The following is a 72089-nucleotide window of genomic DNA, read 5'->3' as shown; positions in this document are numbered from 1 at the left end:
TATATATATATATATATATATATATATATATATATATATATATATATATATATATATAATTTTAATTATATATATATATATAAATATATTATTATATATCAATTATAAAAATATATAAATAATATAATTTAAATTATATTATTATATATTATTATATAAATATAATATATAAATTAAATATATATATATATATAAGTAATAAGAATAAAAAATGTTTGCTCATTCGGCCTAAATTCAAGTTAAGATTCTTTGACATATGTAACTTTTATATTATTAAAAGAAATACAAATAACCTCATTAAATTATGGTTATATTTTAAATCAAATTTTAAATTTAAATAATAAAGTCTTCTAAAATATATTTAATTAAATGTACTTTATTTTTTATAATTATATAGCTATTAATAAAAATCAATCCACAAAAAACTTAAACACAATTAATTAATAATACATTTCATAGTATAAAAATTTTAAAAATTAACTAAAATATAACTTTATTTTATATCACATTATTATTAATATGAATAATCATTTCTTAAAAACCAAAGGGACAGTTATCTGGTCTATAAAGCCGAACTTTGTAAACTTTTTAGTCATTATTGTTGTTAAAATATATTTTTTATAGATGTTGAATAAAAATTGGTGATAAAATTAATAATAACATTGAATAAATAGGCCCTCTACTTCCATAGGTCCTCCACGGAGAATTTTCAGAGATTCAACTGTACTGTGCAAACAATATGCCCTTTTCTTCCACCCGAGGCTTTCCAAGACAAACCCAAAGAATCGCCTCCGCACTCGAAACTGGAAACACGAAATCAAATGATTGCTTGGATTGGATCGAGACATAGGCAAACAATTTGTGCTTTACATTTCTTTTGGCAGTGAGAATTCTATTTCGAATGCTTAGACTAAGGAATTGGCCATGGGTTTAGAGGCTAGCATTGTGAAGTTCCTATGTGTTCTCTGAGCATTGTCTTACTCCAGATCGAAGGTGTTCTTGTCGGCCCTGGATTTCCTCCCCAGCAACTTCCATGGTCATATGGTGGAGAAGAAACAGGGGTTTATTGTTGTTGGATGGGCGCTACAATTGAGCATTCTGGCACATCCCGCTACCACTGGATTTGTCACCAACTATGGATGAAACATCATGCTGGAAACGATCACTACAAGTGTTCCATGATTTCGTGGTTGTTATTCGTAGAGTAGCACTTCAACTCTAAATTTGTGGGGGACAAGATATATATTGTGCTGGAGGCACCGCAAAGAGTTGAACATAATTGGTTGGTCAGCAATGATGATGTGGAAAGAGTCATGAAAATGTTGATTGTGGAAGAAGATGGCAAGGAATTAAGAAGCAGAGTGAGGGAACTGAAAGTGGCCACCAGATAAGTTGTGGCAATGGGAGGGTCGTCCTACAACAATTTTGACCTCTTTGCCTCTGAAATCATGTCTTTGCCACAGTTAAGTGTCTGGTAACTATTATAAGGAATTTAGTTCTTTATATATACTTTAACAAGGATTAGATCTTATGAACTATTTCCCTGGTCTATTTCATTTATCTCATTTCAATTCCAAGATGCTTCTTTTCCCATCCTTTTAGCCTCCTCTTGATTGAGAGAAAGACTATTGTTTTTTTCAATCGAGATAGGTCTAGGATAAAGGCATCTTAGGTTAAATATGTAATTTTAATTTTAGTTTCTACATATTAGAAGTCCTCTCATCAAAGAGGTAGTCTTTAGAGTAGTTTGGCTTAGCCACAAAGTCATCTTAATGATCATTTTGTTGCCAAATAAATAAGGAGAATCTATGTGACGTCTCTTCTCTATTGGTAGATGAAGGTCATACTTAAAGCCAATAGATATAGAGCGAGGTTACCTGGACCTAATCTAAGCAGTTGGAGCTACTACTTCAATAGAAAATGAACTGCTCTAAGTTCCCGACTGGGTCGTCCCCCTTATAATGTTGTAGGCACAAAAATTCTAGCCTTCAACATTTTTTATGCTAGAAGGAGGGCCTGAAGACTTGTTGTCTTTCAGAAATTTTTTATCTTGAAGTTTTATTTTAATCATAAATGCATCCTGTCAAACTTCCAATTTGGAGTTGTATCTCTGAACGTGCACCTTATAATACTCCACCATAAATAGTAAGACACTTTTCAAAGGTAAAGTCTAATGGTAAGAGGAATACTTCTGCATTTGATCATGCCTTACAATTTATTCAAAAAAATTCAAATTCTACGTATCATGATATTGATGAAGGTTATGCAGGATTTTTACTCTTAGATTCTCATGAAAATCCAGAAACTAGTGTTAATCTCTTCTAGTTCCCTCTGTTCACAGTTGAGATCAATTTATGACAATGTTCCTTTATCAATTTGATCATTATGATTATGAATGGGTATGTGATGAATTTGAAGATTTACGAAAATTTGAAAATCAATCTCTCTTATATTTTACTGTTAGATATCAATTAATTTTATTAAGATTCAAAGCTAAAGATAAAACTTCAAAAATTGAATTGATAGTTTGGTTTGAATATATTTTTTCTCTTCCTCGCATTTCAAATATGTAGGTAACAATTGCAAACTTGTATGATTCAAATACGTAGGTAACAATTGCAAACTTGTATGATTCTTTTTCAACTTCTAGTATTATTATCAAAAACAATTATTTAGAGGTGCATATTGACCACGATGAAGTGGCCTTAGCCATGTATAATAAATTCCTAAATCTAGTACACACCTATTATATTTTTAATGATAATCATGTTGATGAACCATTCTCACAAAGCTTGCAAGAATTTGAAAATCAGCTGTGAGAATATAACAGCAATCATCTTGAATGACCATCTGCTACGAAATATCAAAATCATTATGAATTAAATTCGGAAAATCATATTATAATTCAACAAGTACAAGAAGAAATTGAAGTTACGAATAATATGCAATCTGTTGTACAAATTTATGAATTTGATCATGTTGATCAAAAGAAAAATTCAGGGAAATCAAACAATATTCTTCAAGAAGGCAGAAGTCGACAAATAAATTATCATAAATCTGAAATTTGCAATGAATAAAATGTACAAGAATTCACAAATAGAGATATTTTGAATTCTGTTGCTTCTAATTCTCATTTTCACCTCTATCATGATATTTTTGTTGACAACAATTTATCCCCTTTTTACTTTAATGCTATTTCAGAAAATAGAGAGGTTGATATCAATAAATTCACAATTAGTTTTTATCAAGATAGAGAATCATTCATTGATCAATATTGTGGCATTAATGAAGATGTGCTTCATTTTCCTTCTTGTTTAGATACATCAGATGATATTGAAGGGAATTCTAGAGAATGTTGTGAAGTCATTTATGATAGTTACTCTGACATTGAGGATTTTGATTTTTCTTCTTCTCAAATGAATCGTCATGATAAAATTCAAATCAAATGTGAAATTCAAGAACACTCTAACTCAAAAAGTTTTGCAACTAGTTCTCAATTTCAAACAATTAATAATACTCATGATTTCATTATTCAAGAGCCCATCCCAATCTATAGTTTTTATGATGCTCAAATTCTCACTCATATTCATAGTCCCAACACTTTCTTTTGGAAATCATTCTAATTCCATTATTCTGGCCAATCGTTGTGAATCGGAAATTACTTCAAGTCAGTCCCAAATATGTTGTAACAATAATTGTATTACTAATTCAAATAGTGATTTTATTTTATTTTTGTTCCTTCACTTATTTTGATTAATTTCATTTTTTTTCTATTTTTTTCAGTGTTTATATATATTATGTTGGAATATTGAGTGGTTTAGTATTGAACAATCAATTGATACATTTCCTTAATGCGAAAATGAAGGTTCAAATTATAATCATGAACATTAAGAGTTATTACTCTTCCAATTTAAATTGATGTTCGTCTCTTATCACTTGTTCCATTTCTATCAAAACAAGTGTCAATAAGAGATTCTATTTTCGCAATGTGACCAAAAATCTAATTCAATTAAGGATCTTTTGTTGAATCTATCAAAATTTCATCCATACTCCATTGACTCATTTGAATGATACTTGGAAAATTCTCTTACATGAAAGGTTATTAATAATTTAACATATGTACATAAGACTGACATTTTTTTTGCAAGCCATTATATCTAAAAGTTCATTTCCACAATCTTGCATGTTATCCCCTCTTTTGAACCTCTCCCAACCATTAATCGAAATCTATCAAGATCACTATGATCCGATTGAAATTCAACTGGAAGGGACATTTCAAGGGAAGGTAATTGTAAATAAGCTGCTTTTTGTAACTATGTTAGCAGTAAATGTACATTTTGCATTCAAATTTAGTTATCTTATTTTAATTATATTTTTATTTTTGTTACTGATGTTTTATTTATACATACATGCACGAAACAAAATAAGAGAATGGTTACATTGGAAGTATGACTATACCAAGTCATGTTTCCTTCCATTCAATTAGCAATAAGAGTAAATTAATTTAGATTAGATTCCTTTTATGTTTGCATGTATTTAACTGTTTCATATTTTTAATAAGCAAGTAATGAATCTAAGTTTTTCTTGGCATTTCTTTTCATTTTCTGGAAAAGTGGTTTGCAACATATCAAAGTTCTTATAAAATTAGATCATACATACTTGTGAAAGCCTCATTGGCTTGTTTTTGTAAAACTTCATCACATTGATCATATATGTAGAAATTCCAAGGAATTTCTATGGCTTGGCAAATTTCGATTCCCAAGTATTTCTAAAAAGGATCATAAATTTTAGGTGGATGCAATTCGAAAGTTCATTACTTAACATTTTAGACTCAATAAGTAAATGATTTTGAACATATGAAAAATTTGAGAAATGCATGGGAGAACTTGAAGATTCACGAGGTAAACTTATAGTCAAAACTCTTCCACATATGTATTAATAAGTTCATCCTCATCTCTTGTTTGATCTTATTTTCTTCATAGTTTATTTCTTATTTCTATTTTGTTTCTTTTTTCAAGTCTTCATTGGCTTGATTTTGGAGACTTGAGGTTTTTGGGGGAAGAAATAATGATCCTCGTCGAATCAGCTAAACTAGGTGGTTTCATAACCTTTAATCTATTTTATTAAAGCATTTCTTTTATTAGAAAATGGTTAAAATAATTTTATGTAGGATTTTTCTTTGGAATAAGAAAATTTGTAGCAGACAAAGGCTTCTCATTACCCTATTATCTTTCAACACTGTTATTCACCCTTTACATTTTGAGAGGCTCATTTTTTATAACTCTGCAAGATAAAATTTATAAATATCTCAAAATAGAATGAATGTTAACATTCTTATATTATTTTACTCTTATGTTGAGACTTTTGTGTAATTAGTCTTGGTTTTTTTTTTTTTTTTTAATTTAATTTGAGGTTTTCTTTCAGCTTCTCCTTTCCTAATTTTTGACATGATTGGATTTTTTTTCTTCTTTCATTTTAGTCTAGATTTCTTTCTATTTTTGTCATTTATTATGGTTTTATTTTGGTGACTCCACCATGATTCATGTGGAAGGCCTTTTACCCACCCAACAATGGTTGGCATACATGGTAAATATTTACTTTGTCTATTTCAGTGAATTTTATTTATCATTAAAGGTATATTTGTATGGAAACATAAGACCTTATTACTTTAAATATTTTTCATGGAGGAACACACAACCTTTCTAAGTGATAGAGTTTAACTTTTCAAGGAAATAACTGAACTGATTTTAACTCAATGGATCCCTCCCACCCATCCACTTTATAAAAGAAACTGATTGATAGTTGAGGGAAGACAATTTTGAGTCAACATTACAAAAGTATTGTATCTATTAACATAAGTCTCTACTACCATTCCACCTCTTTCACTCAAGTACATCATAAACTAAAAGCTCAAATGTGCTTATCGAAAGGGTGATTAAAAGAGGTAGCATGGGAAATACATGTAAATCCATCGGGGCTATGGGCGCTCGCTGGCAGTGAGGCTAGACTTGTATGGCATAAAAGACAACTTTGCCAAGGTACTATGTAGGCTCATTGGTAGCAAAGCGATGTCAAAGGCCATTTATAACAATGGATGTATTCTCTATAAAAAAACTCCTATCTGTACTTTCTTCTATTTGTCATATGAGGTAATTTTAAAATAACATTTTTCCAAATTTTGGATTCATGATTTTTACTCAAGTCTTCTTTTTACTACTTAGCTCTTCAAAATGATATTCCTTAATATATTTATGTTGTACCCATGGAAATATTTTATTGTTTGACGAACACTCCAATAGTGTTAACCTTTTGGTAAGTTAAAGTTCATTATCTTTAACAAGAGATAACTAGTTCTTGCTAGTGTGTCGCCAGTGTTGTACGGAAAGCCCAACATCCCCAAATTTTCACTTAAATTTCATAATGGGGACCCTTTGATTTAATGTTGGTCATTTCATTTTCTATGTTCTGGGATTTGGGTTGCTTCAATGAGTTCAATATGTTCCTATCTTCCTCTCAAAACGTGTCTGATCTCATTTGGCTATTTGGTTTACAAATGGTGCCCAATTGAATTTTGGATAATTTTCACTCCCTTGGCCTTATAAGATGTATCTTATTTACTTTACCTTTTGTTTTATAAGTTATAATTTCTTTGTAGATATTTACCTATGCTAGTAAATATTTATTTGTAAATAATATTTAATTCATTAACTACCCACCGAGACCAAGAATCGTGCATAGGATTTAAGCCTTAATCACAAAACAATTTGGCATATATAATAAATCATATATCAAATATTTATGGTATCATGACTTTTACATTAGGAGAATCCTTTTGAAATCCACGATATCCAAGTTTGAGCCATATTATAAAGTAGGTATTTCAAATAATAAAATTGATACCCAAGTATGATCCATATAAAATGGCATATGGTATATTATAATATTATCATAAAGTGGCCAAAAGTATTATAACATGGCGCAAGACTGGTCCCACATGCCACATCCTACTCCACTCCTGTATATTGTAGATATTTCAATATCAGAGTTTTATTATTGTGCACAATTGAAACTTACGATTTTCATATCTTCTGATATGTGATATAACCATACTTTCTGATATGATGATCTCGTTCCATATCAGAAATTCTAATATCTTCACTCTGATACTTATGATACTATCTTCATTCTGATATATTTGATATATTGTATCCTTCGATTCTCTAATCTACGATATAGGGAAAATCTATGATAGCCATGTCATATCACAACAATGCTGCCTTCAGAAATTCTAATATCTTCACTCTGATACTTATGATACTATCTTCATTCTGATATATTTGATATATTGTATCCTTCGATTCTCTAATCTACGATATAGGGAAAATCTATGATAGCCATGTCATATCACAACAATGTTGCCTCCAAAATGATAAAACCTAATCTTCCGACCTCAGATAGGGTTACAGATCTAATGGGATTTATCACAATGATTTAATATATTATCGCATCTGTTACATATCATGTTTTCCATATATCGTAATATTCCCAGAGTGTTCCATCAAAATCCCCAATGTCCATCTGCTAATGTACATCTCCCCTTGCCACTTGTCACCTCCTATGGGATGTTGTCATATTAAAAACAAATCTTCTTAATTTATATCATTTTTGGAGTAAATAGAGTTTTTTTTTCATATTATTATATATTTTTTCGCCATTTAATAAGAAATAACACGTTACAATTATTACCATGTTTTCTATTGCAACAGAGCGTCAATGAGGCCTGATGCAAAAGATCTGTTTTATAATAGATCTTTAAAGATAGTCTGCCAAGTGTCGAGAAGCAAACTTGTGGAGGGATGAAGCGGATGAATAGCGAATAAGATTTCATGAATTTTGATAATGAAATAGATCTGGTCAATTATCTTATCTCTAATGAAATATGTCCTAGTGGCAAATTAATATCTTAATTTGAAAAATATCATTGATTTATTTGTCAAATGATTAACTCACGTGAAATTTCACTTATCGGTTCGAAACAAGCATGAAACAAGTGAGATCATTCCTATCATTGTGCAAGCAAAAGAGAGGTTTTTTATTAACATTTCCATACCACTTTCAACCAGAACCCAACCAAAACAATATTTATGTTTCATTGTATTTTAATTAACTATGATGTTGAGAGATAAATCAATTCTATTGCATTTTCCTATTTTGGTTTTTAATACTTATCTTTGGGCTGAGTCGAAAGGATTTGAATCCAGGAGAGAGGTCGAATAATATAGGATCTTATAGCTTGGTTGAGAGGGAGTTCAACGCTCATGTGCACTATTGTAGTGGGATCTAAGCCTTTCTTTGCAGACAGGGAATCAATCTTAGTAGTAGCAGGGGATTTGCACTACTGTAATCTTATGAGGTTTATGTAACTTGATTGATATCAATAATAAGATTTATTTCTATAATTTTTTGCATAACACTATTGTTTGCATTGGTTATTGTAAATAAATTATCCAATTTTCAAATATATTTCTGGTGTCTAAGTAGATTAGTTGGCTTTAGTAGTATTGTTAAATGTTACCTGTTACCTAATTTTTAATCTGATCAAGCTATCTTGCATGATTAATCATAAATGCGTCTTGAAAACTAGAAATTGTATAAGAATAAACTTTTATTTACTTAGGCTAGCTAGCTATCTAACAGTTTAAATTTATAGATGTCCTGCTTTTCTACATGTCATTCTATTAGAACTATTTTAGTATTTTGGCATGAATCTTTCATTTCTTATGCATGTATTTATTAGGAATCAGAGTTATTTATATTTAAGTGTTAGGTAACTATTTATTAGGCATTTAGTTGTTTATATCTTCTTTAACAAGGATTAGATCTTGTGAACTATTTCCCTGGTCTATTTCCTTTATCTCATTTCAATTCGAACATGCTTATTTTCCTATCATTTTAGCTTTCTCTTGATTGCAAGAAAGACTACTCTTATTTTCAATCGAGATAGGACTAGGATTAGTGCGTTTTAGGTTAAAATTTTCTTTTTAATTTTAGTTTCTACATCTTAGAAGTCCTCTCATCAAAGAGGTAGTCTTTAGAGTGGTTTGGCTAAGCCACAAAGTCAGCTTAAGGATCGTTCTCTTTCCTGATCAGCAAGGAGAATTGATCTGATGTCTCTTCTCTATTGGTAGATGAAGGTCATACTATAAGCCATTAGAGATAGAGACGAGGTAATTGGACGTAATCTAGCCAATTAGAACCACTACTTCATTGGAAAATAAATTTCTCTAAGTTACTGACTAAGTGGTCTCCCTTATAATGTTATAGGTAAATAATTTCGAGCATTCAACAGGGCGGTAGCCCCTCGCACGAGGCCTGGGATAGCGCCCCAGGAAATATTTTTTGGACCCTATATTAGGTGAAAAGCCCTACCTTTGGTTTTTTCCATGGGTTTTTCACATGGTTTGGGGCATGATAGTTTTCTACCAATGGTATTTTATAGATCTTGTGAAGGGAACTATGGTTATGTTCTAATCTAGGGTTAATGGATTGGGGTTTATGAATGCTTTATAATGTATATATATGTATTGTAACATTGAAAGGAACATAATGAAAAATCAATCTAGTAGTCATGGTTCTAGGATCCATGGGAAAATCTTTGTGTACTTGTTTTATATTCTCATCATTGCTTATTTTATTGTTTTTAGAATTTTTCTACAGGAAATTTGTATATAGGGTGAAAACATACATTGGTGAAGAAAATATGGAACATATGTTGCCATGACCATTATCAACATAAACTTAAATTTTAAGTATACCCCAAATTCATGTTTTACATCAGTATAACAAAGTATAATATATAAACCATACCACTTACACCATAATGTATAGTAAATGATTATGAATCGAAACAGATATTTTTTTTACTTAAAAAAACAATCATTACATTGCATTGTTGTGGATCATAAGCCTAATCCATCATTTTATAGTCTAATTTCTTAATAGAATACTTCTTATGTCTATCTCTAGGTGTTTTTTTCCCTAACTCACATTTGTTACACTTAACCTTAATTATTTATAAGTTAACATTGTTACAGAAAGCTCATATCCTCTTCATATGATATTGGTCATGACACCTAATCAAACAGTTTGATAAGGCTTTAATTTCATTCCTCTGAAAGCTTAGGCACTTCCAACTCTTGTGCATTATAAGTATGAAATTACTGGCCTTCACCCAAGGCTAGTGGAAAAACATATGTGAGTATACATGCGAGCTCATCCAAATATATACATGTACATATCAAAATATATATTTATTCATATTCACATATACATATATGCACCTTGTTATATATTCTAAGCTTGAACAAGATCTTGGCCAAACTTGACATTATCCACACACAAAAAAATGCACACACACACACACAGACATATTAATAGTAGGGAGGATTTCTATCTGCCTTAAACTTATATGGCTTGCTCCTGTATGATAATAACATGTTGATCCAAATTCGATCCTAGAAACTCTCTAAGCTTTCATGACTGTTTCAAATTATGCTAAGAGATTCAAGTCCTAGAAAAGATTGAAGCTATGAGAAGTAATCCTCATAACAATTGCAGCTGTGGCCAGAGTAGAGCAACGAGGACCCTCGGTCAAGCGTGTAGACCGTTGGCCCATGGTAAGTGCAATGGCACAAAACTGGCAAAAACCAAAGGCTAAATTGGGAAACAGAGGTGGATTTTGATACGCGATTAGTGCTAAATGCTAATCACATATTGCAGGGCATCCCCTCAATGAAGGAAAGCCCCGAAGCGCCCAGACCTGAAACCGCTATAAAATTCAGAAAAGTAACTGTTTTGGTTCCATAGCACGAGATTCCCCAAAATCGGCAGGATATCAGAAGGCTTTGAGGTGGTAAGCAGTTTTGATTGAGTCCCGCCCGATGCCACACATCGAGTGACACACGTCCGGTGGATGAGAGAGAAAACCGCCCGCATCGGATGGGTAACTTGTTCGCCCGATATGAAAGATGACTGTAGGATCTAGGGGACCGAGATCGATGGTGGAGATACGTCCCGATGACTAACTGGATTTGACAGGTTAAAAAGCAAGATGACAAGGGATTTGAAGTTTGATTTGGATGATGAGTTGGCAAACGATTCGTGTTCGCAAGCAATCTTGAAGCAAAAAAATTTAACGGCCATTCGAATATGATTTATGGAATCTGACGCCCATTTCATTAGAAAATAGGTGGCCACCTCACTGCGAGGCGTTACCTAGTGATGATGACACAGAACCAAGGAATTCGAACAGACAGAGGAAAGGAAACCAGAAGGCCGGGAAGTGGAAACGAACAGTCAAAAGAACAGACTGGCTTTAAAGCCATAAACTGACAGAAGCAGAGAAAGGGAGAGCATAGAGAGAGGTAGAGAACAGAGACTAGATGCCAAGCTGACATGAAGGTAGCATCGAGCGAGACAGAGTGAGAGAGAGTTAGAGAGAGTCTGTGTACTCCATTGAAGGCTTGAGAGGTTCAAGCAAACTCCTCGGCATAGGCATGTCATACCACTATGACCCTCAGAGGTTGGGTTTCAGTAAGGAGAGTCTATGCACTCCATTCCTACTGACTCCATTCTATTTAGTGAGTCTCGAATCGAGCTCACTGTTGTAAAAACTCTACTTGAAAACATAATAGAGAGGCCACCACTGAAAAGTTGGACTAGGAGACGTAGCCCAGGAGCATTGGGTGAACTCCTAATTAAACTTTTTTTTTTACATGTTTGATTGTTATGTTTTATCAGATTGCCTCAGTGTCTATGTATTCTAGCAATCTTATCGATCTGTTGCATAAGTAACATAGGCACATCCATGCACATGAATCTGTTATACCTTTAATTATTTGTCCTGGATAAATTCCAGATCACATGTGTGTGTGTGTGTATCATATGCACGACGCATCCCACCATAACTTGTATTGTCTCAGCCATGTATACATATCCACAACCCAGGGCTATCCCTCCTAATGTTTGCCTAGTCTCATCTTGACATATTAAATTATATATACATAAAATATAAAAAAATTGTCCTTCTAGAGATTAAATGGAACCATCCTTCTAATGTACACATAAAAACACACACACACACATATGATACGCAAAGCTATCATCCCCCAGTTTTTCAATGTAATATCTAATGCTCTATAGCCAAAATATTACATAGAACAAAGATCTGGCCACCTCCTCATGCTCAGGAAAAACAAACAATATTCTAACTCAGGAAATAGTAGTAAGATCATATAGCCATTTATTTTAATACAATCAAATAAAATTATTCTTAGATTAGATATAGGAATCAACCCATTCCTAAAGCAATGTTTAGGGAATCTACAACACCATTTCATAAAAGAAATTACATCCATTAATATCATTCTAAACATATTATAAACAAAATGGAAAGTGTGAAATAGTAAATGAAAGTAAAACATCAGCCACCATTAACTCATCACACATTCAAGGATTGGTCCTTGTTTATCAATCAAATAGAATTTATCATTATCCATACACATAGGAATCGTCACTCCTCAACATTAACCAAATCCAATTTTGATTAACATATTTGACAAATATATAACATTCAAAGTATATGAACATAAGGAGACAATTATGTTTTATAATATGAACCTGGAAACTGAGATTGGGACTTGAGCTCTCCACCCAATCTTATATTGGTGTGTACTATGTGCTTTCTTGCAACCAATCAACCCTGAGCAAGATTCTAAATCTCAAGGAATTTTTATCAAAAGATAAAATTATTGATTTTTCAGATGTTCTCTATTGTTATAATTACTTAAAGAATTTCCCATTCAATTTCATTCACCCCATACAAGTTAAGCTTATGATCATTGTACGTGTTATGTCAACCTATGTGTTGAGGATGGGTATCCCTCCCTCAACAACAAAGATGTAATGATGAAAATGTATTGTAATAGATGAAGCTCGCTAGTTATTCTTGATCCTAACTTGTCACAAGGTAAAGCAATTCAATCATCATTCATCAATCATCATTTTGACTTTGCGCTTTAAGGGGCAATATATTATAGGAAATTTTTTCACATCTGATCAATAGGCCTCCTAATGGGATCAATCAACATCCTTTCCCCCCTTTTCATCATCTTTCACAAATACCTAAGCTTCCCTCTTTCATTCCCAAGAGTTTTATCCCTAAAAAACATCATCTAAGCTAGTTTTAGTGTAGGTTTTTATTGTAGATTCAACAACTTATGTGATATGCTAAGAAAATGACAAGAATATACTCTACTCTTCAACAAAAACAAAAATTGATCGATGAAAAAACTAAGCACAAAAGGAAGAATTTCAAATGCACATAAGGCAATATTTTCCTGGGGAAAGAAACTGCTCAAAACCCTGACTATCTATATTACATTAACTAGAATATCTGAGAAGAAAATACAATGCTTGTTCAACCCCAAACAATTCTTCCACGAGTACAATCTATCTCTCTGCTTCGAAAGCAAGCCTTGGGTGAATACAATATGCTCTACTCAACCTTGAACTCAACCTACACAAGTATTTTCTATCTTCTCCCTAACTGACTGCCTTTGGCCAACACTTAGCCAAATTCCTAGCCTTCCAAGACCCTACTTCCTTGCGCAATCATCTGCACAACAAGGAGAATTATACAACTAATAGTACATTGTCCCTGAACTCTAATCTCAATTGGGTCTTCCTCTAAATTGACATGCTTGAGTTATTTATGAGTGAATATTCAGTTAACCAGTGGAGCAGTGAAGTTGCACTGAAGCTGCTCTCCACCACTCGACCTCCTACTCATCCCTCCAACTGATTGAACTAGTTTAACTTACTATAAATCAGTTAGACTGAGTTAATTAATTACAACACAAAATAACTTAACCTATACCCCTAAAATTATGGAATCACTCTACATGACTCTAGATAGACTTCCAACTCAAAGTTATTGAGCCAATTAAGTTAACTATTACATGTTGCTATGAGAATAAAATTAGAATTTAATTCCCAATTTAATTCAAGAACAAATTAATTTAGAATTTCTTGATGCGATTTTTAACACTTCTTGTTATTTCAACACTCCCTCTCAACAAGAAAGGAATTCAACTCTATCCCAATATGGGACCTTTTGCATCTTATACATGCAACACTTACCACTATTGTTGTTGGTATTGCAATGTTCATAACTATTTACTAGGAAGCCTATGATGTTGTTGAATCTACCCCTAAGCCAACTGTTGTATTGTAAAAAATTATCTGCACTTTTTAGTATCTCACTGACAGTGATCTTGTTCTGCATGCAACACTTCTCTCCAGTGTTGTTGCTACTACAACTTCAGAAACTGAAATGGCATCCAAACTAAATCTGTATGATGCATCTATCACTAGAAACTTTGATTGCTACTAGCTAATGTACTGTCTACAGAAAACTATGTGTTATTGTTGACTTTGCTCTGCACTCCGTAGTATCTAACTACTGCTAGTCTTTTCCTCTGTCACTCCAACATCTGACTGCATCAAATTCCATTGATCCATCATGTTATTGTGTGTTGTGGGCTCCCGTAGAAAGGTCATGATCCATGAGACAAAAAATATCAATGGACACTAGCCAAATTTCTTCCCTCCTGGGAATATTACTTCACATCGCCCCACCTCTCACCTGGAGGTATGGCTGCATTTACTCACTATGCCCAACTGGCACGAAATTCCGCCTAGTGGAGGTCTCTTCTTGAGTGGATGCCTCCATTTGGTCTCCTCTTTGCTTCTCTAATTGTGGCTGCTCCACAACTTGCTGAGGCTCCTTGTGTGGTTTCATCTGAGGCCGCATGTTGATAGGTAATTCATGATCCCTCTCAACCACCAAGTCTCTAACCTTTTCCATGCTTCTCAAGGATTTGCATGCATCTTCGACCACGAGAGAATATAGGTTTTTGACATTCACATTGATTTGTTTCATCTATCTCATGGCGATGTGTCTAAGGAAAACCGTGTTTTTGGTAAATATCACATTCTCTAGGCACTCTAGAAACCTAGATCCACTCTATAACTATCCCGCCATCACAAAATATTCTAAAAAAAGAGTTTATTTTAAATTGGTGATATCTCCATCATCCAAACTATGATTCGATCAAATTGGTTTTTGAATTTGGGTATTTTTTCCCTAGGAATCAATATCTTCAATTTGTTTTTGAAAAATTTTCACAAACAATCTCAAATATGCTATGCAAAGTCACAACCCAAAAAATTCCTACTCTGATACCATTTATATTTTTATTGTAGATTCAACAACTTATGTGATATGCTGTAACAAATGACACGAATCTACTCTACTCTTCAGCGGAAATCAAAATTGATCGATGAAAACACTAATCAGAAAATGAAGAATTTCAATCGCACATAACACAATATTTTCCTGAGAAAAGAAACTGCTCAAAACTCCGACTACCTATATTCCATTAACCATAAGATCTTAGAATAAAATAAAATGTGTCTTCAACCCAAAACAATTCTTGAACAAGTACAAGCTATCTCTCTGCTTCACAAGAAAGCCTTTGATGAATAAAATATGTTCTTCTCAACCTGGAGCTCAACCTGCACAAGTATTTTCTATCCTCTACCTGAGTGATTGTGTTTGCCCAATACTTAGAAAAATTCATATCCTTCCAAGCCCTACTTACTTCCACAATCCTTAACAGAATTAGCCAATATTTAATTGGGAAAATCCCTCACCACAACTGTGCGATCCATCATATGCCATCTACTAATTGTATGCACCATCTCTACAACTTAGGAAATAATAAAATTTATGTTACATTGTCCCTGAACTCTAATCTCAAATGGGTATTCCTTTGAACTGACATACATGAGTTATTTACAAGTGAATCTTCAGTTAACTGGTTGAGCAGTGAAGTTGCACTGAAGGTTTTCCCCACTACCAGACCTCCTACTAGTTCCTCCAACTAATGGAGCCAGTTGAACTCACTATAACTCCATTAGACTGAGTTAATTTATTACAACTCAAAAGAACACAACCTAGACCCCTAAAATTTTGGAATCACTCTACATGACTCTAGATAGACTTCCAAATCAAATTTACTGATCCAACTAAGTCAACTTAAGTTAGTTAACTGTTACAAGTTGCTATGAGAATAGAATTACAATTTAATTCCTAATTTAATTCAAGGAAAAATTAAATTAGAATTTCTTGATGCTATTTTTAACATTTCTTGTTGTTATTTTGAACATTTAGGATTAATGCACCGTGGCCACTTACTAGACAATGTTCACCTACAGGTTTCTCCACTGTGGCCTATGTTGATCACCTATAGTTTTATCCCCTTTTCACCCACGTTGGTTCTAGAAATTAAGGAAAAAGAGAGAAATTATGGAAGACTCATTTTCCAAAAGCTTCTATAATTTGTTACATCCATTTACCTCATATCAAACATTTGAGTCCTAGCCTATCCTACTTTAGATTTTCCATATGCTATCGTTAAATCACATCCTCCCATGAAAGGAGGATCCAAAACTTTAGATTGGTAATTGGATAAGAACTCCCAACTTACCCCACTCCTCTATATATTTACAACCTTCCATATGCAAGAGGTTGGATTTTGGAGAGTGATTCAACCCTTATGTTGTGGTTGTAAGAACTTACATTTCATGCATTTAGGGTGATTGGAGGTGCACATTGTGACAAGGAAAGGACAAGTCAGTCTAGACGAGCTCTTCTACAGAATCAGCACATATTTATGGTTGTAAACTCCTTCGATTTACGCTAATGCAAAGAATTCTTTGTTCTCCTATATGTGATGTTGTTATTTTATATATTTCAATACCATGTTGATCTATTGAATAGAGTATTTAGATGATACTGCATAGATCTCGTTGATTCTTGGCTTGTGTCACCTGACTATGCATGTTCTAATTTTTGCAGTCAGAGTTGGAATTCAAGCATTGAAGCTAAAGAAGGAGAAAAATCCATGACAAATTCCATGTAGGTTTCATTTTTTCATCTATTTACTTTAAGAAGTGCATTGGGTATCTCGTCTCTCTATTGTTCTATGTTAGCCACCAAACCTAAGGGAGATATTTTTGTCTGCAATAGTAAATCCCATATAACAGTCTCAATATGAAAATCAACCATGGCCAACCATGTTTATTATAGGGTTTATGGTCATATTGTGACAAAAATTGTCTCTTGGTCCAACGTCGCATTGAGACAACCATGGTCATCCATGGTCAACCATGGTTCAATGTCACATTACGACAAATATTCTCTCAATATGAAAATCAACCATGGTCAACTGTGGCCAAGCATTGTCCAACATTGCATTGTTCCAAAGATTTTCTCAATATGAAAATCAATTATTGTCAACCATAGTCCAACATTGCATTGTGAAAAAGATTGTGTTAATATGAAAATCATCTCTTGTCAACCATGGACAAACATGTTTATTTTAGGGTTTATAATGTTTATCTTCAGGTTTATATACCTTAGATTTATAATAGGATTTTCTCAATATGGAAATCAATCATGGTCAACCATTTTCAGCCATGGTCCAGTGCCGCATTGTGACAAAGATTATCTCAGTATAAAAATCAATGATGATCCAATGTTTGATTGTAACAAAGATTGTCTCGACATTACAATTAATCACGGTCAACCATGGTCACATTGTGACAAAGATTGTCTCTTGGTCCAACATCAAATTATGACAACCATGGTCATCCATGCTCAAGCATTTTGCAATGTCGCATTGTGACAAAGATTGTCTCAATATGAAATTCAATGATGGTCAAACATGGCCAACCATTGTCCAATGATGCATTGTGAAAAGATTGTGTTAATATGAAAATGACCATGTCAACCATGTTTATTTTAGGGCTTATATACCTTGGGTTTATAATATTTATCCATTCGATTTAATATTATTCCTTCGGTTTATAATTACTTTGGTTTTTAATATTAATCCCTTGGATTTATATATTTAATTTAGGGTTTATATACCTTGGGTTTATAATATTAATCCCTTGGGTTAAATATTATTCCCTTCAGTTTATAATACCTTGGGGGTTTAGCATTAATCCCTTGAATTTATATTATCAATCCCTTTGGTCTACAAATTGAAGTGTTCATATCACTCGGTCAAACATCACATTGTGACAACCATGGTCACCCATGGTTAACAATGGTCCAACGTCATTGTGAGAAAGATTGTCTCAATATGAAAATTAACCATGGTTTACCATGTTTATTATAGGGTTTATAATATTTATTGTTTATTATTAATAAATTATTTATTTCTAATATTATTATTTGCTTTTATTTAAATTATTTATTTTTATTTAAATATTTCAATTAATATTATTATTTAATTAATTTATTAATATTACTTTCTATTTTCATTTTTATTTATTATTATTAATTATTATTAATATTATTAATATTTATTAATTATTATTATTATTAAAAAATAAATATTAATTAACAAATAAATATTTGTTATTAATAAATAATAATTCATAATTATTATTATAGATATTATAAATGATTAACAATTAATAATAATAATAATAATAATTAATCAATAATATTTATGAATAAATAAATAATTGTTAATTTATTATTAATAATTTATTATTTATAGTTAATTATTTTCAATAATTATTTAATTATTATAAATACTTCTTATTGATACTTATTATAATTAATTAATTAATTAATCATAATAATTTTCATTTATTATCTAATTAATCATGATTAATAATTTAATAATAATAATAATAATAATTAATATTTAAGTATTATTAAATAATAAATATTTATTATTAATAAACAAATAATTTTATTGTTAATAATAAAAAATTATTATTATTTATTTATTATTATTATTATTATATTAATAATAGTAATAATAATATGTTTATTGTAATAGTTTTTTATTATTATTATATATTTATGAAGATGGTAGATACAAATGAAATTGTTGGTGTATATCAACCACATTTAATTAATTAAATTTGGTTGTTGTAGTTTTTACTTTTAATTAATTTATATGCAAATCATATCCATTTTATTTTTTCAAATTATAGTGGACATTATTTTTCCTTTTTGACTGTATTTTATTTTTGTTTTAAGAGAGACACATGTCACTTACAACAAACATGTACTTATACATTAGGTCATACTAGATTGTAAAATGACCATGCTAGCTTAATAAGCGGACTGAGCAGAGGTAGACCAAATCTTTTAGACAGGCCATGCAATATTCAAATGAAGTTATTAGCTATAAATATATGAAGGAGATTAGGGGCGTAGGTGAGGTAGAATTGGTTTTCAAATAGACCCGAGTTTGTAGATGTTACATAATCAATCAACCCGGATATTATACTTAATTCAAATTAACTGTAATATTGACCATTAGGAGATTTTTCATCGATAGAGCACACGAGAGAGAACACACATGATTTTTTGGATGAGAACCTGATAAGGGAGTTAAGATTAAAGATCACTATGATATAAGGGACTTAACCTTAAACCGAGTTCTCTTGGGATGGTTCAATCTTTGTGTGTTAAATGTGTGAAAGCGGGAAGTACTAATGTTTGATGAGAGACAATATGATTCATCTCTGGGGCAAATTTACTTCAATGTATGTGATGACAAAGTTGCCACATACATAAAAATATGTTGTTGGTCATATAGAAATTGTGGGCTCGTAATTGAGACGTTTATGATCTTAATCTGTAGAGGTAATGAGGATTCATACCATTGTGGAGAAAGGTATTTAATCTTGAACATACTTTTATTCACTAAACTCAGTTCATCTTATTCCATGATTTTCTATTTAGCATAGTGCAAAAGAGTTTACAAACATTTTCACTTCATCTTAATCCATCATTTTCGGTTTAAGGAAAACTCTACCAACATTTCCCACACTCAAGTCAACATTATCTATACGCAAGAAACATTATAGCCAGGTAGAAGGAAAAAATTGTAAATGTTTCTATATTTTTTAATAATAATAGTTGCATTTATTATGATAAAACAATTAATAATATAAATGAAAAATTAAATTAAAATGTTTTTAACATTGCCTTTATCGGATTAGTCTATATTCTAATTGGGTTTGGAGAATTTTAAGTTTTGATTAAATAAATAGTTTTAGTGGGAATATTCTTCCACTAATAAACCAACCGAGAGAAATTATCAAAATTTACTAATGGTTTTTAAGTTTCAATAAAAGTGTCTCATACAAATATGCAATTCAAAAGAATATTATATAATTCTCTGCCATCATTTCTATTTATTTCATTCCACTCTCTCCCTCCATCTGTTTCACTCCCCCTCGGCTAAATCCATTCCTTTCATTCCCTATCCGCAAGATCTATTCGTTTCATTCTAACCTTGAGCTAAATACTAACGCGAAAGAGTCGTGGGAACTTCAACCTATTTTTGGGTTTCCCTACAAACAACAACATCAATTACAGTTACAACCTCATATCTACACTTAAACAATCTATTGATATTTATTACATGAATAAATTTATGTATGAATCGTGGGATACTCTACCTTCTGTCAAGACCTGTTCCGATTGGTTTCAGTTTTCTAGTTTGGATGTACAATATGCGATCAACCTCTCCTACGACATTATTATATATCTGTGATTGGTTTCTCCTGCTTAGTACAACTCAGTTTTGTATCCTCAAATATTTATTTTAAGCGGAGGTTTATGGTCTGTACATAAATATATTTCCCCCACTTGAATATAATCGTTTGTCTGGTTAGAGCGATGTTTGATCGCTAGATAATTAATTTTCTTTTCATATTTGAATAAAATTGTTTGCATTATTTAGGTCGTGGCATAGTGTAATTCTTTTGAGTTTTGATATAATTTTAATATATTTTACATTTAATTTTGGAAGATCTGTAGAAATTGGTTAGAATTATAATTTTAATCTGTGTAATCTCGTAAATAATTATATTAAACATATTTATTTTTGAAAATACTATATCTATTAATATAATAAAAAATATATTTTAAGAAATTAGAAGCTACAAATATATCATATACCGATATATCAACTACATTTACTAATGTGGTTGTGCTAGTAATAATAATATGAGTAAGTGGTCAAATAAAATTTTTTTATGAGAGCTAAGGATATAAATACTTTTCTAGAAAACTTATATTATTTATACTGAGTAATTATATATATATATATATATATATTAAATTCATTGACATTTTATTTCAACATTTATAGAAATTGTTCCCCTAGATCCGAGTGCTTGCGAGACAACCAACGCAACTCCCCAGGCTCACTGTCAGCAGCCACCACCTAGCACGTCTCCTTAACCATGTGTTATTCATGACTTTTAATTCACCTCGCTCGCACTTGGAGTCTCTATACTAAACTCCCCTTCTTTCTCGCTTATGTTATAAGGCAATAAAGACCACGGAAATTCTCTTCTCCAACCATCATTCTCCCTTGGTTATTCTCTCCTGCACTCCCTTCGTCTCCTCTGGCACCAGCTCTGCAAATGCTACCCTACTGCCATCCAATGATGAATCATGAGAGGGGAAGAAGTCAACGTCCTTACAGAGGTAGAGGTCATGGACATCACCTCACAACCTTTGACGAAGCCATTGTTGTACTTATGTTTGATTATAGCATCCAAATATCAGTAAGGAGAGAGGTTCCTTCCTTGGAGGAGGCAAAGACTTGTAGAGGTTGTCTGACACTCTAGGCTCTCTAGAACCGCCTCGCCTAGTATCTTAAGGAGAGAGCCCATGTGAAGATGAAAGTGTATGGCTCCATAAATTAGCTCTTTTCACACCAAAGCCATTCCTTCTCCTCACTCAAATTCTTGGCTATAGACCCCCTATCAAATTTCCACCGAACATACCATCCCCCACTTCATCTGCTCCCTCTCCCTCATACTACACTCCTATCGGCTCCTCATCTCTGCCTATCATTAGCGCTCTCGTGGCCCATCCCTTACCCTCCCACCCTTTCATCCCTCCAATTGATAACACCCATTCCCCCTCCCCTCCTTGCCCAAGTTTCTATGGCTATTGCATCTTGGATGGGTTCCCGATAGATGTTGGAAATGTGTAAGCCAAAGGTAGCACTTAGGTTCAGCGTGGTTGTAGCATGGCAACCAGGCAGTTCTAATGTGACAAAATCTAGTGCTATAGTGTCATGATGATTCTTAGGTTGGTACTCTCAATTCGGCCTGGCTCAATGGAAATCTCACAACCGTGTTCATTTTGGTTTCGCTAGCGAATATGTGACACGGAGCGTCGAGGCATGCTGATGTTTTTTGGCATCTCAACAGTATTGGTCAATTAATGAAAATCACTCAAATGATACATCTTATTCTCATTCTTTTTTAACATTTGAGTTTGAATATAAGACTTTCGGGCTCGGGGTTTTCCTTATTGCGGCAGAGTATTTTAGTTCCTATCTCTAGTTTCCTCACATAATCCAAAGAATGCACTCATGGTTGTAAACTATGTACATTTTTGCTTGTTAACATAATCTAAATATGTTTTCTTACCAAGAAAAACATTTATAGAAACAATTGTATATTTGAAATTCAGTACAAACTCTTTAAATGAAAACATGATAAAATATTCATTATTTAAAATTTCAAACATTTTTTCCTAAGTCATAAAACATATTTTTATGTCGATGAATTCATTCAATATGCAATTTTCTAAGTACTAATGATCATATAGTATGTAAAAATTGGCCTATACTCAAAATCTATCTATGAAATTTTAATCTAAGACCAACTAGATACTAGAACTCACACAAACCAATTAGTCTATATTTCAAAAATTACTTTCTTATATTTTATTATATATATTTGGTAGATGAATGGTATTACTATTTAGTTCAATATATTTTTCTTAATCTTAATAGATAAAATTTGATGTTGGTTGAGACTAAAAATACTCGTCTTAATTAACATAGTAATAATCATCAATTTAATAATTATAGATATTTAAAAAGATTTATTTTTTCCTCATAAACAAAAATATATTTATATTCATATTTGAAGAACGAAATAAATATATGTTTTATTCAAGCCAGTAAGCCTAAAATAAAATTTATGAGTATTGTCTTCAAATGATTTTTGGAAAAAAAATATTGGAGAATTTAGCAACCTCCCATCGTTCTATAGTCATTAAAAGACTCAAATTATGAAAAAAGTAAAACGTGAAAATCTATAATGAGATGTAACATGGGGCCACAATCATTGAGTAGTACATCACATAGCAAGGTTATACATCATCTAAGATGACATAAATAGGGTTGTTGGGCTATTCTTTACTAATAATTTTAGATTAAACATTTCGATGGATGTAGGTGGTTCAGTACCTAGTATTTTTTGTCGCTTATGTTGAAATTCTCTGTTTATAACTTTAAATGGATTCATTGTAAATATATAAAAGGGCCATTAGTAAACTTGCATGACATAATAACCCCTTGCTCTACTCATTCTTGATGAGCAACCTAGGTCAACCATGGTTAGAATGGTCAAACATTGTGAACCAAGGTCTTTATGGTTGAACATTGTTAACCATTGTCAATATGAATAGCCATAATCTATCATAGAAAAGTATGGCCAACCATGGAAAAATATGTCAATCCATGTTCTTCCATGATTAACCAAACATTCAACCAAGACTAACCATGGCAACTTGGTTGACCATAAGCAATCATTGTGAGATGGTTGACCATAGTCAACATTATCAAATAGTTAATATAGTCATACATTGTCATCACATTCAACACAATCAACCATAATCAACATATCCAACATAGAAAGCATGATCAACCATAATGAACCATAGTCAACTTGCTCAAGCTTAGTCAACCATGTTCGACAATTATTGAAACATCTCAACTACAATCAACCATCATTAACATAATCACCATGGCCACCACGATCATCCATGGACATCCATGGTCAACCACTTGATCAATAAAAATCAATGTGTTCAACCATAATCATCTATTGTTAAACATTGTCAACCATGGCCATCCATGTTCACACATAATGAGTTATACTCAACCAGATTCAACCATGCTCTTGGAAGCACATCCATTCTCGAATAAGGTAACCATGTTTAAGAATGAACAAGAAATCCAACCATAGTCAAACATCTAAACAATTTTCAACCATGGTTAACATGATCATTAATGGTTAACCATAGTTAACCATCATTAATAATTGTCAATTGTTGTTACCAATGGCCTACCATGATCATCTATGGTCAATCCTCTTCAACCCTTTATAGCCATGGTCAAACTGCATTAACCTTCTTAGCCATCATCAACCATCATCAAACATGGTCATCCATAGTCAACAACAACCAACCTTAATCAACCTTACTCAATCATATGTTCACCATAATCAACCATACTCAACCACAATCAACCTCGATTAGCAATAGTCAACCACTATACACCATAGGAATCTTGGAAAGTAATAGTCACATAAGAATAAATATGGCCATATCTCTTTCAATAGTGATCTCCATGGCTTACGTCGTCACCCATATGTAACATGAAGAATGGGCATTTTGGTCACATAACAATTGATGACAAAATTAATGATAATATTGAATAAATATTAATGATAAAATTAATATTTTGAAACATTATTCTAACCTAAAATAGAAATATCGAGATTTTGAATGATACATAGATTGCATGAAAAAAATCCTAATAGTAAACAAAAATTATCAAGCCATGTCTTATTTGGACATCTATATTCATGTTTTCTCTTCTGACTTTTTAGTTCAAAAACCTAGAGCAACGCCTTCGCATGTATGTGGCTGAGAGAGATTTTGTTTGTGGGCCTCAAACGGCAACTAATTTCTTAATGGATTGAACAGCTTTTGAATCATCAAACCGGCTTCCTCCAACATCTTTGATGATATGATCTGCTGATGCGTTACTTTGCAGTATTCATGGATGTGTAATAATCCCTCATTAACCCTGCCTTGCGATTGACGACTACTTGCTGCTCCTTTTTTGATTCTTGATTGCAACATCCAGGAGTTGGAACATGGCCGTTGCATTGCGGCGATGGAGTGCATGTAGCAAGCTGTCCTGCTGCCGACTTCTGAACGGATGAATGGAAATAAAATGGATGTGAAGGGGTTGGAACATGGCGATTAGGTTGAGGAGCAGCAACCACATGTACGGGGCTGCGATCAAGTCGAGAAGGACCATCTCCTCCAAGTGATTTCCATCTCCCTGTTGCCGTGGTTTTAATGGAAGAAGGAACATTGCTGCTTAAACGAAGTCCTGGCGGAGTTGGAACATTTTGGTGAGGTTGAGGCGCCGGAGAAGCAGTAACCACAAGTACGGGGGTTTCGTTAAACAATAACGTAGTCATGAGTAGGGCGATAGCAGCAACCGCAAGAGCAGACACGGTAGCTTTCATTTTCATGAGCATTGGCATCATCGTCGTTGATCAAGGAAGCCTCTTGTATACTTAATCAATGTTTGGAAAGGCGATAAGTATTGGGGATAAATGGAATTTTTGGAAAGGTGATTTGTTGCTGAGTTGTATTAGCAGATGGAATATTTCATGCATACATACAATACAACATTCAGATGGAAGTACCGTCTGTAAATATATGAGGGAGAGGGGACGGAGCGAAGGCAAACCCGGGTTTTTACTTGTAGACAGACCGTGCAATTTTCTGATGAAGGTATCGGCTATAAATATACGAAGGAGAGGGGCGGAGGTGACGCTCAACCGGGTTCTTAAGACAAATTCGGGTTTGTATTGTTGTAATGTATTGAATTCAAATTAATTGTAATATTGACAATAGATTCTTCGTCCGTCGAGCACACGGAAGAGAACAGACACCATTGTAATTGTATTATTGACCCTGAAGGATTCTTCGTCCGTAGAGCACACGGGACTTAAGCTTAAACCGCGTCGTCCTTCGATGGTTCAATCTTTGTGTCTTAACTGTGTGAATCCCGGGAGACCGTTCATCTCCATTGTTGAATTGACTTTAGTTCATGAGATGATAAAGCTATCACATACAGAAACTGCGGGTTCGTAATTGAGGCGTTTATGATCTTAATCCGTCGAGGTAACGAGGATGTATACGATTGCGAAGAAAGGTATTTAACCTTGGACATACTTTTATTCACTAATCTCGGTTCATCTTATTACGCGATTTACTATTTAACAGAGGCCAGAAGAGTTGGCAAACATTTTCGTTTATCTTTAATCCGTCATTTTGTATTTAAGACAAACTCTAGCAACATTTCCCACAGTTGGTCAACATTATCTATACACGCGACACATCGTGGGCTGGTAAAAGGCAAAAGGAATAGACTCTAGCAACAGTTTTTATATTTTCTTAATAAAGTTTTAAAAAATTAATAATATAAGTAAAAATGAATTATAATAATAATAATAATAATAAAATAATTATTATTATTATAAATAAAATAACTAAATTATATAAAAGAATTTTTAGTATTTAAAAATTAATAATAAAAATAAAAGTGGTTAATCGTATAGATTTTTATTATTATTATGGTGTAAACTAAGTATTGCGGTACTTTTCTTGGGAGTTCATATTTTTTATATTTAGAATGTTCACATATATTGTTAAAAGAACTTTTTTATTATTATAATAATAATATATATACCAAATATGTAAACTTGTATAATCAAGTTTTTTTATTAAAATATTAGATTTATTATCATTTTAACTTTAACATTTACACAAACCATTGCATACATATGTGAAATTCTATATAAATTCCTTAAATTCAAATATTATAAAATCTCCAATATTTAAAATTTCAAATACTTTTGTAATAACTTAAAATCCTTTGATTTCCATTATTGTTGGCCCAGTGTAAAGCATTAAGGATTTTCATTATTGTGGCCCGGTCTAAAGCATTGTATCCGCAGCTTGATGTCGCTGCAAGGTGGACATACTTTCTGATCAGAGATTTTGATAAATTGTATTGTGCTTCAATTGGCCAATAAAGTTTGGTACAACAAATAATGATTTAGAGAAGCATATTTATTTAGAGATTTTTTTTCTTAAGAATGTCTTGTGAGATTTTTTTTTTCTTAAGAATGTCTTTTCAAAAATTTCTGCGGAAATGCCTTCTTAAGTTGGGATCTCAAAGCACTGTTGGCTGGATGCATACATTCTAAGTGATTTTAAACATTCTACATTGTATAATAGTATTATTTCCACCTTAGTAAATAGGGGATTCTCATATATGTCGAGGATTAACTGGATATGCAAGAAGCCATTTGGTAATGAGATTTTTGTTTAAATGTTGATAATCATATAGATTGAAAAAATTAATCCAAAACATCTTTTGGGAGGATAACATTAATACTAATAATTTTTCTTTTTTTCTTTTATAATTTTCTCTGTCAAAATGACATGTGTGTAACGCAGAATAGTTAAATCTAACACAGAGGTGAATGGTATTAGTGTGGAAGTTGATCTAAGTTCTTGAGATTAGTTAAAATAACCTCTAAGATAAATAAATCTATGATGAAAGTCACTTGTGATGCCGATATAGAAATGTAAATGCAAGATAAATCCTTATCACACTTGAAAACTATTAAAGTAAATTGATTATATATAAATATATAATTTAAAATTAATGAAATAATATTTATAAATTTTATTATATAATAATATTATTTGATATTTTTAAATCTTAAAAAATATTATTAAATATAATAAATGAAAATGTCTTTTCTTATCAATATAAAAAATGGTGAAATTTTGGAAAAACATATGTATTTAACATTTTACCCAATCGAATTGGATTTTTTTGCTCTGCAACAAACCCCAATGGCTAGGCGACCATGAGGTAGACAGTGTGGAGAAACCAAGACGGACAATGGAGAATCAAGCTAGACAAAAAAGGCAGGCACTGAACTGAGAGTAACAGTAATGAAGGATGAGGTCAAGAGGGGAGAGATCCCCTCCTACCGATATCCAGCGGCAGCCGAAAGACAGAACAGTCATTTGGTAGCAGGAAAGCAGAATGCAGGCCCTGTTCTTGGGGCGACCTGACAGGCAAGCAGAAGGGGAAAATGTCTGCCTTGTGCAGAGGAGAAACCATGGTTTGTAGTCCCGCCAAACAAACTAGTACGGTACAGAAGCTACATGAAAGATCATGCCCTGATCTGCAAGTTCATTGGAGTTTGGCAGTCCGAAAAATACCTCACCATATGGATCCAGCAAAAATGGCAACCCCTAGGTCACATCGAGCTGAAGCTAAGAGCAAAAGGCTTCTTTACGGTAATCTTCTCAAACCTGCAAGACAAAGAACTTGTGTTTGAAAATGGCCCTTATTTCCATTATAATGCTCGTTTATTCATGAGATAGTGGGAAGAATGTTGTAACCTGCTCAAAACTCCGACTACCTATATTCCATTAACCATAAGATCTTAGAATAAAATAAAATGTGTCTTCAACCCAAAACAATTCTTGAACAAGTACAAGCTATCTCTCTGCTTTACAAGAAAGCCTTTGATGAATAAAATATGTTCTTCTCAACCTGGAGCTCAACCTACACAAGTATTTTCTATCCTCTGCCTGAGTGATTGTGTTTGCCCAATACTCAGACAAACTCATATCCTTCCAAGCCCTACTTACTTCCACAATCCTTAACAGAATTAGCCAATATTTAATTGGGAAAATCCCTCACCACAACTGTGTGATCCATCATATGCAATCTACTAATTGTATGCACCATCTCTACAACTTAGGAAATAATAAAATTTATGGTACATTGTCCCTGAACTCTAATCTCAAATGGGTATTCCTTTGAACTGACATACATGAGTTATTTACAAGTGAATCTTCAGTTAACTGGTTGAGCAGTGAAGTTGCACTGAAGGTTTTCCCCACTACTAGACCTCCTACTAGTTCCTCCAACTAATGGAGCCAGTTGAACTCACTATAACTCCATTAGACTGAGTTAATTTATTACAACTCAAAAGAACACAACCTAGACCCCTAAAATTTTGGAATCACTCTACATGACTCTAGATAGACTTCCAAATCAAATTTACTGATCCAACTAAGTCAACTTAAGTTAGTTAACTGTTACAAGTTGCTATGAGAATAGAATTACAATTTAATTCCTAATTTAATTCAAGGAAAAAATAAATTAGAATTTCTTGATGCTATTTTTAACATTTCTTGTTGTTATTTTGAACATTTAGGATTAATGCACCGTGGCCACTTACTAGACAATGTTCACCTACAGGTTTCTCCACTCTGGCCTATGTTGATCACCTATAGTTTTATCCCCTTTTCACCCACGTTGGTTCTAGAAATTAAGGAAAAAGAGAGAAATTATGGAAGACTCCTTTTCCAAAAGCTTCTATAATTTGTTACATCCATTTACCTCATATCAAACATTTGAGTCCTAGCCTATCCTACTTTAGATTTTCCATATGCTATCGTTAAATCACATCCTCCCATGAAAGGAGGATCCAAAACTATAGATTGGTAATTGGATAAGAACTCCCAACTTACCCCACTCCTCTATATATTTACAACCTTCCATATGCAAGAGGTTGGATTTTGGAGAGTGATTCAACCCTTATGTTGTGGTTGTAAGAACTTACATTTCATGCATTTAGGGTGATTGGAGGTGCACATTGTGACAAGGAAAGGACAAGTCAGTCTGGACGAGCTCTTCTACAGAATCAGCACATATTTATGGTTGTAAACTCCTTCGATTTACGCTAATGCAAAGAATTCTTTGTTCTCCTATATGTGATGTTGTTATTTTATATATTTCAATATCATGTTGATCTATTGAATAGAGTATTTAGATGATACTGCATAGATCTCATTGATTCTTGGCTTGTGTCACCTGACTATGCATGTTCTAATTTTTGCAGTCAGAGTTGGAATTCAAGCATTGAAGCTAAAGAAGGAGAAAAATCCATGACAAATTCCATGTAGGTTTCATTTTTTCATCTATTTACTTTAAGAAGTGCATTGGGTATCTCGTCTCTCTATTGTTCTATGTTAGCCACCAAACCTAAGGGAGATATTTTTGTCTGCAATAGTAAATCCCATATAACAGTCTCAATATGAAAATCAACCATGGCCAACCATGTTTATTATAGGGTTTATGGTCATATTGTGACAAAAATTGTCTCTTGGTCCAACGTCGCATTGAGACAACCATGGTCATCCATGGTCAACCATGGTTCAATGTCACATTACGACAAATATTCTCTCAATATGAAAATCAACCATGGTCAACTGTGGCCAAGCATTGTCCAACGTTGCATTGTTCCAAAGATTTTCTCAATATGAAAATCAATTATTGTCAACCATAGTCCAACATTGCATTGTGACAAAGATTGTGTTAATATGAAAATCATCTCTTGTCAACCATGGACAAACATGTTTATTTTAGGGTTTATAATGTTTATCTTCAGGTTTATATACCTCAGATTTATAATAGGATTTTCTCAATATGGAAATCAATCATGGTCAACCATTTTCAGCCATGGTCCAGTGCCGCATTGTGACAAAGATTATCTCAATATAAAAATCAATGATGATCCAATGTTTGATTGTAACAAAGATTGTCTCGACATTACAATTAATCACGGTCAACCATGGTCACATTGTGACAAAGATTGTCTCTTGGTCCAACATCAAATTGTGACAACCATGGTCATCCATGCTCAAGCATTTTGCAATGTCGCATTGTGACAAAGATTGTCTCAATATGAAATTCAATGATGGTCAAGCATGGCCAACCATTGTCCAATGATGCATTGTGAAAAAGATTGTGTTAATATGAAAATGACCATGTCAACCATGTTTATTTTAGGGCTTATATACCTTGGGTTTATAATATTTATCCATTCGATTTAATATTATTCCCTTCGGTTTATAATTACTTTGGTTTTTAATATTAATCCCTTGGATTTATATATTTAATTTAGGGTTTATATACCTTGGGTTTATAATATTAATCCCTTGGGTTAAATATTATTCCCTTCAGTTTATAATACCTTGGGGGTTTAGCATTAATCCCTTGAATTTATATTATCAATCCCTTTGGTTTACAAATTGAAGTGTTCATATCACTCGGTCAAACATCACATTGTGACAACCATGGTCACCCATGGTTAACAATGGTCCAACGTCATTGTGAGAAAGATTGTCTCAATATGAAAATTAACCATGGTTTACCATGTTTATTATAGGGTTTATAATAAATTTATTGAATAATTATTAAATTAATTAATAAATTCATATCTAATTTATTTATCTTTTATTTATTATATTTTTTTAATTTATTATATATTTATTTTATATTTATTTATAATATTAATGTTTATTATTAATAAATTATTTATTTTAATATTATTATTTTTTTATTTAAATTATTTATTTTTATTTAAATATTTATTAATATTATTATTTAATTATTTATTATATTATTATTTTCATTTTTATTTATTATTATTAATTATTATTAATATTTATTAATTATTATTATTATTATTAAAAAATAAATATTAATTAACAAATAAATATTTGTTATTAATAAATAATAATTCATAATTATTATTATAGATATTATAAATGATTAACAATTAATAATAATAATAATAATTAATCAATAATATTTATGAATAAATAATTAATTGTTAATTTATTATTAATAATTTATTATTTATAGTTAATTATTTTCAATAATTATTTAATTATTATAAATACTTCTTATTGATACTTATTATAATTAATTAATTAATTAATCATAATAATTTTTATTTATTATCTAATTAATCATGATTAATAATTTATTAATAATAATAATAATAATAATAATAATTAATATTTAAGTATTATTAAATAATAAATATTTATTATTAATAAACAAATAATTTTATTATTAATAATAAAAAATTATTATTATTTATTTATTTATTATTATTATTATTATATTAATAATAGCAATAATAATATGTTTATTGTAATAGTTTTTTTTATTATTATTTTTATTATTATATATTTATGAAGATGGTAGATACAAATGAAATTTTTGGTGTATATCAACCACATTTAATTAATTAAATTTGGTTGTCGTAGTTTTTACTTTTAATTAATTTATATGCAAATCATATCCATTTTATTTTTTCAAATTATAGTGGACATTATTTTTCCTTTTTGACTGTATTTTATTTTTGTTTTAAGAGAGACACATGTCACTTACAACAAACATGTACTTATACATTAGGTCATACTAGATTGTAAAATGACCATGCTAGCTTAATAAGCGGACTGAGCAGAGGTAGACCAAATCTTTTAGACAGGCCATGCAATATTCAAATGAAGTTATTAGCTATAAATATATGAAGGAGATTAGGGGCGTAGGTGAGGTAGAATTGGTTTTCAAATAGACCCGAGTTTGTAGATGTTACATAATCAATCAACCCGGATATTATACTTAATTCAAATTAACTGTAATATTGACCATTAGGAGATTTTTCATCGATAGAGCACACGAGAGAGAACACACATGATTTTTTGGATGAGAACCTGATAAGGGAGTTAAGATTAAAGATCACTATGATATAAGGGACTTAACCTTAAACCGAGTTCTCTTGGGATGGTTCAATCTTTGTGTGTTAAATGTGTGAAAGCGGGAAGTACTAATGTTTGATGAGAGACAATATGATTCATCTCTGGGCAAATTTACTTCAATGTATGTGATGACAAAGTTGCCACATACATAAAAATATGTTGTTGGTCATATAGAAATTGTGGGCTCAAAATTGAGACGTTCATGATCTTAATCTGTAGAGGTAATGAGGATTCATACCATTGTGGAGAAAGGCATTTAATCTTGAACATACTTTTATTCACTAAACTCAGTTCATCTTATTCCATGATTTTCTATTTAGCATAGTGCAAAAGAGTTTACAAACATTTTCACTTCATCTTAATCCATCATTTTCGGTTTAAGGAAAACTCTACCAACATTTCCCACACTCAAGTCAACATTATCTATACGCAAGAAACATTATAGCCAGGTAGAAGGAAAAAATTGTAAATGTTTCTATATTTTTTTAATAATAATAGTTGCATTTATTATGATAAAACAATTAATAATATAAATGAAAAATTAAATTAAAATGTTTTTAACATTGCCTTTATCGGATTAGTCTATATTCTAATTGGGTTTGGAGAATTTTAAGTTTTGATTAAATAAATAGTTTTAGTGGGAATATTCTTCCACTAATAAACCAACCGATAGAAATTATCAAAATTTACTAATGGTTTTTCAGTTTCAATAAAAGTGTCTCATACAAATATGCAATTCAAAAGAATATTATATAATTCTCCGCCATCATTTCTATTTATTTCATTCCACTCTCTCCCTCCATCTGTTTCATTCCCCCTCGGCTAAATCCATTCCTTTCATTCCCTATCCGCAAGATCTATTCGTTTCATTCTAACCTTGAGCTAAATACTAATGCGAAAGAGTTGTGGGAACTTCAACCTGTTTTTGGGTTTCCCTACAAACAACAACATCAATTACAGTTACAACCTCATATCTACACTTAAGCAATCTATTGATATTTATTACATGAATAAATTTATGTATGAATCGTGGGATACTCTACCTTCTGTCAAGACCCGTTCCGATTGGTTTCAGTTTTCGAGTTTGGATGTACAATATGCGATCAACCTCTCCGACGACATTATTATATATCTGTGATTGGTTTCTCCTGCTTAGTACAACTCGGTTTTGTATCCTCAATTATTTATTTTAAGCGGAGGTTTATGGTCTGTATATAAATATATTTCCCCCACTTGAATATAATCGTTTGTCTGGTTAGAGCGATGTTTGATCGCTAGATAATTAATTTTCTTTTCATATTTGAATAAAATTGTTTGCATTATTTAGGTCGTGGCGTAGTGTAATTCTTTTGAGTTTTGATATAATTTTAATATATTTTACATTTAATTTTGGAAGATCTGTAGAAATTGGTTAGAATTATAATTTTAATCTGTGTAATCTCGTAAATAATTATATTAAGCATATTTATTTTTGAAAATACTATATCTATTAATATAATAAAAATATATTTTAAGAAATTAGAAGCTACAAATATACCATATACCGATATATCAACTACATTTACTAATGTGGTTGTGCTAGTAATAATAATATGAGTAAGTGGTCAAATAAATTTTTTTATGAGAGCTAAGGATATAAATACTTTTCTAGAAAACTTATATTATTTATACTGATTATTATATATATATATATATATATATATATATATATATATATATATATATATATATATATATATATATATATATATATATATATATATATATATTAAATTCATTGACATTTTATTTCAACATTTATAGAAATTGTTCCCCTAGATCCGAGTGCTTGCGAGACAACCAACGCAACTCCCCGGGCTCACTGTCAGCAGCCACCACCTAGCACGTCTCCTTAACCATGTGTTATTCATGACTTTTAATTCACCTCGCTCGCACTTGGAGTCTCTATACTAAACTCCCCTTCTTTCTCGCTTATGTTATAAGGCAATAAAGACCACGGAAATTCTCTTCTCCAACCATCATTCTCCCTTGGTTATTCTCTCCTGCACTCCCTTCGTCTCCTCTGGCACCAGCTCTGCAAATGCTACCCTGCTGCCATCCAATGATGAATCATGAGAGGGGAAGAAGTCAACGTCCTTACAGAGGTAGAGGTCATGGACATCACCTCACAACCTTTGACGAAGCCATTGTTGTACTTATGTTTGATTATAGCATCCAAATATCAGTAAGGAGAGAGGTTCCTTCCTTGGAGGAGGCAAAGACTTGTAGAGGTTGTCTGACACTCTAGGCTCTCCAGAACCGCCTCGCCTAGTATCTTAAGGAGAGAGCCCATGTGAAGATGAAAGTGTATGGCTCCATAAATTAGCTCTTTTCACACCAAAGCCATTCCTTCTCCTCACTCAAATTCTTGGCTATAGACCCCCTATCAAATTTCCACCGAACATACCATCCCCCACTTCATCTGCTCCCTCTCCCTCATACTACACTCCTATCGGCCCCTCATCTCTGCCTATCATTAGCGCTCTCGTGGCCCATCCCTTACCCTCCCACCCTTTCATCCCTCCAATTGATAACACCCATTCCCCCTCCCCTCCTTGCCCAAGTTTCTATGGCTATTGCATCTTGGATGGGTTCCCGATAGATGTTGGAAATGTGTAAGCCAAAGGTAGCACTTAGGTTCAGCGTGGTTGTAGCATGGCAACCAGGCAGTTCTAATGTGACAAAATCTAGTGCTATAGTGTCATGATGATTCTTAGGTTGGTACTCTCAATTCGGCCTGGCTCAATGGAAATCTCACAACCGTGTTCATTTTGGTTTCGCTAGCGAATATGTGACACGGAGCGTCGAGGCATGTTGATGTTTTTTGGCATCTCAACAGTATTGGTCAATTAATGAAATACATCTTATTCTCATTCTTTTTTAACATTTGAGTTTGAATATAAGACTTTCAGGCCCGGGGTTTTCCTTATTGCGGCAGAGTATTTTAGTTCCTATCTCTAGTTTCCTCACATAATCCAAAGAATGCACTCATGGTTGTAAAGTATGTACATTTTTTCTTGTTAACATAATCTAAATATGTTTTCTTACCAAGAAAAACATTTATAGAAACAATTGTATATTTGAAATTCAGTACAAACTCTTTAAATGAAAACATGATAAAATATTCATTATTTAAAATTTCAAACATTTTTTCCTAAGTCATAAAACATATTTTTATGTCGATGAATTCATTCAATATGCAATTTTCTAAGTACTAATGATCATATAGTATGTAAAAATTGGCCTATACTCAAAATCTATCTATGAAATTTTAATCTAAGACCAACTAGATACTAGAACTCACACAAACCAATTAGTCTATATTTCAAAAATTACTTTCTTATATTTTATTATATATATTTGGTAGATGAATGGTATTACTATTTAGTTCAATATATTTTTCTTAATCTTAATAGATAAAATTTGATGTTGGTTGAGACTAAAAATACTCGTCTTAATTAACATAGTAATAATCATCAATTTAATAATTATAGATATTTAAAAAGATTTATTTTTTCCTCATAAACAAAAATATATTTATATTCATATTTGAAGAACGAAATAAATATATGTTTTATTCAAGCCAGTAAGCCTAAAATAAAATTTATGAGTATTGTCTTCAAATGATTTTTGGAAAAAAAATATTGGAGAATTTAGCAACCTCCCATCGTTCTATAGTCATTAAAAGACTCAAATTATGAAAAAAGTAAAACGTGAAAATCTATAATGAGATGTAACATGGGGCCACAATCATTGAGTAGTACATCACATAGCAAGGTTATACATCATCTAAGATGACATAAATAGGGTTGTTGGGCTATTCTTTAATAATAATTTTAGATTAAACATTTCGATGGATGTAGGTGGTTCAGTACCTAGTATTTTTTGTCGCTTATGTTGAAATTCTCTGTTAATAACTTTAAATGGATTCATTGTAAATCTATAAAAGGGCCATTAGTAAACTTGCATGACATAATTTTTTTTGCTAAAATCTTTTATGTCTAGTATATTCTTTTACCAATAAAACCCCTTGCTCTACTCATTCTTGATGAGCAACCTAGGTCAACCATGGTTAGAATGGTCAAACATTGTGAACCAAGGTCTTTATGGTTGAACATTGTTAACCATTGTCAATATGAATAGCCATAATCTATCATAGAAAAGTATGGCCAACCATGGAAAAATATGTCAATCCATGTTCTTCCATGATTAACCAAACATTCAACCAAGACTAACCATGGCAACTTGGTTGACCATAAGCAATCATTGTGAGATGGTTGACCATAGTCAACATTATCAAATAGTTAATATAGTCATACATTGTCATCACATTCAACACAATCAACCATAATCAACATATCCAACATAGAAAGCATGATCAACCATAATGAACCATAGTCAACTTGCTCAAGCTTAGTCAACCATGTTCGACAATTATTGAAACATCTCAACTACAATCAACCATCATTAACATAATCACCATGGCCACCACGATCATCCATGGTCAACCACTTGATCAATAAAAATCAATGTGTTCAACCATAATCATCTATTGTTAAACATTGTCAACCATGGCCATCCATGTTCACACATAATGAGTTATACTCAACCAGATTCAACCATGCTCTTGGAAGCACATCCATTCTCGAATAAGGTAACCATGTTTAAGAATGAACAAGAAATCCAACCATAGTCAAACATCTAAACAATTTTCAACCATGGTTAACATGATCATTAATGGTTAACCATAGTTAACCATCATTAATAATTGTCAATTGTTGTTACCAATGGCCTACCATGATCATCTATGGTCAATCCTCATCAACCCTTTATAGCCATGGTCAAACTGCATTAACCTTCTTAGCCATCATCAACCATCATCAAACATGGTCATCCATAGTCAACAACAACCAACCTTAATCAACCTTACTCAATCATATGTTCACCATAGTCAACCATAGTCAACCACAATCAACCTTGATTAGCAATAGTCAACCACTATACACCATAGGAATCTTGGAAAGTAATAGTCACATAAGAATAAATATGGCCATATCTCTTTCAATAGTGATCTCCATGGCTTACATGGTCACCCATATGTAACATGTCGACCATGGGCATTTTGGTCACATAACAATTGATGACAAAATTAATGATAATATTGAATAAATATTAATGATAAAATTAATATTTTGAAACATTATTCTAACATAAAATAGAAATATCGAGATTTTGAATGATACATAGATTGCATGAAAAAAATCCTAATAGTAAACAAAAATTATCCAGCCATGTCTTATTTGGACATCTATATTCATGTTTTCTCTTCTGACTTATTAGTTCAAAAACCTAGAGCAACGCCTACGCATGTATGTGGCTGAGAGAGATTTTGTTTGTGGGCCTCAAACGGCAACTAATTTCTTAATGGATTGAACAGCTTTTGAATCATCAAACCGGCTTCCTCCAACATCTTTGATGATATGATCTGCTGATGCGTTACTTTGCAGTATTCATGGATGTGTAATAATCCCTCATTAACCCTGCCTTGCGATTGACGACTACTTGCTGCTCCTTTTTTGATTCTTGATTGCAACATCCAGGAGTTGGAACATGGCCGTTGCATTGCGGCGATGGAGTGCATGTAGCAAGCTGTCCTGCTGCCGACTTCTGAACGGATGAATGGAAATAAAATGGATGTGAAGGGGTTGGAACATGGCGATTAGGTTGAGGAGCAGTAACCACATGTACGGGGCTGCGATCAAGTCGAGAAGGACCATCTCCTCCAAGTGATTTCCATCTCCCTGTTGCCGTGGTTTTAATGGAAGAAGGAACATTGCTGCTTAAACGAAGTCCTGGCGGAGTTGGAACATTTTGGTGAGGTTGAGGCGCCGGAGAAGCAGTAACCACAAGTAACCACAAGTACGGGGGTTTCGTTAAACAATAACGTAGTCATGAGTAGGGCGATAGCAGCAACCGCAAGAGCAGACACGGTAGCTTTCATTTTCATGAGCATTGGCATCATCGTCGTTGATCAAGGAAGCCTCTTGTATACTTAATCAATGTTTGGAAAGGCGATAAGTATTGGGGATAAATGGAATTTTTGGAAAGGTGATTTGTTGCTGAGTTGTATTAGCAGATGGAATATTTCATGCATACATACAATACAACATTCAGATGGAAGTACCGTATGAGGGGGAGGGGACGGAGCGAAGGCAAACCCGGGTTTTTACTTGTAGACAGACCGTACGAAGGAGAGGGGCGGAGGTGACGCTCAACCGGGTTCTTAAGACAAATTCGGGTTTGTATTGTTGTAATGTATTGAATTCAAATTAATTGTAATATTGACAATAGATTCTTCGTCCGTCGAGCACACGGAAGAGAACAGACACCATTGTAATTGTATTATTGACCCTGAAGGATTCTTCGTCCGTAGAGCACACGGGACTTAAGCTTAAACCGCGTCGTCCTTCGATGGTTCAATCTTTGTGTCTTAACTGTGTGAATCCCGGGAGACCGTTCATCTCCATTGTTGAATTGACTTTAGTTCATGAGATGATAAAGCTATCACATACAGAAACTGCGGGTTCGTAATTGAGGCGTTTATGATCTTAATCCGTCGAGGTAACGAGGATGTATACGATTGCGAAGAAAGGTATTTAACCTTGGACATACTTTTATTCACTAATCTCGGTTCATCTTATTACGCGATTTACTATTTAACAGAGGCCAGAAGAGTTGGCAAACATTTTCGTTTATCTTTAATCCGTCATTTTGTATTTAAGACAAACTCTAGCAACATTTCCCACAGTTGGTCAACATTATCTATACACGCGAGACATCGTGGGCTGGTAAAAGGCAAAAGGAATAGACTCTAGCAACAGTTTTTATATTTTCTTAATAAAGTTTTAAAAAATTAATAATATAAGTAAAAATGAATTATAATAATAATAATAATAATAATAAAATAATTATTATTATTATAAATAAAATAACTAAATTATATAAAAGAATTTTTAGTATTTAAAAATTAATAATAAAAATAAAAGTGGTTAATCGTATAGATTTTTATTATTATTATGGTGTAAACTAAGTATTGCGGTACTTTTCTTGGGAGTTCATATTTTTTATATTTAGAATGTTCACATATATTGTTAAAAAACTTTTTTATTATTATAATAATAATATATATACCAAATATGTAAACTTGTATAATCAAGTTTTTTTATTAAAATATTAGATTTATTATCATTTTAACTTTAACATTTACACAAACCATTGCATACATATGTGAAATTCTATATAAGTTCCTTAAATTTAAATATTATAAAATCTCCAATATTTAAAATTTCAAATACTTTTGTAATAACTTAAAATCCTTTGATTTCCATTATTGTTGGCCCAGTGTAAAGCATTAAGGACTTTCATTATTGTGGCCCGGTCTAAAGCATTGTATCCGCAGCTTGATGTCGCTGCAAGGTGGACATACTTTCTGATCAGAGATTTTGATAAATTGTATTGTGTTTCAGTTGGCCAATAAAGTTTGGTACAACAAATAATGATTCAGAGAAGCAGATTTATCTAGAGATTTTTTTTCTTAAGAATGTCTTGTGAGATTTTTTTTTCTTAAGAATGTCTTTTCAAAAATTTCCGCGGAAAATGCCTTCTTAAGTTGGGATCTCAAAGCACTGTTGGCTGGATGCATACATTCTAAGGGATTTTAAACATTCTACATTGTATAATAGTATTATTTCCACCTTAGTAAATAGGGGATTCTCATATATGTCGAGGATTAACTGGATATGCAAGAAGCCATTTGGTAATGAGATTTTTGTTTAAATGTTGATAATCATATAGATTGAAAAAAATTAATCCAAAACATCTTTTGGGAGGATAACATTAATACTAATAATTTTTCTTTTTTTTTTCTTTTATAATTTTCTCTGTCAAAATGACATGTGTGTAACGCAGAATAGTTAAATCTAACACAGAGGTGAATGGTATTAGTGTGGAAGTTGATCTAAGTTCTTGAGATTAGTTAAAATAACGTCTAAGATAAATAAATCTATGATGAAAGTCACTTGTGATGCCGATATAGAAATGTAAATGCAAGATAAATCCTTATCACACTTGAAAACTATTAAAGTAAATTGATTATATATAAATATATAATTTAAAATTAATGAAATAATATTTATAAATTTATTATATAATAATATTATTTGATATTTTTAAATCTTAAAAAATATTATTAAATATAATAAATGAAAATGTCTTTTCTTATCAATATAAAAAATGGTGAAATTTTGGAAAAACATATGTATTTAACATTTTACCCACTCGAATTGGATTTTTTTGCTCTGCAACAAACCCCAATGGCTAGGCGACCATGAGGTAGACAGTGCGGAGAAACCAAGACGGACAATGGAGAATCAAGCTAGACAAAAAAGGCAGGCACTGAACTGAGAGTAACAGTAATGAAGGATGAGGTCAAGAGGGGAGAGATCCCCTCCTACCGATATGCAGCGGCAGCCGAAAGACAGAACAGTCATTTGGTAGCAGGAAAGCAGAATGCAGGCCCTGTTCTTGGGGCGACCTGGCAGGCAAGCAGAAGGGGAAAATGTCTGCCTTGTGCAGAGGAGAAACCATGGTTTGTAATCCCGCCAAACAAACTAGAACGGTACAGAAGCTACATGAAAGATCATGCCCTGATCTGCAAGTTCATTGGAGTCTGGCCGTCCGAAAAATACCTCACCATATGGATCCAGCAAAAATGGCAACCCCTAGGTCACATCGAGCTGAAGCTAAGAGCAAAAGGCTTCTTTACGGTAATCTTCTCAAACCTGCAAGACAAAGAACTAGTGTTTGAAAATGGCCCTTATTTCCATTATAATGCTCGTTTATTCATGAGATAGTGGGAAGAATGTTGTAACCTGCTCAAAACTCCGACTACCTATATTCCATTAACCATAAGATCTTAGAATAAAATAAAATGTGTCTTCAACCCAAAACAATTCTTGAACAAGTACAAGCTATCTCTCTGCTTCACAAGAAAGCCTTTGATGAATAAAATATGTTCTTCTCAACCTGGAGCTCAACCTGCACAAGTATTTTCTATCCTCTGCCTGAGTGATTGTGTTTGCCCAATACTTAGACAAATTCATATCCTTCCAAGCCCTACTTACTTCCACAATCCTTAACAGAATTAGCCAATATTTAATTGGGAAAATCCCTCACCACAACTGTGCGATCCATCATATGCCATCTACTAATTGTATGCACCATCTCTACAACTTAGGAAATAATAAAATTTATGGTACATTGTCCCTGAACTCTAATCTCAAATGGGTATTCCTTTGAACTGACATACATGAGTTATTTACGAGTGAATCTTCAGTTAACTGGTTGAGCAGTGAAGTTGCACTGAAGGTTTTCCCCACTACCAGACCTCCTACTAGTTCCTCCAACTAATGGAGCCAGTTGAACTCACTATAACTCCATTAGACTGAGTTAATTTATTACAACTCAAAAGAACACAACCTAGACCCCTAAAATTTTGGAATCACTCTACATGACTCTAGATAGACTTCCAAATCAAATTTACTGATCCAACTAAGTCAACTTAAGTTAGTTAACTGTTACAAGTTGCTATGAGAATAGAATTACAATTTAATTCCTAATTTAATTCAAGGAAAAAATAAATTAGAATTTCTTGATGCTATTTTTAACATTTCTTGTTGTTATTTTGAACATTTAGGATTAATGCACCGTGGCCACTTACTAGACAATGTTCACCTACAGGTTTCTCCACTATGGCCTATGTTGATCACCTATAGTTTTATCCCCTTTTCACCCACGTTGGTTCTAGAAATTAAGGAAAAAGAGAGAAATTATGGAAGACTCCTTTTCCAAAAGCTTCTATAATTTGTTACATCCATTTACCTCATATCAAACATTTGAGTCCTAGCCTATCCTACTTTAGATTTTCCATATGCTATCGTTAAATCACATCCTCCCATGAAAGGAGGATCCAAAACTATAGATTGGTAATTGGATAAGAACTCCCAACTTACCCCACTCCTCTATATATTTACAACCTTCCATATGCAAGAGGTTGGATTTTGGAGAGTGATTCAACCCTTATGTTGTGGTTGTAAGAACTTACATTTCATGCATTTAGGGTGATTGGAGGTGCACATTGTGACAAGGAAAGGACAAGTCAGTCTGGACGAGCTCTTCTACAGAATCAACACATATTTATGGTTGTAAACTCCTTCAATTTACGCTAATGCAAAGAATTCTTTGTTCTCCTATATGTGATGTTGTTATTTTATATATTTCAATACCATGTTGATCTATTGAATAGAGTATTTAGATGATACTACATAGATCTCGTTGATTCTTGGCTTGTGTCACCTGACTATGCATGTTCTAATTTTTGCAGTCAGAGTTGGAATTCAAGCATTGAAGCTAAATAAAGAGAAAAATCCATGACAAATTCCATGTAGGTTTCATTTTTTCATCTATTTACTTTAAGAAGTGCATTGGGTATCTCGTCTCTCTATTGTTCTATGTTAGCCACCAAACCTAAGGGAGATATTTTTGTCTACAATAGTAAATCCCATATAAGAGTCTCAATATGAAAATCAACCATGGCCAACCATGTTTATTATAGGGTTCATGGTCATATTGTGACAAAAATTGTCTCTTGGTCCAACGTCGCATTGAGACAACCATGGTCATCCATGGTCAACCATGGTTCAATGTCACATTACGACAAATATTCTCTCAATATGAAAATCAACCATGTTCAACTGTGGCCAAGCATTGTCCAATGTTGCATTGTTCCAAAGATTTTCTCAATATGAAAATCAATTATTGTCAACCATAGTCCAACATCGCATTGTGAGAAAGATTGTGTTAATATGAAAATCATCTCTTGTCAACCATGGACAAACATGTTTATTTTAGGGTTTATAATGTTTATCTTCTGGTTTATATACCTCAGATTTATAATAGGATTTTCTCAATATGGAAATCAATCATGGTCAACCATTTTCAGCCATGGTCCAGTGCCACATTGTGACAAAGATTATCTCAATATAAAAATCAATGATGATCCAATGTTTGATTGTAACAAAGATTTTCTCGACATTACAATTAATCACGGTCAACCATGGTCACATTGTGACAAAGATTGTCTCTTGGTCCAACATCAAATTGTGACAACCATGGTCATCCATGCTCAAGCATTTTGCAATGTCGCATTGTGACAAAGATTGTCTCAATATGAAATTCAATGATGGTCAAGCATGGCCAACCATTGTCCAATGATGCATTGTGAAAAAGATTGTGTTAATATGAAAATGACCATGTCAACCATGTTTATTTTAGGGCTTATATACCTTGGGTTTATAATATTTATCCATTCGATTTAATATTATTCCCTTCGGTTTATAATTACTTTGGTTTTTAATATTAATCCCTTATTCCATGATTTTCTATTTAGCATAGTGGAAAAGAGTTTACAAACATTCTCACTTCATCTTAATCCATCATTTTCGGTTTAAGGAAAACTCTACCAACATTTCCCACACTCAAGTCAACATTATCTATACGCAAGAAACATTATAGCCAGGTAGAAGGAAAAAATTGTAAATGTTTCTATATTTTTTTAATAATAATAGTTGCATTTATTATGATAAAACAATTAATAATATAAATGAAAAATTAAATTAAAATTTTTTTAACATTGCCTTTATCGGATTAGTCTATATTCTAACTGGGTTTGGAGAATTTTAAGTTTTGATTAAATAAATAGTTTTAGTGGGAATATTATTCCACTAATAAACCAACCGATAGAAATTATCAAAATTTACTAATGGTTTTTCAGTTTCAATAAAAGTGTCTCATACAAATATGCAATTCAAAAGAATATTATATAATTCTCCGCCATCATTTCTATTTATTTCATTCCACTCTCTCCCTCCATCTGTTTCATTCCCCCTCGGCTAAATCCATTCCTTTCATTCCCTATCCGCAAGATCTATTCGTTTCATTCTAACCTTGAGCTAAATACTAACGCGAAAGAGTTGTGGGAACTTCAACCTGTTTTTGGGTTTCCCTACAAACAACAACATCAATTACAGTTACAACCTCATATCTACACTTAAGCAATCTATTGATATTTATTACATGAATAAATTTATGTATGAATCGTGGGATACTCTACCTTCTGTCAAGACCCGTTCCGATTGGTTTCAGTTTTCTAGTTTGGATGTACAATATGCGATCAACCTCTCCTACGACATTATTATATATCTGTGATTGGTTTCTCCTGCTTAGTACAACTCGGTTTTGTATCCTCAATTATTTATTTTAAGCGGAGGTTTATGGTCTGTATATAAATATATTTCCCCCACTTGAATATAATCGTTTGTCTGGTTAGAGCGATGTTTGATCGCTAGATAATTAATTTTCTTTTCATATTTGAATAAAACTGTTTGCATTATTTAGGTCGTGGCGTAGTGTAATTCTTTTGAGTTTTGATATAATTTTAATATATTTTACATTTAATTTTGGAAGATCTGTAGAAATTGGTTAGAATTATAATTTTAATCTGTGTAATCTCGTAAATAATTATATTAAGCATATTTATTTTTGAAAATACTATATCTATTAATATAATAAAAAATATATTTTAAAAATTAGAAGCTACAAATATACCATATACCGATATATCAACTACATTTACTAATGTGGTTGTGCTAGTAATAATAATATGAGTAAGTGGTCAAATAATTTTTTTTTATGAGAGCTAAGGATATAAATACTTTTCTAGAAAACTTATATTATTTATACTGAGTATATATATATATATATATATATATATATATATATATTAAATTCATTGACATTTTATTTCAACATTTATAGAAATTGTTCCCCTAGATCCGAGTGCTTGCGAGACAACCAACGCAACTCCTCGGGCTCACTGTCAGCAGCCACCACCTAGCACGTCTCCTTAACCATGTGTTATTCATGACTTTTAATTCACATCGCTCGCACTTGGAGTCTCTATACTAAACTCCCCTTCTTTCTCGCTTATGTTATAAGGCAATAAAGACCACGGAAATTCTCTTCTCCAACCATCATTCTCCCTTGGTTATTCTCTCCTGCACACCCTTCGTCTCCTCTGGAACCAGCTCTGCAAATGCTACCTTGCTGCCATCCAATGATGAATCATGAGAGGGGAAGAAGTCAACGTCCTTACAGAGGTAGAGGTCATGGACATCACCTCACAACCTTTGACGAAGCCATTGTTGTACTTATGTTTGATTATAGCATCCAAATATCAGTAAGGAGAGAGGTTCCTTCCTTGGAGGAGGCAAAGACTTGTAGAGGTTGTCTGACACTCTAGGCTCTCCAGAACCACCTCGCCTAGTATCTTAAGGAGAGAGCCCATGTGAAGATGAAAGTGTATGGCTCCATAAATTAGCTCTTTTCACACCAAAGCCATTCCTTCTCCTCACTCAAATTCTTGGCTATAGAACCCCTATCAAATTTCCACCGAACATACCATCCCCCACTTCATCTGCTCCCTCTCCCTCATACTACACTCCTATCGGCTCCTCATCTCTGCCTATCATTAGCGCTCTTGTGGCCGATCCCTTACCCTCCCACACTTTCATCCCTCCAATTGATAACACCCATTCCCCGTCCCCTCCTTGCCCAAGTTTCTATGGCTATTGCATCTTGGATGGGTTCCCGATAGATGTTGGAAATGTGTAAGCCAAAGGTAGCACTTAGGTTCAGTGTGGTTGTAGCATGGCAACCAGGCAGTTCTAATGTGACAAAATCTAGTGCTATAGTGTCATGATGATTCTTAGGTTGGTACTCTCAATTCGGCCTGGCTCAATGGAAATCTCACAACCGTGTTCATTTTGGTTTTGCTAGCGAATATGTGACACGGAGCGTCGAGGCATGCTGATGTTTTTTGCATCTCAACAGTATTCTTTTTTAACATTTGAGTTTGAATATAAGACTATCGGGCTCGGGGTTTTCCTTATTGCGACAGAGTATTTTAGTTCCTATCTCTAGTTTCCTCACATAATCCAAAGAATGCACTTATGGTTGTAAACTATGTACATTTTTGCTTGTTAACATAATCTAAATATGTTTTCTTACCAAGAAAAACATTTATAGAAACAATTGTATATTTGAAATTCAGTACAAACTCTTTAAATGAAAACATGATAAAATATTCATTATTTAAAATTTCAAACATTTTTTCCTAAGTCATAAAACATATTTTTATGTCGATGAATTCATTCAATATGCAATTTTCTAAGTACTAATGATCATATAGTATGTAAAAATTGGCCTATACTCAAAATCTATCTATGAAATTTTAATCTAAGACCAACTAGATACTAGAACTCACACAAACCAATTAGTCTATATTTCAAAAATTACTTTCTTATATTTTATTATATATATTTGGTAGATGAATGGTATTACTATTTAGTTCAATATATTTTTCTTAATCTTAATAGATAAAATTTGATGTTGGTTGAGACCAAAAATACTCGTCTTAATTAACATAGTAATAATCATCAATTTAATAATTATTGATATTTAAAAAGATTTTTTTTTCCTCATAAACAAAAATATATTTATATTCATATTTGAAGAACGAAATAAATATATGTTTTATTCAAGCCAGTAAGCCTAAAATAAAATTTATGAGTATTGTCTTCAAATGATTTTTGGAAAAAAAATATTGGAGAATTTAGCAACCTCCCATCGTTCTATAGTCATTAAAAGACTCAAATTATGAAAAAAGTAAAACGTGAAAATCTATAATGAGATGTAACATGGGGCCACAATCATTGAGTAGTACATCACATAGCAAGGTTATACATCATCTAAGATGACATAAATATGGTTGTTGAGCTATTCTTTAATAATAATTTTAGATTAAACATTTCGATGGATGTAGGTGGTTCAGTACCTAGTATTTTTTGTCCCTTATGTTGAAATTCTCTGTTAATAACTTTAAATGGATTCATTGTAAATCTATAAAAGGGCCATTAGTAAACTTGCATGACATAATTTTTTTTGCTAAAATATTTTATGTCTAGTATATTCTTTTACCAATAAAACCCCTTGCTCTACTCATTCTTGATGAGCAACCTAGGTCAACCATGGTTAGAATGGTCAAACATTGTGAACCAAGGTCTTTATGGTTGAACATTGTTAACCATTGTCAATATGAATAGCCATAATCTATCATAGAAAAGTATGGCCAACCATGGAAAAATATGTCAATCCATGTTCTTCCATGATTAACCAAACATTCAACCAAGACTAACCATGGCAACTTGGTTGACCATAAGCAATCATTGTGAGATGGTTGACCATAGTCAACATTATCAAATAGTTAATATAGTCATACATTGTCATCACATTCAACACAATCAACCATAATCAACATATCCAACATAGAAAGCATGATCAACCATAATGAACCATAGTCAACTTGCTGAAGCTTAGTCAACCATGTTCGACAATTATTGAAACATCTCAACTACAATCAACCATTTTTAACATAATCACCATGGCCACCACGATCATCCATGGTCAACCACTTGATCAATAAAAATCAATGTGTTCAACCATAATCATCTATTGTTAAACATTGTCAACCATGGCCATCCATGTTCACACATAATGAGTTATAATCAACCAGATTCAACCATGCTCTTGGAAGCACATCCATTCTCGAATAAGGTAACCATGTTTAAGAATGAACAAGAAATCCAACCATAGTCAAACATCTAAACAATTTTCAACCATGGTTAACATGATCATTAATGGTTAACCATAGTTAACCATCATTAATAATTGTCAATTGTTGTTACCAATGGCCTACCATGATCATCTATGGTCAATCCTCATCAACCCTTTATAGCCATGGTCAAACTGCATTAACCTTCTTAGCCATCATCAACCATCATCAAACATGGTCATCCATAGTCAACAACAACCAACCTTAATCAACCTTACTCAATCATATGTTCACCATAGTCAACCATACTCAACCACAATCAACCTTGATTAGCAATAGTCAACCACTATACACCATAGGAATCTTGGAAAGTAATAGTCACATAAGAATAAATATGGCCATATCTCTTTCAATAGTGATCTCCATGGCTTAGATGGTCACCCATATGTAACATGTCGACCATTGATGACAAAATTAATGATAATATTGAATAAATATTAATGATAAAATTAATATTTTGAAACATTATTCTAACATAAAATAGAAATATCGAGATTTTGAATGATACATAGATTGCATGAAAAAAATCCTAATAGTAAACAAAAATTATCCACCCATGTCTTATTTGGACATCTATATTCATGTTTTCTCTTCTGACTTATTAGTTCAAAAACCTAGAGCAACGCCTACGCATGTATGTGGCTGAGAGAGATTTTGTTTGTGGGCCTCAAACGGCAACTAATTTCTTAATGGATTGAACAGCTTTTGAATCATCAAACCGGCTTCCTCCAACATCTTTACATCTTTGATGATATGATCTGCTGATGCGTTACTTTGCAGTATTCATGGATGTGTAATAATCCCTCATTAACCCTGCCTTGCGATTGACGACTACTTGCTGCTCCTTTTTTGATTCTTGATTGCAACATCCAGGAGTTGGAACATGGCCGTTGCATTGCGGCGATGGAGTGCATGTAGCAAGCTGTCCTGCTGCCGACTTCTGAACGGATGAATGGAAATAAAATGGATGTGAAGGGGTTGGAACATGGCGATTAGGTTGAGGAGCAGCAACCACATGTACGGGGCTGCGATCAAGTCGAGAAGGACCATCTCCTCCAAGTGATTTCCATCTCCCTGTTGCCGTGGTTTTAATGGAAGAAGGAACATTGCTGCTTAAACGAAGTCCTGGCGGAGTTGGAACATTTTGGTGAGGTTGAGGCGCCGGAGAAGCAGTAACCACAAGTACGGGGGTTTCGTTAAACAATAACGTAGTCATGAGTAGGGCGATAGCAGCAACCGCAAGAGCAGACACGGTAGCTTTCATTTTCATGAGCATTGGCATCATCGTCGTTGATCAAGGAAGCCTCTTGTATACTTAATCAATGTTTGGAAAGGCGATAAGTATTGGGGATAAATGGAATTTTTGGAAAGGTGATTTGTTGCTGAGTTGTATTAGCAGATGGAATATTTCATGCATACATACAATACAACATTCAGATGGAAGTACCGTCTGTAAATATATGAGGGAGAGGGGACGGAGCGAAGGCAAACCCGGGTTTTTACTTGTAGACAGACCGTGCAATTTTCTGATGAAGGTATCGGCTATAAATATACGAAGGAGAGGGGCGGAGGTGACGCTCAACCGGGTTCTTAAGACAAATTCGGGTTTGTATTGTTGTAATGTATTGAATTCAAATTAATTGTAATATTGACAATAGATTCTTCGTCCGTCGAGCACACGGAAGAGAACAGACACCATTGTAATTGTATTATTGACCCTGAAGGATTCTTCGTCCGTAGAGCACACGGGACTTAAGCTTAAACCGCGTCGTCCTTCGATGGTTCAATCTTTGTGTCTTAACTGTGTGAATCCCGGGAGACCGTTCATCTCCATTTTTGAATTGACTTTAGTTCATGAGATGATAAAGCTATCACATACAGAAACTGCGGGTTCGTAATTGAGGCGTTTATGATCTTAATCCGTCGAGGTAACGAGGATGTATACGATTGCGAAGAAAGGTATTTAACCTTGGACATACTTTTATTCACTAATCTCGGTTCATCTTATTACGCGATTTACTATTTAACAGAGGCCAGAAGAGTTGGCAAACATTTTCGTTTATCTTTAATCCGTCATTTTGTATTTAAGACAAACTCTAGCAACATTTCCCACAGTTGGTCAAAGGAATAGACTCTAGCAACAGTTTTTATATTTTCTTAATAAAGTTTTAAAAATTAATAATATAAGTAAAAATGAATTATAATAATAATAATAATAATAAAATAATTATTATTATTATAAATAAAATAACTAAATTATATAAAAGAATTTTTAGTATTTAAAAATTAATAGTAAAAATAAAAGTGGTTAATCGTATAGATTTTTATTATTATTATGGTGTAAACTAAGTATTGCGGTACTTTTCTTGGGAGTTCATATTTTTTATATTTAGAATGTTCACATATATTGTTAAAAGAACTTTTTTATTATTATAATAATAATATATATACCAAATATGTAAACTTGTATAATCAAGTTTTTTAATTAAAATATTAGATTTATTATCATTTTAACTTTAACATTTACACAAACCATTGCATACATATGTGAAATTCTATATAAATTCCTTAAATTCAAATATTATAAAATCTTCAATATTTAAAATTTCAAATACTTTTGTAATAACTTAAAATCCTTTGATTTCCATTATTGTTGGCCCAGTGTAAAGCATTAATGATTTTCATTATTGTGGCCCGGTCTAAAGCATTGTATCCGCAGCTTGATGTCGCTGCAAGGTGGACATACTTTCTGATCAGAGATTTTGATAAATTGTATTGTGCTTCAATTGGCCAATAAAGTTTGGTACAACAAATAATGATTCAGAGAAGCAGATTTATTTAGAGATTTTTTTTCTTAAGAATGTCTTGTGAGATTTTTTTTTTCTTAAGAATGTCTTTTCAAAAATTTCCGCGGAAATGCCTTCTTAAGTTGGGATCTCAAAGCACTGTTGGCTGGATGCATACATTCTAAGGGATTTTAAACATTCTACATTGTATAATAGTATTATTTCCACCTTAGTAAATAGGGGATTCTCATATATGTCGAGGATTAACTGGATATGCAAGAAGCCATTTGGTAATGAGATTTTTGTTTAAATGTTGATAATCATATAGATTGAAAAAAATTAATCGAAAACATCTTTTGGGAGGATAACATTAATACTAATAATTTTTTTTTTTTTTTCTTTTATAATTTTCTCTGTCAAAATGACATGTGTGTAACGCAGAATAGTTAAATCTAACACAGAGGTGAATGGTATTAGTGTGGAAGTTGATCTAAGTTCTTGAGATTAGTTAAAATAACCTCTAAGATAAATAAATCTATGATGAAAGTCACTTGTGATGCCGATATAGAAATGTAAATGCAAGATAAATCCTTATCACACTTGAAAACTATTAAAGTAAATTGATTATATATAAATATATAATTTAAAATTAATGAAATAATATTTATAAATTTTATTATATAATAATATTATTTGATATTTTTAAATCTTAAAAAATATTATTAAATATAATAAATGAAAATGTCTTTTCTTATCAACATAAAAAATGGTGAAATTTTGGAAAAACATATGTATTTAACATTTTACCCACTCGAATTGGATTTTTTTGCTATGCAACAAACCCCAATGGCTAGGCGACCATGAGGTAGACAGTGCGGAGAAACCAAGACGGACAATGGAGAATCGAGCTAGACAAAAAAGGCACGCACTGAACTGAGAGTAACAGTAATGAAGGATGAGGTCAAGAGGGGAGAGATCCCTTCCTACCGATATGCAGTGGTAGCCGAAAGACAGAACAATCATTTGGTAGCAGGAAAGCAGAATGGAGGCCCTGTTCTTGGGGCGACCTGGCAGGCAAGCCGGAGGGGAAAATGTCTGCCTTGTGCAGAGGAGAAACCATGGTTTGTAATCCCGCCAAACAAACTAGAACGGTACAGAAGCTACATGAAAGATCATGCCCTGATCTGCAAGTTCATTGGAGTCTGGCCATCCGAAAAATACCTCACCATATGGATCCAGCAAAAATGGCAACCCCTAGGTCACATCGAGCTGAAGCTAAGAGCAAAAGGCTTCTTTACAGTAATCTTCTCAAACCTGCAAGACAAAGAACTAGTGTTTGAAAATGGCCCTTATTTCCATTATAATGCTCGTTTATTCATGAGATAGTGGGAAGAATGTTGTAACCTGCTCAAAACTCCGACTACCTATATTCCATTAACCATAACATCTTAGAATAAAATAAAATGTGTCTTCAACCCAAAACAATTCTTGAACAAGTACAAGCTATCTCTCTGCTTCACAAGAAAGCCTTTGATGAATAAAATATGTTCTTCTCAACCTGGAGCTCAACCTGCACAAGTATTTTCTATCCTCTGCCTGAGTGATTGTGTTTGCCCAATACTTAGACAAATTCATATCCTTCCAAGCCCTACTTACTTCCACAATCCTTAACAGAATTAGCCAATATTTAATTGGGAAAATCCCTCACCACAACTGTGCAATCCATCATATGCCATCTACTAATTGTATGCACCATCTCTACAACTTAGGAAATAATAAAATTTATGGTACATTGTCCCTGAACTCTAATCTCAAATGGGTATTCCTTTGAACTGACATACATGAGTTATTTATGAGTGAATCTTCAGTTAACTGGTTGAGCAGTGAAGTTGCACTGAAGGTTTTCCCCACTACCAGACCTCCTACTAGTTCCTCCAACTAGTGGAGCCAGTTGAACTCACTATAACTCCATTAGACTGAGTTAATTTATTACAACTCAAAAGAACACAACCTAGACCCCTAAAATTTTGGAATCACTCTACATGACTCTAGATAGACTTCCAAATCAAATTTACTGATCCAACTAAGTCAACTTAAGTTAGTTAACTGTTACAAGTTGCTATGAGAATAGAATTACAATTTAATTCCTAATTTAATTCAAGGAAAAAATAAATTAGAATTTCTTGATGCTATTTTTAACATTTCTTGTTGTTATTTTGAACATTTAGGATTAATGCACCGTGGCCACTTACTAGACAATGTTCACCTACAGGTTTCTCCACTGTGGCCTATGTTGATCACCTATAGTTTTATCCCCTTTTCACCCACGTTGGTTCTAGAAATTAAGGAAAAAGAGAGAAATTATGGAAGACTCCTTTTCCAAAAGCTTCTATAATTTTTACATCCATTTACCTCATATCAAACATTTGAGTCCTAGCCTATCCTACTTTAGATTTTCCATATGCTATCGTTAAATCACATCCTCCCATGAAAGGAGGATCCAAAACTATAGATTGGTAATTGGATAAGAACTCCCAAATTACCCCACTCCTCTATATATTTACAACCTTCCATATGAAAGAGGTTGGATTTTGGAGAGTGATTCAACCCTTATGTTGTGGTTGTAAGAACTTACATTTCATGCATTTAGGGTTATTGGAGGTGCACATTGTGACAAGGAAAGGACAAGTCAGTCTGGACGAGCTCTTCTACAGAATCAGCACATATTTATGGTTGTAAACTCCTTCAATTTACGCTAATCCAAAGAATTCTTTGTTCTCCTATATGTGATGTTGTTATTTTATATATTTCAATACCATGTTGATCTATTGAATAGAGTATTTAGATGATACTACATAGATCTCGTTGATTCTTGGCTTGTGTCACCTGACTATGCATGTTCTAATTTTTGCAGTCAGAGTTGGAATTCAAGCATTGAAGCTAAAGAAGGACAAAAATCCATGACAAATTCCATGTAGGTTTCATTTTTTCATCTATTTACTTTAAGAAGTGCATTGGGTATATCGTCTCTCTATTGTTCTATGTTAGCCACCAAACCTAAGGGAGATATTTTTGTCTGCAATAGTAAATCCCGTATAACAGTCTCAATATGAAAATCAACCATGGCCAACCATGTTTATTATAGGGTTTATGGTCATATTGTGACAAAAATTGTCTCTTGGTCCAACGTCGCATTGAGACAACCATGGTCATCCATGGTCAACCATGGTTCAATGTCACATTACGACAAATATTCTCTCAATATGAAAATCAACCATGGTCAACTGTGGCCAAGCATTGTCCAACGTTGCATTGTTCCAAAGATTTTCTCAATATGAAAATCAATTATTGTCAACCATAGTCCAACATTGCATTGTGACAAAGATTGTGTTAATATGAAAATCATCTCTTGCCAACCATGGACAAACATGTTTATTTTAGGGTTTATAATGTTTATCTTCGGGTTTATATACCTCAGATTTATAATAGGATTTTCTCAATATGAAAATCAATCATGGTCAACCATTTTCAGCCATGGTCCAGTGCCGCATTGTGACAAAGATTATTTCAATATAAAAATCAATGATGATCCAATGTTTGATTGTAACAAAGATTGTCTCGACATTACAATTAATCACGGTCAACCATGGTCACATTGTGACAAAGATTGTCTCTTGGTCCAACATCAAATTGTGACAACCATGGTCATCAATGCTCAAGCATTTTGCAATGTCGCATTGTGACAAAGATTGTCTCAATATGAAATTCAATGATGGTCAAGCATGGCCAACCGTTGTCCAATGATGCATTGTGAAAAAGATTGTGTTAATATGAAAATGACCATGTCAACCATGTTTATTTTAGGGCTTATATACCTTGGGTTTATAATATTTATCCATTCGATTTAATATTATTCCCTTCGGTTTATAATTACTTTGGTTTTTAATATTAATCCCTTGGATTTATATATTTAATTTAGGGTTTATATACCTTGGGTTTATAATATTAATCCCTTGGGTTAAATATTATTCCCTTCAGTTTATAATACCTTGGGGGTTTAGCATTAATCCCTTGAATTTATATTATCAATCCCTTTGGTTTACAAATTGAAGTGTTCATATCACTCGGTCAAACATCACATTGTGACAACCATGGTCACCCATGGTTAACAATGGTCCAACGTCATTGTGAGAAAGATTGTCTCAATATGAAAATTAACCATGGTTTACCATGTTTATTATAGGGTTTATAATATTCATTGTTTATTATTAATAAATTATTTATTTCTAATATTATTATTTGTTTTTATTTAAATTATTTATTTTTATTTAAATATTTCAATTAATATTATTATTTAATTAATTTATTAATATTATTTTTTATTTTCATTTTTATTTATTATTATTAATTATTATTAATATTATTAATATTTATTAATTATTATTATTATTAAAAAATAAATATTAATTAACAAATAAATATTTGTTATTCATAAATAATAATTCATAATTATTATTATAGATATTATAAATGATTAACAATTAATAATAATAATAATAATAATTAATCAATAATATTTATGAATAAATAATTAATTGTTAATTTATTATTAATAATTTATTATTTATACTTAATTATTTTCAATAATTATTTAATTATTATAAATACTTCTTATTGATACTTATTATAATTAATTAATCATAATAATTTTTATTTATTATCTAATTAATCATGATTAATAATTTATTAATAATAATAATAATAATAATTAATATTTAAGTATTATTAAATAATAAATATTTATTATTAATAAACAAATAATTTTATTATTAATAATAAGAAATTATTATTATTTATTTATTATTATTATTATAATATTAATAATAATATGTTTATTGTAATAGTTTTTTTGTATTATTATTTTTATTATTATATATTTATGAAGATGGTAGATACAAATGAAATTTTTGGTGTATATCAACCACATTTAATTAATTAAATTTGGTTGTCGTAGTTTTTACTTTTAATTAATTTATATGCAAATCATATCCATTTTATTTTTTCAAATTATAGTGGACATTATTTTTCCTTTTTGACTGTATTTTATTTTTGTTTTAAGAGAGACACATGTCACTTACAACAAACATGTACTTATACATTAGGTCATACTAGATTGTAAAATGACCATGCTAGCTTAATAAGCGGACTGAGCAGAGGTAGACCAAATCTTTTAGACAGGCCATGCAATATTCAAATGAAGTTATTAGCTATAAATATATGAAGGAGATTAGGGGCGTAGGTGAGGTAGAATTGGTTTTCAAATAGACCCGAGTTTGTAGATGTTACATAATCAATCAACCCGGATATTATACTTAACTCAAATTAACTGTAATATTGACCATTAGGAGATTTTTCATCGATAGAGCACACGAGAGAGAACACACATGATTTTTTGGATGAGAACCTGATAAGGGAGTTAAGATTAAAGATCACTATGATATAAGGGACTTAACCTTAAACCGAGTTCTCTTGGGATGGTTCAATCTTTGTGTGTTAAATGTGTGAAAGCGGGAAGTACTAATGTTTGATGAGAGACAATATGATTCATCTCTGGGGCAAATTTACTTCAATGTATGTGATGACAAAGTTGCCATATACATAAAAATATGTTGTTGGTCACATAGAAATTGTGGGCTCAAAATTGAGACGTTCATGATCTTAATCTGTAGAGGTAATGAGGATTCATACCATTGTGGAGAAAGGCATTTAATCTTGAACATACTTTTATTCACTAAACTCAGTTCATCTTATTCCATGATTTTCTATTTAGCATAGTGCAAAAGAGTTTACAAACATTTTCACTTCATCTTAATCCATCATTTTCGGTTTAAGGAAAACTCTACCAACATTTCCCACACTCAAGTCAACATTATCTATACGCAAGAAACATTATAGCCAGGTAGAAGGAAAAAATTGTAAATGTTTCTATATTTTTTTAATAATAATAGTTGCATTTATTATGATAAAACAATTAATAATATAAATGAAAAATTAAATTAAAATGTTTTTAACATTGCCTTTATCGGATTAGTCTATATTCTAATTGGGTTTGGAGAATTTTAAGTTTTGATTAAATAAATAGTTTTAGTGGGAATATTCTTCCACTAATAAACCAACCGATAGAAATTATCAAAATTTACTAATGGTTTTTCAGTTTCAATAAAAGTGTCTCATACAAATATGCAATTCAAAAGAATATTATATAATTCTCCGCCATCATTTCTATTTATTTCATTCCACTCTCTCCCTCCATCTGTTTCATTCCCCCTCGGCTAAATCCATTCCTTTCATTCCCTATCCGCAAGATCTATTCGTTTCATTCTAACCTTGAGCTAAATACTAACGCGAAAGAGTTGTGGGAACTTCAACCTGTTTTTGGGTTTCCCTACAAACAACAACATCAATTACAGTTACAACCTCATATCTACACTTAAGCAATCTATTGATATTTATTACATGAATAAATTTATCTATGAATCATGGGATACTCTACCTTCTGTCAAGACCCGTTCCGATTGGTTTCAGTTTTCTAGTTTGGATGTACAATATGCGATCAACCTCTCCTACGACATTATTATATATCTGTGATTGGTTTCTCCTGCTTAGTACAACTCGGTTTTGTATCCTCAATTATTTATTTTAAGCGGAGGTTTATGGTCTGTATATAAATATATTTCCCCCACTTGAATATAATCGTTTGTCTGGTTAGAGCGATGTTTGATCGCTAGATAATTAATTTTCTTTTCATATTTGAATAAAACTGTTTGCATTATTTAGGTCGTGGCGTAGTGTAATTCTTTTGAGTTTTGATATAATTTTAATATATTTTACATTTAATTTTGGAAGATCTGTAGAAATTGGTTAGAATTATAATTTTAATCTGTGTAATCTCGTAAATAATTATATTAAGCATATTTATTTTTGAAAATACTATATCTATTAATATAATAAAAAATATATTTTAAGAAATTAGAAGCTACAAATATACCATATACCGATATATCAACTACATTTACTAATGTGGTTGTGCTAGTAATAATAATATGAGTAAGTGGTCAAATAATTTTTTTTTATGAGAGCTAAGGATATAAATACTTTTCTAGAAAACTTATATTATTTATACTGAGTATATATATATATATATATATATATATATATATATATATATATATATATATATATTAAATTCATTGACATTTTATTTCAACATCTATAGAAATTGTTCCCCTAGATCCGAGTGCTTGCGAGACAACCAACGCAACTCCCCGGGCTCACTGTCAGCAGCCACCACCTAGCACGTCTCCTTAACCATGTGTTATTCATGACTTTTAATTCACCTCGCTCGCACTTGGAGTCTCTATACTAAACTCCCCTTCTTTCTCGCTTATGTTATAAGGCAATAAAGACCGCGGAAATTCTCTTCTCCAACCATCATTCTCCCTTGGTTATTCTCTCCTGCACTCCCTTCGTCTCCTCTGGCACCAGCTCTGCAAATGCTACCTTGCTGCCATCCAATGATGAATCATGAGAGGGGAAGAAGTCAACGTCCTTACAGAGGTAGAGGTCATGGACATCACCTCACAACCTTTGACGAAGCCATTGTTGTACTTATGTTTGATTATAGCATCCAAATATCAGTAAGGAGAGAGGTTCTTTCCTTGGAGGAGGCAAAGACTTGTAGAGGTTGTCTGACACTCTAGGCTCTCCAGAACCGCCTCGCCTAGTATCTTAAGGAGAGAGCCCATGTGAAGATGAAAGTGTATGGCTCCATAAATTAGCTCTTTTCACACCAAAGCCATTCCTTCTCCTCACTCAAATTCTTGGCTATAGACCCCCTATCAAATTTCCACCGAACATACCATCCCCCACTTCATCTGCTCCCTCTCCCTCATACTACGCTCCTATCGGCTCCTCATCTCTGCCTATCATTAGCGCTCTCGTGGCCCATCCCTTACCCTCCCACCCTTTCATCCCTCCAATTGATAACACCCATTCCCCGTCCCCTCCTTGCCCAAGTCTCTATGGCTATTGCATCTTGGATGGGTTCCCGATGGATGTTGGAAATGTGTAAGCCAAAGGTAGCACATAGGTTCAGCGTGGTTGTAGCATGGCAACCAGGCAGTTCTAATGTGACAAAATCTAGTGCTATAGTGTCATGATGATTCTTAGGTTGGTACTCTCAATTCGGCCTGGCTCAATGGAAATCTCACAACCGTGTTCATTTTGGTTTCGCTAGCGAATATGTGACACGGAGCGTCGATGCATGCTGATGATTTTTGGAATCTCAATAGTATTGGTCAATTAATGAAAATCACTCAAATGGTACATCTTATTCTCATTCTTTTTTAACATTTGAGTTTGAATATAAGACTTTCGGGCTCGGGGTTTTCCTTATTGCGGCAGAGTATTTTAGTTCCTATCTCTAGTTTCCTCACATAATCCAAAGAATGCACTCATGGTTGTAAACTATGTACATTTTTGCTTGTTAACATAATCTAAATATGTTTTCTTACCAAGAAAAACATTTATAGAAACAATTGTATATTTGAAATTCAGTACAAACTCTTTAAATGAAAACATGATAAAATATTCATTATTTAAAATTTCAAACATTTTTTCCTAAGTCATAAAACATATTTTTATGTCGATGAATTCATTCAATATGCAATTTTCTAAGTACTAATGATCATATAGTATGTAAAAATTGGCCTATACTCAAAATCTATCTATGAAATTTTAATCTAAGACCAACTAGATACTAGAACTCACACAAACCAATTAGTCTATATTTCAAAAATTACTTTCTTATATTTTATTATATATATTTGGTAGATGAATGGTATTACTATTTATTTCAATATATTTTTCTTAATCTTAATAGATAAAATTTGATGTTGGTTGAGACTAAAAATACTCGTCTTAATTAACATAGTAATAATCATCAATTTAATAATTATTGATATTTAAAAAGATTTTTTTTTTCCTCATAAACAAAAATATATTTATATTCATATTTGAAGAACGAAATAAATATATGTTTTATTTAAGCCAGTAAGCTTAAAATAAAATTTATGAGTATTGTCTTCAAATGATTTTTGGAAAAAAAATATTGGAGAATTTAGCAACCTCCCATCGTTCTATAGTCATTAAAAGACTCAAATTATGAAAAAAGTAAAACGTGAAAATCTATAATGAGATGTAACATGGGGCCACAATCATTGAGTAGTACATCACATAGCAAGGTTATACATCATCTAAGATGACATAAATATGGTTGTTGGGCTATTCTTTAATAATAATTTTAGATTAAACATTTCGATGGATGTAGGTGGTTCAGTACCTAGTATTTTTTGTCCCTTATGTTGAAATTCTCTGTTAATAACTTTAAATGGATTCATTGTAAATCTATAAAAGGGCCATTAGTAAACTTGCATGACATAATTTTTTTTGCTAAAATCTTTTATGTCTAGTATATTCTTTTACCAATAAAACCCCTTGCTCTACTCATTCTTGATGAGCAACCTAGGTCAACCATGGTTAGAATGGTCAAACATTGTGAACCAAGGTCTTTATGGTTGAACATTGTTAACCATTGTCAATATGAATAGCCATAATCTATCATAGAAAAGTATGGCCAACCATGGAAAAATATGTCAATCCATGTTCTTCCATGATTAACCAAACATTCAACCAAGACTAACCATGGAAACTTGGTTGACCATAAGCAATCATTGTGAGATGGTTGACCATAGTCAACATTATCAAATAGTTAATATAGTCATACATTGTCATCACATTCAACACAATCAACCATAATCAACATATGCAAGATAGAAAGCATGATCAACCATAATGAACCATAGTCAACTTGCTCAAGCTTAGTGATGAGCCCCAATTTTTGGTACAATTTGGGCTCATATTGGCCTACTTACCTTGCTCAACCATTCATCTTTTATCACTTATGCATTCATTTCTTAGTATATTCGTGTTGTTTGTAGGAAGAAGGGCAGGCATTATATCTATGTGGCTAATACATGATGATTTCAGGTTTTTGGCATTAAAGAGAGCAAAAGACCACGCAGAAGGAGACAAGGAGACAGAAAAGGTGGCATTGCAAGTTTATAGGGAGGTTGTCTACATCCTTAAATGACTTCCCTCGTGATTTTCACCTTAACTCCGAGCTCCAACAGCTCTCCCCACCGAGCTTAAAGGCAGCCAACACGTTCTACAGGATCAGCAGTTTGACTTTCAGTTGGACAGCCAAGCTCCACAAATGGAGGAAGCCAGCTTGATCTTCATTATGTATAAATATGAAGGCCATAGCCTTTGTTAGGAGCTTTTTGACCTTTTGAATTACTATTGTAATTTCTGAGCACGAGTTACAGCTCGGTGTTTGTTTGTTTTGTAAGCCAGTTTTGGCATGACATTAGACTTTTGATTATGAATAAAGGCAAGTAGATTTGGATCTAATTCTGAGCTTTTAAGGGAGCTATAGCTCTCAGGTTAGGGCCCAACCTGAGAGCAATAGATGTCCTCTTCTTGTAGTGTTATTTGCCTTTCTTTCCAGCACTTTGTTTCTTTGTTTGATATGCATTTCAAGAACACAGTCTGCTGATTTGATTTGGTTAATGAGATTGAGTAGGATTAGCTTATGGTTAAATCCCTTTCAGTTGCTTAGATCAGAATAGGAGGTTTGTAATTCACTGGAGCTCCAAGAAAAAGGTTGATAGTGCCTTCACTGCCATCTCTGTTTAGAGATTGGGGTGCAGTCTATCCCAACCACCAAAAAACGCAGTCTTTTACTTTCATGCAAGCTGCAACACAGTCATTTTAATCGTAGATCCATCCATGCACTTTGATCTTGAACCATACTTCTTCATTTCAACTCCATGCACGACTTCTTTTCACAGTTTACATTGTTGTTTATAGGTTTAATAGCACAGGTAGCACAGGTTAATGGATTCTCGTTTTTGGTGCAAGACATAAGCAATTTGTGTTATTTACACTGCTCAGTATCACTCCACTTCCTTCTTCTTCTTCTCAACCACGCCTAAAGCCACCTATTCGACCTCTGTTTAGCTCGTTTACCTTCCAACTCTTCCATTGTCCACGTAGCTCCATTTTCTTGACCTTTCGTTGCTTCCATCCTTCTATCCACCAACCAACTTCATGCACTCTTTCTCCAACTTATTTCTCTGTCCCTGAGCCGTCACAGCTCCATCTCCACCTTACCTATCCACCCATACCGCTCCATCACTTCACCATCACCGAAAACTCCCACGGTAGAGCATCCTGTAGAAGTTAGCAGACTTCCTGTAGAATTCTTGAGTTTCCTGTAGGATCCCCTGCAGACATCCTGTAGGAGCCTGCAAACTTGGTTGCCGAGCATCTGAATGTTGTGGACTTCTGTGGACTGATGCTAGGGATCCCCTGGGACCTCTCCTAGCCCTCTTGACCTTTCCCAAGCTTTCTCTCCCTTCGCACCACCTCTGCACAGCCAAACCCTAATAAGAGACAAAATCATAATCACTCCAACCACTTAAGCAAAAATACAAAAACAATGTTCTTTTCAATAGAAGTAGTTTAAGTTCATGCATTTCATATCACTAGAGGTAATGGCATCATTCTTAGACATTTGCACTCCCACCATGGCATCATAGAGATTAAGCTAGTCAGATTAGGGTTTACTAGGGTTTCCATGTTTTGGTTGGTTTTCAGTTCATTTTTGCAAAGTAGATTAATTTCCTTTGAGATAGCCTTCGTCCATCATTTAGAGAGCTTCTTCTGAGAACATATAGAAGTTGGCTTGAGCCCTAGCGGACTTGTGCCAGCTGACCAAGTGACAGCTGCGACAAGAGCTAGTACTTGTGCATACAGCACCGTCGCTTCCAAGTTTGTTACGAACTACCGGGTTGATAAAATTAGAGATAGGAAGCTCCAGGAGTTGTAGCATTATTGCTACAATACTGGAGCCCACCATCTTTTTGGCGTCGTTGCCGGGGAAGCGTCAGAGTATTAGTAATTGTTGCTTTTCTTCCATTTTCTTACTCTTACCTTCTGCTCAGTAGTTTACTTCATTTCCATTCTGCAAAAGTAGTATAGACATTTCCTGCTTTCCTAGATTAGCATTTCCTGCTTTCATAGATTAGCATTTCCTGCTTTCATAGATTAGCCTTTCAATTCCGCAATTTCAATTCTGCAAGTGTAGATTAGCATTTCCATTCCTGCAATTTCATTTGAGCAAAGTAGACTAGTTCTTTCCTGCTTTCAATTCAATTCTGCATCTTTAGTCCAGTAAGATAGTTAGTTGTAGATCAATTTGTTTCAGTTTTGCAGGTACCAAGAAAAAAGCAAAAGCAATCAAAAAGAAGTTTTCTCCATTTCATGCCTCGTAGGAACCGAGATAAATCAGGCAAATTCCTACCCAACACCCCCACCACATCACTGAGTCACCCTTCTCTCTTCTTTGGTGACAGTGACCCAGAAGAACCTATAGGTGAACATCCTGAGATAGACAAAGATCCTATAGAAGAAGAAGAGTTAGAGACCACTCCATCTGAAGCTATGGCTGACAATAGAAGAGAAGATGAGAGAATAGAAGGTGCCTTCCCCATCCGAGAGACCAATGGAGAGATGAAAATGAAGAACATTAGCCCCTCCGCCTTACCTCACTTCCATGGACTGACTACTGAAGATCCTGATACCTTCCTGTTTGAGTTTGTTGTCCTCTGTAGAACCTATGACTATACTGAAGATGAGCAAAAGCTGAAACTCTTCCCTTCAACTCTTAAGGATGCAGCATTACGCTGGTTCATGGGATTACCTGGGAATAGTATCACCACTTGGGCTCAGATGCAGCAAGCTTTCAATACCAAGTACAGGGATTACTGTAGGTCCAAGGAAACCAAGGGAGAAATCTTTCAGATGACCATGGGGAATGATGAGTCCTTAGAAGATTATGAGGAGAGGTTCCAACTTAGCTATAAGCGGGCCAGGTGCACACTTGACCCTAAATCCCTCAAGTTGGTCCTGCTCCGAGGAGTCCCTGAAGACCTCTTAGATACCCTTCACATGTTAGCTGGGGGGGAAATTTACCAACTGCCTTATGAGGACATCAAGACTGTGTTTAGAAACCACTCCAGGGCAGCTCGGAAACGAGGTAGAGGAAACCTCCTCTCAACTAGTGTCCCTTTCTCCAAACATGAGCTTGCAAATCAATTAGAAGATCTCAAGAGTGAGGTGAGACAGACCATTGCCATGCAGCTGGACACATTCAGGATCCAGCAGAAGAAAGAAGAAGCTGAGAGAGCCTTGGTTGTCTTCTGCCCTAGGTGCACAAGGAGACACCCTAAGAACGAATGCCCATTGCATTCGGTCGAAGTGTGTTTCGTTTGTGAGGAGGACCATCCCACAAATCAGTGTCCAACCTTACCTAGGTTTAAAGCCATGTACCAAGGGACAGAAGCCCCCACCGAACCTCTCTATTTCATCAACCAAAGGAGGCCACAAGGATCTAGACCTTATCAGCAGGGAATGCAAGGGGCACCTCAATCTTATTACAGCCCCAACCAATCGACTCCTATGCCTTCCTGGGGTCCCCCTGCTCATCCTTCCTGGTCCATGCCTCCTCCATGGTCTTATCCACCTCAGTACCCTACTCAACCTACTTCTCATTCATATCATTCACATGCCCAGCCACTGCATCAGTGGAATGCACCTCAGTCGGGGTGGAGGCCCCAATACAACACTCCTCCTGCCATTTTGCCTCCACCACCAGTTCAACCTCAGCCTTTGCCTCCTGCTCCTCCAAGGCAACCTCAAATGCCTGCTCAACCGAACCCGAACCCCAACAATAGACAGGCTCAGCAGGTATACACTGGGGAAACCTCATGCCCTACCTATGCTGTGGAGATCCAGGAGATCAATCTTCGATCTGGAAAGACTCTTCCAGATCGCCAACCTCCTCCCCCAGAGGATGAGGAAGATAAACAGGAAAGTGAACCAAAGGCTATTCCACCCTTTCCTGAGAGACTAACAGCCACCACACAACCCAACCCAGAGGAGGATGAGCTTCTGGGTGAGCTCAAGCAGTTGTGTGTGAAAATACCACTTCTCCAAGCCATCAAGGATGTGCCAATGTACAACAAACTGGTTAAGGAAAAGTGCTTCAAACACCCAGGCAGGCGGAAGAAAGATGCTTCAACCATTAATGTCATAGGACAACTGTCTGACCTTATGCTAGGACAAGTCATCTGCCCAAAGTACTTAGATCCTGGAAGTCCTGTAGTAGATGTCCACATCAATGGCACCATCATACCTCACACCTTGATTGATCTGGGGGCTGCCATTAATGTGATGACCAGGGATACCATGCTCAAACTCAATCTTCAGGGTTCCTTGAGGAAGAGCTCGACAGTACTGCATTAGCAGATCACTCCACTGTGACTCCCAAAGGGATTGTGGAGGATGTCTTGGTCTCTATTGACTCTTGGGAATACCCTGCAGACTTCCTGGTTCTGCAACCAAAGGCAAAGCTTACTGGATATCCTCTCATTTTGGGAAGGCCTTGGTTAGCTACTGCAGATGCTTACATAAGTTGTCGTGCAGGAAACATGACCATCAAAAATGGTCCCATGTCCAAGCAACTAGTCCTATACCCTCCTGCCCAACCCTCCTTAGAGCATGACTTACCACTCTGGTTGGAAGAAGGAGAGGAAGACGAGGTGTACTCAGCACCTCTGTGCACCATAGATACCACTAGAAGAGACCCCCCAACCAAGGATGACTTGATCGAGACCTTGATCCAGAATCCGCCTTCCAGTGCACTACCCTTAGAGAAATTGGTGGAGGATGCCCAAGCTAGCACCTTAGTGGATCTTTGTACAACCAACCCGGTTACTCCCAGAGTCAAGAATGTGGAGTTCGGCCCTGAGAGAGCATTGAAGATCAGCTCCTCCCTATCTCCTTCCCAGGAAAAGGAGCTGTGTAGCCTGTTGGCCAGCCACCTAGATGCTTTTGCTTGGAGCTATAAGGAGATGAAAGGAGTCCATCCTTCGGTCTGTACCCATCATATATACATCGAAGAGGATTGTAAACCGGTTAGGCAGCCTCAGAGGAGAATGAATCCAGCCCTTAAGGACATCGTCAAGGAAGAATTGCAAAAACTGTTGGATGCCGGATTCATCTACCCCATCTCAGATAGTGAATGGGTGTCCCCTCTGGTGTTGGTTCCCAAGAAAAATGGGAAATGGAGAATCTGTGTGGACTACCGAGAACTGAACAAAGCTACCAAGAAAGACCATTTCCCTCTACCTTTCATAGATCAAGTGTTGGATGGACTGGCAGGAAAGAAGTTCTTCTCTTTCCTGGATGGGTTTAGCGGGTACAACCAAATCCAAATCAGCCCGGAAGACCAAGATAAGACCACCTTCACTTGTCCTTGGGGTACCTTTGCCTACCGAGTTCTTCCCTTTGGGCTATGCAATGCCCCTGCTACCTTCCAGAGAGCTGTCTTGAGCATCTTCTCGGAGCTGGTCCATGATGCAGTGGAAATCTATATGGATGACTTTACTCCTTATGGGGCCAACTTCCAGGAAGCATTGTCCAATCTGGGAAAAGTCCTAACCAAATGCATTGAGATGAACTTGTCCCTTAGTCCTGAAAAATGTGAATTCCTAATGACTGAAGGGACTGTGCTAGGCCATACCATTTCTTGCCAAGGGTTACAGGTGGATCCTAACAAAATTGCTCTCATCAAGAAGGTTCCACCTCCTCAAAAGGTAAGGGATGTTCGGAGTTTCTTGGGATTAGCAGGATATTACCGGAGATTCATTAAAGACTTCAGCAAGCTAGCCTCGCCATTGTTTGGCCTGTTGGCAAAAGATGTGGAGTTTAAATGGACTGACGATTGTCAGAAGAGTTTGAATGAATTAAAGGACAAGTTGGTGTCAACCCCAATCCTGAGAGGTCCAAACTGGGCCCTACCTTTCCACATCCACACTGATGCCTCGAACAAAGCCATAGGTGCAGCTTTAGGACAAGTTGAGCAAAAACTTCCATATGCCATTTACTTTGTTAGCAAAAACTTGTCCAAAGCTGAGTTGAATTACACTGTAACCGAGAAAGAATTCTTGGCTGTGGTCCATGCACTGAACAAGTTCCGACATTATATCACTGGCTATCAAACATTTGTACATACTCACCATGCTGCAATTAGATATTTAATGAATAAACCAGATGTGAATGCTCGTATTATTAGATGGTTACTTTTATTGCAGCAGTTTGATTTGACCATTGTTGACAAACCAGGTAGAGAAAATGTTGTTGCTGACTTTTTATCTAGATTGGATTTGTCTGCAGATGAGGATGGAACAGTGGATGACCAGATGCCCGATGAACATCTGTTTGCTATTTCAGTACTCTCTCCATGGTTTGCTGATATAGCAAACTACCTTGTTTCAGCACAGTTCCCTCCGCACCTATCTTCAAGAGAGAAGAGCAGAATCATCAGAAAAAGTGCCTCATTTACTTGGATCGGGGGCAATCTGTTCAAGCTTGGCCCTGATCAGATCTTAAGGCATTGTGTAAGGGAGGAGGAAGTCTTTGATATCCTCCTCACTTGTCATGATGGGCCTTGTGGAGGACATTTTGCAGCAAAGAGAACTGCTTTCAAAATCCTGCAGGCAGGCTACTATTGGCCCACACTTCATCAAGATGTCAGAAGATATGTCAGCCAGTGTGACCAATGCCAAAGAATGGGGAAACCGACCCAAAGGGATGAGATGCCTCTCCAACCTCAAGTGACTCTTGAGCCATTTGAGAAGTGGGGTATGGACTTTGTGGGCCCAATCAACCCTCCTTCGAGGCAAAGGTCTTACATCATTGTGTGTACTGACTACTTGACAAAGTGGGCAGAGACTAAAGCAATCAAAGCAGCAACAGAAGAAAAGGTGGCCGAGTTCCTAAGAGAAAACATCTTCTATAAGTTTGGCTATCCAAGAGAGCTGGTCACCGATCAAGGGAGCCAGTTCACATCCAACCTGGTTGAAGATCTACTAGCTCATCACAAGATCAAGCATAGGACTTCCACCCCCTATCACCCTCAAGCAAATGGGCAGGTGGAAGTCACCAATCGAGCATTAGAAGGGATCTTGACTAAGGTGGTGAGCAGCAGTAGAAAGGACTGGGCAGATCGCCTGGTTGAAGCCACATGGGCTTACAACACCACTTGGAAGACCACCACCGGCTTCACACCTTATGAGCTGATCTATGGGAAGAAAGCTTTGCTGTCCATTGAATTTGAATACAACACTTTGAGAATGGCAGCTCAGCTGGACCTAGATCTCAGCCATGCACAACAAGAGAGGTTATTGCAGCTGAATGGACTGGATGAGCACCGAATGCAGGCCCTCCTTCACTCAGAAGTGGTTCAACTTCAGAGAAAGGTGTGGCATGACCAACATCTCCATGACAAGCAATTTCAGCCGGGAGATTGGGCTTTGTTGTATGACTCCAGATACAAAGATTTCAAGGGGAAGCTGAGAACCAGATGGCTAGGGCCATATTCAGTGGAAAAATGTCATGACAATGGATCTGTTCTTATTCGGACCATTGATGAGGAAGCCATCCCCATGCTTGTCAATGGGTATCGATTGAAGATCTACAGGAAGCCCCTCTCAAGACAAGAGTTCATCAAGACTATAGAGAAGGCAGTGTTGGTCATAGAGAAGGGTTCTGCCCCTGCTTTGGGCATACCCTGAAAAATCTATAAAAAAAAATCTAAAAAAAAAAAAAGAAAAAAAAAAAGAAAAAATAAAGAAATAATAAAGATCCTTGGGTGAAAACCTTTCTGAGGCGCCCAAGGCAGGTGGTAGGGGTGAAAACCTCATTGAGGCGCCCCTATTGTCTTTTCAAAAAAGGGAGATTGGAAAAAGATCCTTGAGTGAAAACCTCTTTGAGGCGCTTAAGGCAGATGGCAAGGGTGAAAACCTCAATGAGGCGCCCCTGTTATCTTTTTAAAAAAAAAAAAAAAGAAAAAAAAAAAACACAAGAAAAAACAAGGTCAGCAGATTCATTATGTAAAATTGCATGCAGGTGTTCTATGGAGGAGAGGAAGCCTCTCAACTCAAAGCCAAGGGTCCTCATCATGCAGTCAGGACACCTCACCAGCACCCCCTCCAAGAATACTCATTTTTTCCAAGGTATGTGCAATTTTATTACAGCTTGAGTCTTCTACAGGAAGACACAGATTTTCTACAGGAAGATGCAGAGTTTCTACAGGAAGATGCAGATTTTCTACAGGAAGCTCTGTATTTCTACAGGAAACTTCCTGTAGAAGCCCAGAACGGCCCAGAATTCATTTCATGAAGAGATCTAACGGCTAGGGATCGGTTTGGACGCATGCAAGCCACTGTTGTCACCCTTGCACATTGCTGTTATCTTGTTCCACCATCCTTGTCGACATGCAACAAAGTTACCTGCACCAGCAAAGCAGATCGATGAGTTCTCAGGAAAAAGCAAATTGTAAATAAAAAAACGCTAGAGATCTCACACCATATTCATCACAGTCATCCAGAAGCTCCGGGAGCGTGATCGTGAGGCCATCCATCGTCGTGCAGCATGCACCCAAGGAGGAAGAACTGTTCCAAGACATCCCGCGGGAGTCCTGTAACAGTTAAGCCTGCTAGAGTGGATACCATTCACAGCACAGGCCATATGCAATGAAACGTGGGCGCATGCAACTAAAGCATCCCATCCATCGTCGGCAGCTTGTGAACATGGACCTCCGGGCCTGTGTAAGTTCGCCAGTAGCAGGTAAATCGACTCATCAGCGTCCAAAGAACCGAAACATCGTGTGCAGCCACGCAGGTAAGTGTCTCAACCCTTCCTTCCATCAGATTGCATGAATGTTACTTTGATTGATTGCTAAGTGTAAAGGTGAATGGGTTGAGCGGCCGTATGGCCATTTGGCCGGCCACGTCGGCCAGTTAATGGTCTAGTTGGATGTGTGGGTGGCGGCCATGACAAAAAGAATGGGCAGCACGCACGTGAGGGCAATCCCGTCGAAAAAACGAGTTTAACCAAAAAGGCGGCGGCAGATCTGCGGGAATTGATGCGGCAGCAAGTGAACGCGCAGTTGAATGATGGGATGACGTCACCCAACGGTCCGGCGGGGACAGCTCACCCCCACGCCACGGATTCCGCCGAATTCAAAATCTAATCGGCTAGATTGCACTCATGCATTTATCAACCACTGGTTTGAACTCGAGCGGCTATCCTGATCTTTCTGCAGTTCGATACGCCGAGCCTTTGGCTATCAGAACGGTGGTGAAGCACACCCAAGGCGCAGACCGACTGCAGTCATCCCGGAAATCGCGCGCTGCATTCTACAGGAATGCTGTCATTCTACAGGAACGCTGTCATCCTACAGGAACGCGGTTTCTACAGGAAAGCGGGTGCCTCACGTAAAAAGGTGGCAAATTAAAAAGGTAACCCTGAACTCTTCATGCAACTGGTTATTAAAGGTGGCAGAATTGTCGTCCACAGTCTGGTTATAGAAAAATGGTGAAATTGTTGTCTGCTGTGCCTATACTGTCATTCTACAGGATGTCAGGGTAATTAAACTGTGTTAAGTCCCTCAGGGATAAACTTTGTGGATTATGTGCATGACAGTAGCGTAATTCTACGCTCTACCTCAGTAGACCAAATTCCTCCCACAATCACCACCTCTGGTTAAGGAAACTGTTTTATCATGTCGGGTGGGTTTATTAGACAAGAACCCACTGATTCAACCAAGTTAAGGGAAAATCAGGAGGTGGTGGAGCTCTTCACACGAGCACAATGGATATCCTTTTGTGATAAGCTGCAGGGTTACGACGATGAAGTAGCCGAAGAATTCTTGCAGGCTCTGAGGCCGAAATCCAAGACACTGGCCACAGTAAATTTCAGGGGCCTAAGCCTCAAGCTCACCCCGCAATATATCAGCCAAATCACTGAACTTCCAATGGGTCTGCCGTGGGATAAGGAAGAACGGAAGTTGAGCCAGCAGGCCAAGAAAGAATTCTTTCCACCTGAGGAGGAATTCTCGGAGGACAAAAATGGGGTGCGAAGAACAAGTTTGTTGCCACCATGGAACGAAGTTAGCCTGCAAATCATGAAGTATATAACCTGTGAAGGTCGTTATAGCATCGTGTACGGGTATCACTTTCGGTTGCTCACTGAATTGAGGCACCGGATTGATCTTCCTGTAGAAAAGAAACTGAGCATTCCTTATTTCCTGCTACAGTCTTTGATTGAGTGTGCTACAAAGCTAAAAGAAGGCATACCAGATCAGGTAGCCCACCATGGGTTGATCAAAATTCTTGTGGAGGATGCACTTCATTCATATAAGGTTCCCCTCTCATGGGAATCATTCAGGAATTTAACAAGAGACGGAGACATAAGGATGCTGACTGAAGAAAGTGGTTCCTCCAGCAGTGAGGAAAAAGGATCAGTGGCCGAGGGAAAGAGAGAAACAGGCCAGAAGACCCCGACCACAGTGCAGAAGAAAGAACAAAAGAAGAAGCATGAGAAAAAGGATGACAAAGAAGAAGGTGACACACCCATCTTGTCAGCAAGAGAAAAGAGGTTGAAGAGCAGAACGGACAAAGCT

This window comes from Pinus tabuliformis, chromosome 3_2 (genome assembly GCF_031772625.1).
Source record: "Pinus tabuliformis cultivar Carrire ecotype Pingquan chromosome 3_2, CPIR1, whole genome shotgun sequence".
Classification (NCBI taxonomy): Eukaryota; Viridiplantae; Streptophyta; class Pinopsida; order Pinales; family Pinaceae; genus Pinus; species Pinus tabuliformis.
This window is presented reverse-complemented; position numbering follows the sequence as displayed.